Here is a 72,089-nt window from a genome sequence, read left to right on the forward strand (position 1 = left end):
GACCACAATGCCCCTATTCGGGTTGCATTCCTGATTTTTCGGTAACATCGAGTTTTGTCGTTTTCTCGATTTTTCGTTTTTCTTTGTACTAATTAATTAATTTTTCTTTGATATTTCTAACGACATTTATACTTCAATAGACATTTATTTAAGTCTTAAAAATATTTTTCAGGGTTCCTCGCAGTCCAGGGCTAGTCAACGGTCCACACCGTAACTTCCCGGTGCGGTCACCCATCGCTATGGTTCTCGGCTCGTTTAACTTGGTTACATTTCATTGCTATTATTTTTCCTTTATTTTTCTTATATTTTCTTTTTTTGTATTTCATTATTTTATGTCTCCTTACTCACTTTTAATTGTAGTTCTAGGCATTCTACCTGTCTGGACAGACACTGGTCACCGGAACAGTAGAACGCACTACCGAACATATGGGTATTATAATTCTCCCCCCCTTAAAATAAATTTCATCTCAAAATTTTACCTGGTATCAGTGTCTGAATAGCTGTGGGTGCTATCTCCTCATATCCTCTTCACGTTCCCAAGTATCTTCCTAGCCTGAATGATGGTTCCACAGAACTTTAACCAGGTGTATCTGTTTATTCCTTAGCTGCTTTACCTCATGTGTCAGAATTTCTATGGGTTCTTCCTCATATGAGAGGTCTGGATTTACCTCAATCTCTTCAACTGATAGTACATGAGATGGGTTAGATCTGTATCTCCTTAACATGGACACATGGAAGACACTGTGTATCCTTTCTAGCTCTTGAGGTAATGCTAGCTGATATGCCAAAGGACCCACTCTTTCCAGAACCTCATATGGTCCGATGAAAAGAGGACTCAGTTTCTCTTTTCTGTCAAATCTCATAATTCTCTTCCAAGGAGAAACTTTGAGGAATACCTTATCACCCACTGCATATTCAATATCTCTTCTCTTCATATCCACATAGGACTTCTGACAGTTTGATGCAGCCTTAAGCCGATCTCTGATCAATCTGATCTTTTCCTCTGTCTGCTAAACAATTTCTGGCCCAATCATCTTTCTTTTACCTACTTCATCCTAACATAGGGGAGTTCTGCACTTCCTGCCATACAAAGCTTCATATGAAGGCATCCCAATGCTTGATTGGTAGCTGTTGTTATAAGCAAACTCAATCAAAGGCAAGTGTATATCCCAACTACCTTCAAACTCAATCGCACAAGCCCGCAGCATATCCTCCAATATCTTAATTAACCTCTCTGACTTGCCATCTGTCTGTGGGTGGAATGTCGTGCTGAAGTTCAATCTAGTTCCTAGGACTCTTTGAAGGCTACCACAAAATCTAGAAGTGAACCTAGGATTCTGTCTGATACAATCGATACTGGCACTCTATGCAGTTTTATAATCTCATTTATGTACAATCTCATTTATGTACAATCTGGCCAATCTCTCCAACTATAGTCCATCCGGACTGGCAAAAAGTGAGCAGACTTGATTAGTCTATCAACTATGATCCATACTACATCATGACTATTCTGTGTCCTCAGAAGTCTCATCACAAAATCCGTAGTTATCCATTCCCTTACAATGTTTCATAGGGTGCCATTTGTATGCTAGCTTGACACTTATTATTGTATACAAATTCTGTTAGTGGGAGGTATCTGTCCCATCTCCCCTCGGATTCAAGGACACAAGTTCTCAGTATATTCTAGAGGGCTTATTACATTTTACAGGTTATTATTATCATTTCATTTCATTATTTATAGAAACTCAATGAGTTTCAGAATTTACTTGAATTGCTTGTTTCGACTATCCATCCGTCTGAGGATGATAAGTCATTCTGATATCTCTAAACTTATAGCAATTACTGTGGTACAGGTAGTTCACATTATTGTAACCGAGTTACTGACTCCAGCTACCTTACAAGTGTAGTCTTTCGACAGGCTAGTTCTGAAGTTTTAAATTTCTGACTAAAATTTTCACATTTATTTCTAGTAATAGCACTCTATTCGGGCGTAATTGTATCAATTTATAGATTACTTACAAATATTCTTATTTTATTGTACCACGAGGAAGCACGTAGCTCTACACAATAATCCTTTGCGATGCATGAATCTGCGACACAATACAAACATCGAGAACATTACATAGTCACTACGTTATAACCTCATGGACTAGGTTTTCTAACATCTTATCTTTCTCGAATCCACTGATATCCTAAACCGATTTTGATTACAATATCGCTTGACAATTACTAACAGTAACATCTTTGCCCTCATCTAGAGCAATTCTATTACTGTAACTTACTTTTAGGTCCTCTTGCCTTACATTAAGTAGGCTCGCTAATTAGCTTTTATAATTTATGGTGTGTTAGAAAATACTTTTAGCTAACAATTCTTCCAAAATTAATGTCAATCATACTTGTTATTATAGTTTTTATCCTAAAGGACTAGTCACTAATACATCAAAATTCATTCCAATGTAAAGGAATAGCATAACATATAGTTCTAACACTAGCACACAACTAAGTAGTGCTGGGATAAAATAATAACTAATTGTTTCTTTCCAAAATTAAGAACTTACCAACAGCTACATCCGAAGTTTCTGTTCTTTCCCCTTGGCGCATAGTGGACGCTCTGACTAGTGCGCTACTATATTCGGTTTGATTCACTGTGTTATGGTGGTGAGGAGTACCAACTCTATTTCTATCTTGACTCTGACTGACTGTCTATGAACTCCGGGGAGCAGATCGAGGTGCTCTAGTACAATCTCTAACAAAGTGTCTAAGCTTTTCATAATTGTAGCAGGCTCCAGAGGCCTTACGACAAATACCTCCATGTAGCTTACCACAAACATGGCAGAAATGGGCAGAATAGGAACTTCTGGTTGTTCGACGACTAGATCTTGGTGTTCTCTCGCCTCGATGATCCGCTCATCATATCCCTGAGCTCGGGATTCCTCAAATTCTTTTCTCTTTCCCAAATTACTGCTCGAGCTCTGACCCATAGGTTTCTCCCTCTTCTCCATTTCACACTGCCTTTGTGAGGGTAGGATTTGTGCTTGAGCTTGAGCTGACAGAGTATCAGCCATTTGTTAAAAGAAAGTGGTCATTTGCTAGGCCATTTGTATAGTAATTTGTATAGATAAAACTGGTACAGTCGGGCCTTCGACACTCTGAGGAGCTGGGGCCTCAATTTGTACCTCTGCCATCACAGACTGTTCTATTGTCTCATTCTTCTCTTCCATATCTTTTCATAGGATTTTCTATTCCTGTATAACCATCACAAGGAGATTTCTCTCCATTAGTTCATATTTATGATGTAAATGTACTATATGTTTCAAACATTTGAGCAGTTGTAGTTACCGACAAAAAGATTTCAAATTCACAGTTCGAAATTTACTTTAAAACCATGGCTCTTATACCACAAAATATGTCACACCTACTCCCTCGTAAGATGTAATATGATCCCGTAGTACACCTAATGAATTACCGTATTTCGCCTACCGATAACCCATTAGATATACTACAAGGGATTTTAAAACAATTTTCATGAAATTTAGATCATCGATTAAAATCTGGTGTTATAAAATTTTTTTCAAAATTTCGGTAAAGTGCCGGCTGTGTTTTGAGAAAACAGTTCTTCAAACCTAAAAAGGAAAAACACTCCCAATATGTTTTCTCAAATACAACTCCAAGAAACTTTATTTCATCTCACAATTCAATCTCAATAATCAATCATTTCATTTTCAAACCAACCTCATCATAAAAGAAACATTTCATTGATTACAAGACTCAAAAATTAATATTACAAAACTATTTAGGTAAATGAAACCTCAAATTTACATTTACAATAATTTACATTTAATTACATACCAAAATATTTTACAAGAGTTTTTATACAACTGCTCAAATAATTTATATACATATTATTACATGCATACATCAAAACCTATGTACATGGGTATACCTATGATATACCTAGAGCTGTTCTGAATGTGTCTTCAAAGAAGCTTACTCAATTTCTCTATGCTCTTTTCACCGGCGACAGCATACAAAGCTATCGTTGAGTGGTGAGCTCAGCGGTACACAACTATAATTTAAAACATAGTATAATATATATTGACAAAATTTACAGCAAATAGTTTGGAAATCTGAATACTCATCAAATTCCAAAACTTAAAATATTCATTGCCAATAATATAAATCATTTGTATAAAATGACTTTTATCACAAATTTCAATTTATCAAATCATAACTAACAATTTAAGGTAATTCCAACAATTTATTGGAAATAAAGATTAATTACAATAAAATCAATTATACATAAATCATAATTGAAATCACAATTCTTTACTATTCAAAAAATCATTCTTTATCTCAAAAGCCATTCTTTATCTCAAAAGCCATTCTTTACCTCAAAAGCCATTCTTTATCTCAAAAGCCATTCTTTATCTCAAAAACCATTCTTTATCTCACTAACTATGCAAGACTAATCCGAAAGGGCCATCTTCGAGGTGATTCTAACTCCCTATGGTCGGGGAGGTCGAATCAAATTCTAACACCCTATGGTCGGGGAGGTCGAATCATCGTGCACAGTACACATCACAATAATGAAACTTCCGAAAGGTTCATAACATAAAACTTAGATCTAACCTCTAATAAGAGGAGAATCTAAGTCTGTGCACGTATCATGGTAATCAAAACACAACTAACTCCATTGTCTTCTCAACAAATGATAGAAACGGGTAATAACCTAGTCAAGCATCTATAGTGTGATATAAAACAATATCACAATCCTTTTAGTGAGCATAAATCACAATACAATTCGATTCAAAGTCAATTCCAATATCCAATAATTTTTATGCTCATCACAATTCAAATCATAAATTTGCATTTTTCCATGCAAATTGCCCATCACAATTCAAAACATGTTCTATCACAATTTTCCAAAACATAATTTATTCAATCTACAACAATGCTTAATACTTGTGGAAATACCATTTCACAAAGCTAAATTCATACATACTATAACAATTTCAATAATCATTGAATTAAATTCAATGCTTGTTAAACATAATACATAAGAAAAATATGTCATTTAATCATATGAAATATTCAAAAAAAAAATCAGTTAAAAATTAGTTGTGCACAAACCTCTAATAAATGCCTCTTGGCTCTGACTCAGTGTTTCCTTCCCATTCCCTGACTATGTGCTAACTGAAACACACAATTTGAAATATTTCAGTACTCATTTAAACCGTCTCTAATAATAAGACTTAATAATTAATTTATTGAATTCTATTATTTCCTTAATCAACCTAAGATGTTGACCCTTGATGCATTGTAGGTGAATTAGGTTTAATGTTATCAATATGTCATATTTTATAGCCTTTTAGTGTTGGTACATGTTACCAAATTCATTTTCAAGTATATTGCATTTTATTGAAATTTGCTAGATTTTGATATACTAATTTGACCTAGCCGGATGACCTAGTTTCCTCGGTTTTCGGGTTCCAGTCCAAACTACAAACTTGTAGGTCTATGTCTTATTGCACGCGGGGCAAAATTTCAGATCATTCTGAGTTGTGTAGACCAAGATATGGTCAATTTACCAATGCTGGACATAATGCATCAAAAATGGTAACATTAGGTCATTTTTAGGTCACTTTTGGTTCGGCCAGTTTTGGTACCTAAACTTGTGCAAGCTATTTGGCTTGGTTCTGTCCATTTCTGGGCTTTGGTGTCTTCATAAGAATTGTAGATCTATGTCTAAAATATTCATGGAAAAAATTTCAGGTCAATTGGACCTGTTTTGAGTAAGTTATGGTCAAAATACTAACTGCTGCCCAAATGGTCAATTTTCAGGCTTCCAAGTCACTAATCCGGATTTGGTCATTTTTCAAGTTACTTTCTGGACAGAATTTAGGTAAACTTTCTTCATGAAAGTTGGCACATTTTGTGCCTAGTTTCACTTCCAATTGGCCTCATACCAATTGGAGCCACATACTTAGGGTTATAGGTCCATTTGCACATTGCCCTCTACATGCTTTTCAAACACCAAACCAAACACAAGTTTACACATACTCATCAATTTCCATTTTCACTTTTCAAGCTTTCAAATCAAACCTTACACATGGAATTCAACTACAATACAATCAAACATTTAAATCATCATTCAAACCACTATTTACATGCAAGAACAAGCTGTTCATAGTGAGGTTTCATGGCTGCCAAAATGGTGCACCACCATTAACTCATCAAACATCAAAACTTCTTCCACAAATCAACTCACCACAGCATCCACTCAAAGTTTAATGAAACAAGAATAAAAAATACACACTTACCACTTTTGAAGCTTGACCAAAACTAATTGCTATCAAAATCTTCCTTGCAAGGTGAGGAGCAAAGTTAATGAAGGAACCTAGTGCAAAAAGTAGCTAGAACATGGTGAACTTGAGCTTGGAGTGTGGACGCCATGGATGGACCTTGGGAGAAAGGATTCGGCTGGTTTTGCAAAGTGAGGTTGAAGATGGGTTTTCAGCATTCCAAGTGTCCCTTAAGGTGTCCCAAAGTTAAGGTTAGTGGAGCGTTAAAGAAATAAAATTGTTATTTATTCCAAGTTATTAATTTCTCACATTTACTTCAATTTTTTTTCACTATTTACATAATGGACCACCATTTTAATTTTTATGGTATTTTCAAAGTTTAATATCATTTATTTTTAATAGACATTTAGGTCAAAAGGCATCTCGGGGTGTCAAATGACCATAATGCCCCTATTCGGGTTACATTCCCGATTTTTCGATAACACCGAGTTTTGTCATTTTCGCTATTTCTCATTTTTCTTTGTACTAATTAATTAATTTTTCTTTGATATTTCTAATGACATTTATACTTCAATAGACGTTTATTTAAGTCTTAAAAATATTTTCTAGAGTTCCCTGTAGTCCAAGGCTACTCAACGGTCCACGCCGCAACTTCCCGGTGCGGTCACCCATCGCTATGGTTCTCGACTCGTTTAACTTAGTTACATTTCATTGCTATTATTTTTCCTTTGTTTTTCTTATATTTTTTTATTTCATTATTTTATGTCTCCTCACTCACTTTTAATTGTAGTTCTAGGCATTCTAGCTGTCCGGACAGACACTAGTCACCGGAACAATAGAACGCACTACCGAATATATGGGTGTTACATAACCAGCGATCTAAACACATAGAGCGGCAATTTCATATTATCGAGAGATAGTTGGAAAAGGCGACATCGCCATGCAGAAAGTAGCTTCAGCTGACAACCCGATCGATCCACTGACTAAGGCCATGACACAGCAGTAGTTAGATAGACATCTTGAGAAGATGGGTCTTAGATACTATAGTGAATGGCTCTACGCCAAGTGGGAGATTATTAGTTGTATGTGCCCTAGAGCATACACTAATCTTATACCTTATAAATGACATTGTAAATATTTTAATGGCAATTAACATTTCATTTAAATGTTGTATGTTTCATATCATATTTATTTGAAATTATACATTAGCAATATGTTATATATTATATTTGTAACACCCTCACTTTAGCTAGTCTGTACATTCGACTATTCTGGTGACCAATGTCTGTCTGGACAGCTTGAATGTCTGGAACTATTTATAAACTAGAGTGAGGAGTCATAAATAACCCAAATAATGATCCATTTCTAATAACCCAAATAATGATCCATTTCTTTCTTTATTTGTATATGTTATTTTCTTGTTATATTATTGCACCACTAAGCAGCAATGCTTAGCGCGATGGATTTGTTTCCCTCGCGTAGGTACTGAAGCTAAAACCCAGTGGACATTAGAATGGGATTTTTGGAGTCCAGATCTGCAGAAGTGTCAGAAGTGCTCAAGGTTGTCACCTCCTCAGCAATGCATGTAGATAGGGCTCACATTAGTCATTTTATGTATTTTGTATATTATAAATATTTCGTATGTTGTAATGTAAACTAAGAATTTGTAAGTAATATTTATTTGATATAAATTAATAAATCGGTTAGTTCATATGTGATTAAATTGTATATCATGTAAATTAATGAAACTTGAGACTTTCTATATATAAACCGTGCATTAATGAATATGTATGGAAATGAATAGATTTGTACAAAAGAGTATGTTAATTGCAAGAATTGAATGTGAGATGACTATGATGAGTATGAATGAGATTTCTTGTTATAAAATATTATTGAAAATTTCAAGCAGGTGAATAGTAAAATACGCCAAACAATAATAAAATAGGGGAAACTCCGCTAGTTTCTCAGTAGAAAAATAATTGATATTAAAATATAACAAGATCAAATTATTAAAGGAATAAAGCAAGATAAGATAGGGTTCTCTAGCACCGAGTGTGATATGTCTTGCTCAGCTACACTATAGTCAGGTAAGGGGTGTCACATTTATTGGTATCAGAGCACGGTTTAGGCGTTCTTAGGCATGATAGATAAAATAAGATCGCGTGCATAACATGCATTGCATTCATAAGAGTCGAGGTAACACTAATGCAGATCTATTTTCTTTTATTATTTTAGGTTAAGGTATGGACTCGAAATCACAGAGGGTAGTAGAGGAAGAAGTAGTAAGCCGCATCCCGACTGGGTGTGATGTTGGAAATAGGGGAGATCCTGCTGTGCAAGTGCCAGAGGGGCCTGCACAACCCCAACAAGCCTTATTTGCGCATATGACTAAGTTTTTTAGGCAAATAACTGGGGCAATTCCACCACCACAGCCTCAGCAAAAATAGCCCTTGGGAAAAATTAGGAAGTACAGAGCTGTAGATTTCAATGGTAGAAAAGAAGACAATTCTTTAGCTACGGAGTATTGGTTAGAATGGATTGAAAGAGTCCTGCAGCAGCTCCATTGCACACCAGAACAGAGTTTGGAGTGTACAATTTCACTACTACAAGGAGCTGTATATCGGTGGTGGGATGTCGTAACCAAGGTAGTGGCACCAGCCGAGGTAACTTGGGAATTCTTTTTGATTGAGTTCAGAAAGAAATATATTAGCTGTGTTCATGATGAGGAATATAATAGGAGTGGTGATCAGCAAAAGAGGGAATTTGGACAGTTTAGTAACAAGAGACCTAGAGAACAGTTAAGTCAGACATCGGATCAGAGTAAGGGATAGAGGCCTAGGCCTATACCCAGAAGAGGTCAACCAGAGATACTAGTAGTGAGTGCACTAAGACTAGCAAGAAAATGTGGCCATTGTAACAATTGGCATAAAGGAAAATGTAGGGGATTGACTGGAGCCTATTATAGATGTGGGGCCATGGACCATCATTTAAAAGATTATCCTAAGAGGAATTTACCACGGACCCAGACAGAGGTCGTGGAAGGACCAGGTGCAATAGTAACACCACTTGCAAATGTCACCCAAGCCGGAGAGGAGCAAGATGCCCCAAATGTGAATTTGAGGTAAAGTATCCTTCCTTTATGATATGCCTAAGTGTATAATGATAGATTCGAAAAGACTAAATAATACCATATATATAAAAGGAGTAGATAGAGGGAGCAATAGAAAGGTAAAGGAATTATCTCAGATACCTAAATCAGGTAAATTTCAAGGACGAAATTTTTATTAGAGGGAAAGAATTGTAACACCCTCACTTTAGCTAGTCCGCACATTCAACTGTTCCGGTGACCAATATTTATCCGGACAGCTAGAATGTCTGGAACTATTTGTAAACTAGAGTGACGAGTTATAAATAACCCAAATAATGGTAAGGTAAAATTAAGAAAAAATTAAGAAATAAAATACAATGAAGTTAAATGAGCCGGTACCCTAGCAATGGGTGACCTTGACGAGACCTTGCTGTCTTCACAGCTAGAAGCCCTAAACTCGGGGAAAAATTCATGAAATAATTTTTGGGACTCCAGAGAAGAGTCATTGAGGTTTCGATGACATTAGAATACTAAGAAAATGCTTAGAAAATTTTATAAATCGGTACAGACGATTTTGGCTCCTTAAGCCAAATGGAGGGCATTTTGGTCATTTTGCCTTCAGAGACGATTTTTGACCAACTTGTCTATTTAAATAAATAAATTATATGACACAAAATATGAATAAATATTACGAAAAATTAAATTAAAAATGAGTAGAAAAAAAAAAGAAAAGAAAATGAAACAAAATGCAAATTATGACATCACCATGATGCAATTAAAAGCTCTCCTCCCAATCACAACTTGATAAGCAAATTAAAAGTGATAAAAATGACATAAAAATGAGATAAAAACAAACCATTTCCAGCAGCCTTCTTCTTCCAAGTCCCGCACCAAAGAGAGAGAGAGAGAGAGAGAGAGAGAGAGAGAGAGAGAGAGAGAGAGAGAGAGAGAGAAACCCACCATTGTTATGCTCACAAGCTTAAAACCCTAGCTAATTCCACCATAAAACCACTTACCCCCTTCACAAAAATTAATCCTTACCACTAGAGCAAGCTTGAGGCAGCAATTTAAAGAAGAAATTTAGGAGAATTTGAAGTTGTTACAAGCTTGGAAGAGTGATCAACATAAGGTTAGTGCTTATTCTCAATTATTTTCTTGATTAATTCTTGGATGTGATTTCTAAGCATGGGAAATAGCAAGAAGAATTGATAAAATTGGGTATGTATGCACGGGAGGAATTTCTGCCAACCTAGGTATATAGAGGAAGTGATGTGTTTAATGAGATTTAAACTTGAATTTTACTTAGGAGAGGTGCTAGATATGAAAAGTAAGTTAAATTTGCATGTGTAGTATGAATTGTGATTATAGAAGTTAGGGTTTAGAGCAAACTTAGGGTTTTGCTCATGTGTTGGTGAATGGAAGTCCTAATGGTCAATTAGTGACTATTTGGCTTTGTTTGACGAGGAATTGAAGTGAATTATGGCTTTGGATTTGAGGTTGGGTATGCTATCTCATAGGACCTGCAGGGCTACATGTGAGTCTAGCAAGTTTGGGCAGCTGTAACTTGAGTTGTGTAGGTTTAATTGGGGCAAGGCCAATTGGACATGAAAGTAGACACAAAATGGCACAACTTTGATGAAGAAACTTTGCCCAGAAAGCAAACTTAGGATGACCTAAAAAATGGCCAAATCTGAGTAACCAATTTTAGACCTGGTAAAAGTAACCAAATGAACAATTGGCCATAACTCAGTGTAAAAATATCCAAATGACCTGAATTTTATATCAACAGAAAGCTCGGACAATTTAGAACAACTTTCATGAAGAACATAAACTCAAATTCTAAACCTAACCAATTCAAATTGCTAGTCCAAGTTAGGACACTAAATCTGGCAGAACCAAATTTGCCCAGAAAATCTGGATAAAGACCAATCCGGCCAATTATGGTAAATTGACAATAACTTGAGCTACAAAACTCCAAATGGAGTGATTCAAAAAGAAAATTAAAGAAGACATATAAAGGAACAATTTTGATGAAGAGAATTTTATCAAATGTCCACTGTAACAATGACCAATGGAACAGTAAACTTAAGGTATAAAATCTGAAAATTTTGAATAACATAAAATAAGCTTTGAAATGGTATTGGAAATCAATGCCAACAAAAATAAAATATAAAATGTGGTATCTTGGTGAACTTAAGTTCAAAAAATCTATTATGTATTAAAAAGTTAACTTTTGTATAGGAATAGTTAAGTGAATAGTAACCTCAATGAAATGAATGCAAAGGACCAAAACTTAAATTGCTAATGACACCTCACTTAAATGATTTAAGATTTGTTTAAGTCATGTGATTAGTTTGATGGGATTTGTAGGCTCATCACAAATAGAACTTAGGAGAAATAGTTGATATAATTTGAAATATGAATTGTAAATTACTATAAATGAATATTAAAGGTATAAATGATGTGTAAATAATATTTGGGGACTTTCCCTTTTTATTGAATAAAAATGAAAATTTGCTTGAACCTAGGCACATGTGAATTGGTGTGACAGATTAGAGATGAAATTGTAAATGAACTATACAAATGAAAGTTATGAACATATGTATTAGATAAAAATGAATTTGGACATTATATTCTCACTAGGAAATAAAATAAAACCTATTGACATTTAATGGTACATGAGTGAAATTAAGAGTAATCATAAATACTTAGTAAGCAAAAACATTTCTTGAATTTCAAATGATAAATTATATAAATAGTGTAATGAATAAATAAGCCATATTAATGTATGAATGAGACATGAGTTCTCATTATTGTAGAAGGGAAAAATATTTTGAGTACAATGGCACATGAGAACCATTATTTTGAATTGTGATCATTATGGATAACATAATGAATATATAAATTGTGATGAATGCATAAATTATGTAAATATTAGACTTAGAGATTTATATTTCTATTATAAAAAAGATTAAAATGCTAGAAATTATAATTAGAACCTATAATGAAATAATGAAACTTATGAACACTTAATGGTACTATGTGCCCATGTATCGCCTAGACATTTGTATCAGGTTGGATAGATTGGCATACCAATAGGGTATTGTTTTAGCAGTACTGCATAAGGCTTTATGCCCGCACTCATGACTTTTATGCCCGATTATGTGTTATCATGGCTTTTTAGCCATATTGACTGCGTACATGGTTGACGTTCTGCGTCCTATGGGGCACCGCGGTGTCCAGTGCCAACGACCCATTATTCAGTTTAGTCAGCCTGTCATAGATTACTTGAGCAGTGAAATTTATTAAAATGAGTTAAGAATAATAGCAACTGAAAATATTAGCAATTAAATAAAAGAGTAAGAATATTTAAAATAAATTAGAATATTTAAAATAAATTAGATTAGTTATTTTGTATAAAGAATTAAAATGAATTAGAACAATATTAAAATTTAATTATTATGAAATAATCTGCGATAACCTAGAAAGTATTGAAAGAAATGATAAAAAGATTTGCAATAGAGATATAACTTAAATAAGCATTACAAATGTATTTTTTTTATAATAATATAAAGATAAAAATAATATTCTTGGAATTTTTGGGGATGGTATCGTGAATTTTAGAATTAAATGCTTCTGAAGAGGAATAAATTAGAACAAAGGACAGTTGACTAAATTATGATCCATTCCTTTCTTTATTTGTATATGTTATTTTCTTGTTATATTATTGCTCCACTAAGTAGTAATGCTTAGCGCGATGGATTTGTTTCTCTTGCTCAGGTACTGAAGCTAAAACCCAGTGAACATTTGACTGGAATTTTTGGAATCAAGATCTGCAGAAGTGTTAGAAGTGCTCAAGGTTGTCACCTCCTTAGCAATGCATGTAGATAGGCCTCACATTAGTCATTTTATGTGTTTTGTATGTTATAAATATTTCATATGTTGTAATGTAAATTAAGAATTCGTAAGTAATATTTATGTGGTGTAAATTAATAAATCGGTTAGTTCATATGTGATTAAATTGTATGGAAATGAATGGATTTGTACAAATGAGTATGTGAATTGCAAGAATTGAATGTGAGATGACTATGATGAGTATGAATGAGATTTTTATTGTAAAATATTATTGAAAATTTCAAGTAGGTGAATAGTGAAATACGCCAAACGATAATAAAATAGGGGAAACTCCGCTGGTTTCTCCGTAGAAAAATAATTGATATTAAATATAATGAGATCAAATTATTAAAGGAATAAAGTAAGATAAGATAGGGTGCTTCGGCACCGAGTGTGACATGTCTTGCTCGGCTACACTGTAGTCGGGTAAGGGGTGTCACAATATTCTTATGAGATAAGAATATGAGTGACAGAATATATGAGACATTTGCTATAAATCAGAGTTCGCAGCTAAAGGATATTTTGGTGGGCACGTTATATCTAAAGAGTTGTCACCTCTGTTTATCTCCATTGATCAGTATGAGCTATTGACGTATATGGAATTGTGAGTCTCATGCCATCTGATATGAGATATCAGGATAAACACAGTGGGCACTTATATGATAAGTAGGTCGAACTTATGACGTACAGATAACATGAACATGGCATTTACTCTAGTCAATAAAATGTTATCTGTGTCATACTAGCGCATATAATTCTTAGACCTGAGTTGACATGGTTGTCTCTTATATGGGTGGTTTGAGTTTGATACCACTCTTATATCTGTACTATGTATGGATATTTCGATGTGTGTTGGCTTAGATCGGTCATATGTTAGGACAGGTGTTCAGTCAAGAGGGGATCCGTAGCCTTGAGCAAACAGGGTTAAAAGTCCTATGCGGATTTGAGTTATTCTTGACAAGATTAAGTTCCTGGCCAGGACAAATGACTTTGTTAGGAAAGATGTTTCCTGATGGTAAAGTCTAATATGTCAAAAATTAGATTTCAAATGAGTGCATAAGATTTCATGATAAGGGGTTTGACTCTACCATGACCCTTAATGGGATTATGACATAATACAGAGGGATTTTAGTGCACGGTGATGTATGATTAAAGGTTCATATTAAAGGTATTCCTTATTACTAATTGGGTGGCCATGACATGCTATACTAGGTGTCAACCATGGTCTATGAGATGCCTAAAATGATTTAGGGAAATCATTTTTTGTCTGGAAGAGTTCCAATGATATTAAGAGTTAATATAATTTTTCATTGCCAATTAGTAATGAGCTTAGTAAGTTACACACCTACACAAGATAACCACCAAGTATATAATGATTTAATTGATTAATTAAAGAGTTTACTTAATTAAATAAATAGATTTGGTTTGCAATAAGATTGCAAAGTCCTTAACATGACTTGAAACCAAATCTTGGATATTGAATATATAATATAAATTAGATTTATATTTAAAGAGTTTAAATATAAATTTAATTATGAAATTAATTAATGGAGATTAATTAATTAATTAATTTATATGTAATATAAATTAATTTGAGGGAAAAAAAATTACAATTTTGAGTTGAGAACTCAAAAATGCATACAAGGGCATTTTGGTATTTTTAGATGGTGACACTTGGCACTATGAGATGGTGACACGTGGCACTCATAAATGTGTGCCACTTGTCTTCCATTGATAGAAGATGATTATTTGATGACTTAATCTAGGCTTGACAAGTGGCTTAATGAGATTAAGACACATTAAGGCAAGATTAAATAGAATCATGATCATGACAAGTGGCACTCCATTTAATGTATTTTGTCTTACATATAAATGTAAGATAAGAAGAAGACAAAATGAATTGAATTCTTCTTCTTCTTCCTCAAGTTGGACAGCAACTTAAAGGCTTGTCCCTCTCTTGTTTTTCTTCCATAGATTCATAAGGAAAAACTTGTTTTCCTTTAAATAAAAAATACTAGGAAGTGTTCCTAGCTAGCTACATCCAATATAACCTCACCTAAAGCAAAACCCGAAAGTTTAGTGGTTGGCTAATCACAAAAGGAGAGAATTGGGGCTGCCATTGGTGGAGCTTAGTGGTGCTTATTGTGGACAACCTAGAGGAGTTCCAATTGGCACTCTTGAAACTTCCAAAGGGAGCAAGAAGTTAATTTTGCTCCCGAAGAGGTTAGAGTCCTCAAAAACCTCTTTTAGTTAGGGTTTAATGTGTTTAATTGTTAAACAATAATCCTTGATTGCAAATTAATGATTAATGCATGTTAAAATTGTGTTTTGGCATGCCTTTAGGTGTTTAAGGTTGGTTAGGTGATAACACACCTGGTATGTATGCATGAAGCCCTAGGAAAATTTTTGAAATCCAACCTTTAAATCCCTAATCCTCACTTCCCACTACCTTCAAATATACCCATTGAATAGGCCAATTCTAACTTACAGTAGGCTCACTTAGCTGCTTTCTCTTTTCCTTTACATGCGACAGCATGATAACAGCTATTGCTGAGTATTTTACTTAGTGGTGCATAACTTAATAATTTATAAAATCATCATAAACCATGAAATCATTTCACAACAAAATATTTTCTTATTCACGATTCTATGAAACACAAAAATAATATCAAAATCTTCAGTAACACATTTCTTAATCTTGTAGAAAAAATCAATATTACTAATCACATTTAGAAATAATTAGTGTTGCTAACAATCATACAGTTTAAGCCATAACACAAAATTTCAAGATCAATGTCATGTTGTACACCACGACAAAATTATCTCAACCTCACTAACTATTATTAATGAGGGAGTACTAGCTAGCAAATATGAGTACTCATCCGATCTCAACCTCAATTGATAAGCTAGAGAGGGAGGAAATATAAACATTCTCAACCTCACTAACCGTTACTAATGAGAGAAGCAAACATGTCTGTCATGCCAACTGTGGTTTTAAAATAATTTAAACAATTTCCATTCAAATGCCCAAACATTTCAAATCATCATAGTTCAACACATTGGTTAGCAACACAATAATTTCTCAAACATTTCTAAAATACATTCAATCCGACTACCCCCTTGCTACAATAATATCATTGGCCAACATCCGCCTATTTAACCCAATAATATATTCAAAATATTTTCAACATTCAAAAATTTCTCAAAACAATGTAAATATTTCTCAAAGATAAGGCAAATTCACATTCATTTCATTTGCAAAGTTAAAATACAAAAGAAACTCAAGTTGTGCACAGACCTTAATTTAGACTTCTTTCTTGGGCTTAATTCTCCCTTTGTTCCAAAGTCCTCTTTTCCACTGAAAATACATAATTTCAAAGTTTTAATACTCATTCTAACTTCCACTCATAGCTAATCAATTAAATTCCTAAAATTGCTACACATTCTACCCAACTGCTGGGCAGCATTGATATAACTTTTGAACCCAATTTCAACCTAGTTCCAATCATAATTTATCAAAGTAATCTTCATGGAAGTTGTTCCTTTATTTCTTAGTTTTAATTATCATTTTGAATCACTTAATTTGGAGGTCCAGGTCATTAGTTATGGTCAAAATACTAGACACTATTCCAAGTGCCTTTTTCTGCAGTTTCAAGTTTTCCAGATTTTTACCTTAAACTTGCATTCCATATCCAGGCATATTATGCTCAGAATTGTATCAGATCTCTAAAACAAAGTTTTATGCCTTTTTCTTAAGTTTCGAAATCATTTTGTAGCACATAAATTGGAGATATACAAAAAAATTTACGCTATGTTTACTACCCAAAGGTCACAGGGTAAAATTGTTGAGTTGCAGGAAATTTTAGTTTTGGAGTTCTGAATTATTCTAACATTTCCACCACTTTGCCCATATATCTGGGTCTAGGTCAAAACATGAAATTTGTAGCTATATGTCTTATGGTTTTTTGGGCTTTGAAATCACTTAATTTGCATTTATGTGACTTCAGTTATGGCCATTTTGCCAAAGTTGTTCAGGCGGTAATTTCTTAGGTTTCCAAGTTAATTCCAGAATCCAGTTAGGTTCCTAATCCTACTTTCTTTAGTTAATTTGGATAAGTTACAACCATAATTTGGCATTATGGTCCCCATATAAATTGTTTCCCTATGTCTTAAGATTACATAGGTTTAAGATTCACTCAATTTGGAGTTTTGTAGAGTGAGTTATGCTTAATTGAGTAAGTACTATTTATTTGGTCAGTTTTCCAGGTTCCAGATTTTTATTGCTGGAGTCTAGCTCTAATTGAGGTATCTTCCTGCTATTTTTTGGTCAAGTGTCCTACATGAAAGTTTTATCATTTTGTCTTAGGTTTCATTTCCCATTGGTTTCATCTCATTTGGAGTTATGTAACTCAAGTTATGAGCTAACAACCCTACTAGACTCAAGCAGTCTTGATTCAGCATTTATGGCACATTAAACATAACTTCAATTCCATTAATTTTTAGACCAAACCAAAGTTGTTTCTCAACAAATACACTTCAAATGGTCATAATACACATCTAATAGCATTAATTAGGTTTCATACCATAAAACCCTAATTTCATACCAACCTAATTGTCATCTTCCATTTCAATCCAATTCAAGTGCTTAATCATGCTTATAACTTCAATTCAAGTATAGGAATCAAATTAATCACATCAAAACTCATAAACCCTAACTCCTACCCTATTGACCGAATTTCCTCACTTCAATATCATGCATAATTTCTATCAAAACTTCAAGAATTAAGCTTAAAATCTATAAATTCATAACTAAGTAATCTTAAAGCTTCACTTACCTCAAATGGTCACATTCCAAATCTCCCAAATCTTCAATTTCCTTGAATTTCTTTGCTCTCTTTCTTCAATTCAAGGGTTGATTCAAGGTTTTTCTAAGGATTTTGTATGGAAATTGTGAAGGAATTACAGGGTTTGGGAAGCTTGATGAAGCAAAAATGATAGTGAGGAGAGAGAGAGAGAGGTGGACGGCATGGAGGGGAGGAAGAAGATGAAAATTTGTTTAGTTTTTAATGCATTTTGTCTTATATATATATAAATATCCCAATTTAATTTTAAATTATAATTTTAATTATTATTATTATTACAATCTTATTAATTCCTTCTATGTCCCTTCTAAATTTTCATACACCTATCACTTAATTAATTCCTGTTTCAATATAGTAATCTCACTCATTTTAATTGACATTTAGGTTAAAAGTCAGCTCTTCAAGTGAATTGACCAAAATGCCCTTTATCGAGTTATAGTCTATCTTTTCACTAATACGAATCAAGTCCATAAACTTGATAGTCTCTTAGGTTTTGATGTACTTATTTGTGCTTATTTTCTTTTTATTTCTTTGATTTATTAATTTCCAATAATTCCTCAATTAATCCTTAATTAAGGATTCTATAGGATTCCACACGAATTTGGAGTGAAAACTGAATTCATAGTCGCTTTCCGGATAGGTCACCCATCGCCGAGAACTTAAGCTCATTTAACCGATTTGTATTCCATTTCTCTTATTTTCCTCTAACCTTATTTGATCTTTATTAATTTAATTTGTGGTTTCTCTTTATGATTTAATTGTGGTTCCAGACATTCTAATTGTCCGAACAGATATTAGTCACCGGAATAGTAGAATGTATGGAATTACCTAATGTGAGAGTGTTCCAAAATTATTAAAATCTTGAAAAATCAAAATGATGAGAAAATTATTACAAATTTTTTAAAGGTAATTCAGATCAATATAACTATCCATCAGTTCACTTGCTAAAATTGAAAGTATTGTCAAATTCTATAGAACAAATTAATAAATTTAAAGTCGGAACCCATATTGCTCATAGACAATATGTAGGTATCGGATATATAACTTAGCATGTCTTGATAAAATTATCAAAATTTTATTAGGAAACATGTGCTGTCTCTGTTCTCTATGTGTACTCTTATCAGAAAAAGTTAAAATTGTAATTGTGTGGAATGGTGATGTATGATATCTTTCGAGTATCTCTACATGTGAGGTTGGTCATTTAGATTTTGACATTACTTTTGTAGAGGATTTGCATCTAAAATATATAGTAAATTACTATTTAGTCTCTATATTTTAATGAAATTAATTACTTGATCTCTGTATTTTAAAAAATATACTTTGAAAAAACACATTAGTTAGTCTCTATAATTTGACTCCGTTAATTATTTAATTGAATAATTATTTTTTATATTTAAACTATCATAATCCTTTCCTCCTTATTTCTTTCTTATCCTTCCTTATTTCTCTCTTCATATTTATTTTCTTCTATACCCACACCCTTCTCTTCCCCCTCCCCCCTAACATTCTCTCTTTATTTTCATCTATCGATAAAAATAGTACAAGCTCTCTACATAAAAAACTTAATTAGTTTCCTTAAATTTCTAAAAAATTAAGGAAAATTATTTCTCAGTAGAGAAAATATAAAATTGATGTTCAAAAAATTGAAAATTAAAAAAAAAATATAAATTCAGATTTAGTTTGCACATAGCAAAATTTTTATTTTTATCGAAGACTATATTTTTCAAAATACATGTATTAACTAATTAGTTTTTAATAAAATAGAATGACTAAATAATAGTATTTCTCAAAATATAAGGATCAACTAATTAGTTTATTTAAAATAGAGAGACTAATTAATAGTTTGAATAGTATGAATAACAAAAAATTTGATGGAGGGACTAAATAGTTTAATGAAAACAAAATACATAGATTAAATAATGTATTTTTAACACAGATAAATTAAATAGTTAATTTTATTAAAATATAAGGATTAAATCATAATTTTCCTAAAATACATACCTTGAAAAAAATCAACATGATTTTATTAAGGGTATATGCTATCCTTGTACTCTGCACATGTTTATTTATTTATTTATTTTTAAGTAATCGTATATTTAAAAATTTTAACTAAAATTAAAAATACACAAAAAATATCTGATTTTTTTTCTTTCAATAGACCAAATAAAAAATTTCAAATATTATGCATATTTTTATAAGATTACCAACAACTTTCAATTGCAAATTATGTCAATATTATATAAATGTTTTATTTTCATTATAAAATATTTCTAAATTTTTATTTAACTTTTTTTGTAATAAAAATTAAACAAAATATATTTTAAATTTGTAATTCAAAATCATAATGAATTTGGAAAAGACCCTTTTCTTTTAATTTGAGTGTAGCTTCTAATAGTATGATGGATTATTTCCTAGATAAATTTCTAAATTTAGTTTAATTTCTAATTAGACTAGAATTGAGGAGACTAACATTGAATTAACATTATAATCAAAATAAACAATAGATAATTTATGGCTAATTGAACAGAAAATGTCAAATTTTGGGCTAATTGACAATTATATATAAATGTTCTAATTTTAGATTACATATTTCAACATTTAATATTGGGAGTAATTATAATTTTTTTTTTTTCTAACTTTTGTTAACAAAATTTAAATTTCCTTAAATTTACAATGGCTCAGTATTTTAAAAATTGAAATATATGATGTGCAATTAAAACATTTGACTATAATAAAAAATTAACGATAAGCTTGACATTTTCTGTTGAATAGGCGATAATTCATATGTCTAATCCTTTGGATCGAACGCTGTCAACCTTGGCTGAGCTTCAATTCTTGAGTTACACCATCCGTAACGAAGGATGCTAAGGGGAGTTATGCAGGATTGAGAACTACAATTCCAACCAACGTTAATCAAAGGGAAATTTAAACTAGTTTTTGTTATAGAATCTAGAAAAAATTCTATAAAAGCAAAAAGCAATGCAAATTAAATGGATTTTTGTTGAGAAGAGGAAATTTAAATAGATTTTGTTTTGATTTTTATTGAAAAAAGGAGAATTTCTTTTGCAACTCTAACAATATCGTATTTATTTTTTATGCTAGATAAAAATAGATATTAAATTGGGTTTTATTTGCAAAAAAGGTCAAGTGGCTCATTTTGACTAAGTGCGGAGAGGCCCAATTTTAAATAATTATATTATCATTAAAATTAATAAAATTTATAAATTTCATTTTATTAAATAATAATTTATATTTTTTTAAAAATAACATATTGTATTATTTTTAAATAATAAAACAAAATTAAAAATCTATACACTCAACCTAGCACGTGTGAAAAATCTGATATTAAGATATTATAATATAAAATAAAACATAAAAAAACTCATAGACTTTAATTTTTTTCGTCATTTTCTATTGTCTTTTTTTTATTTTTTTTATCTTTATTTTTAGTATTTTTATTTTTATAGTATTCTAAATAAATATTCATACTTTATAATATTTACTTGTTATTATTTTGATCACTTTTATAATATTTTTTAGCCTAATAATATCAAATTTCATAAATTTATTGTCATTATTATTATTTTTTATTTTTATTATTAATAATATTATTTTAAATTTTAATTAAAAAAAAGCATGGCCAAGGATAATTTATGTGCCACTAATTTTAAAATAATTTTAATTCTTTAATGTATTTAATCTTTTTTTTTAAAAGGGGCCCACCCCTTTGCTTGCGTCCGACCTTGGTATATATATGTATGATTAAATTGAATTTGATATTTTTATTTTTTTAATTTTTAATTTTTAATTGAAGAAAGAAATATTATTATTTATTTTTATGACTAATTCTAATTAATACTTCGATTTGAGTTTTCATAGTCAATTCATTGTTAAAAATTATTATTTATTTTATAATATTATTAAATTAATTTATTATTTAAAATAAAACATTTAATATAATTAATTTTTTCTACAAAGTGTATTGCAAATTATTGTTCTTGCTATATATATTCATGAAATTTAATTTTTTATATATAATTTTATGCTAACATTTTTATATGTGATATAATATTATCATAGTATTATAAATAATATATTTAATTATTTAAATTAAAATAATAATTTCAATGTTATTTCAATTAATTCTATAAATATAAATATTTATTAATTTAGAATTATTATCTATTTTATTAGATTAAATTTTTATGAAAGTTATGTGTTATATATTATAATATCATAATTATAAACTTAAACGCAATATAATAAAAAAATATAATGCTAAGTTTTAAAAATATAAATGGATGAAAATTTTTTAAAAATTTAAATAAATAAATAAAATGTAAGTTAAGTCATTGAATTAAATTTATTCAAATTTTGTTATTTTAATTTTTTTTCTTTTAGAAAAGAAAAGTTTCATTTGCCTATAATATATTTTTTATAACTTAAAATAAAATTAATTTGTATAATAAAATTGCATAACTAGATTAGTATAAAAGAAAATTATTTATAAAATCAGATAATAGGATAATTTTTAAAATGTATTTTATAGTTTAATGCCTTATTATTCTAAAATTTTTATTTTTATTTAATTGATATTTTGAAATTTTATATTATCATATTGTTTAAAATAATTTATTTTAAAACCTAGTTAATATATTTAATAAGTATTTTATTTTTTTAAATTATAAATTATATAACATATATAGATTAAAATATAATATAAATTTAATAATACATTTTTAATTAATTCATATTAATTATATAATTAATACTTTCAAGTAGCCAATTCTTTTTCTTCTTTTCCTTTTCGTGTCTTCCTCTTGTTTTTGTTATTTTAAAATTTTAAAACATAATAATTTAAAATTAACAGTAAGAGGAGCATAATTTTTCACATAAATATATGACAAATATAATTAGAATTTCTTATAAACTTATGGTCAAAAAATAACTTAGTTATGATTGACTAATAAATTAAAAATATAAAAATATGTTTACGCAGGATATTAATAAATTATAATTAGTCTATATTTAAACTAAATAGATACAAAAAAAAAATTAAAATATCATATGATCACGTATAAAAATGTACTTTTTATATAAAAATTATATTAATATTCCCAAATATTATAGGATGCATCAATATTCAATATGAAAAAAATAAAAAAATCAAATTTTCTTAGCCTATAAAAATATTATTGAATTTGTAAGGATTCATTTTATTTGATAGTGACAATAAAATAAAATCTTAATGATTATATTAACCTGCAACTACCTCATAAGAATGATACCTATAATATACAAAAACTCAAAAATTTAAAGATTTATAAATAGATTTTACCCGTTAGAGAAAAACGGACACATAAAAATATAATGAACAGAGAAAAAAGTCATATTATAATTCAAAGTTAATTAACCTTAAATTTTATTCCATAAAAATAGAGTGTGTAAATATAAAACTATTCGTTACTAAAACTAAAAAAAGAATACAACTTTATAATAAATAAAATATTTGTCATTGAATAATATTAGAATTTTATATGTATCAATATAAATACAAATTTTTTATTTAATAAAATAATTATTAATAATTCTATAATTATGTTAATTAAATAGTTTTTAATAATAATTTTATAATTTAATATTATAAGTTTGTAAATATTTATAATAATTAAAAAAATAAATTAGTATAAGTAGATTCGGTGTTTAATATTGTTTATTAATTAGATTTAATAAATTAAATAATTTTTAATGAATTAATAATACTTATAGAATTATAATATGTTTAGAATATAAGTACAACTATTATTAAAATAATATTTAAATTTTAATTTATATTAATTATAATAACTTTAAAAATTAAAATTATTTATAAATTTAGTGATAGATAAGCCATTGTTAAAAATTATTAGTGATGAATTTATATTTATAACTCATTACTTAAAATATTAGCAATCGATATGGTGTTGCTAAAATATATTGGCGACGACTTTATATAAAATAATTTTTTATTATTAAAAATATTAGCCATAAATATATTTTTAGTAATAGTGATTAATGACATTGTTTTATCATTAATTTATATTAATAGCAACATATATATATATATGTTTTTATTTGTATTTTATAAATAATATAAATTATGAAAGACATTATTGACAATGCCAATATCTCCCTTTTCATGCATTTTTATATATTATATATTATAGATTAATATATTTTTTTTATTTTTCAATTATAAATATCTTATTTTAATTAATTATTTTTTATAAAATTTTATATTTATTTAAAGTTAATTACAAGTAGAATTAAGAATTTTAAATTTATATAAATTCTAAAATTAAAAATTTTAAATTTATATAATTTTAAAATTAATTTAAATAATAAAATATTATTATAATTAATTTTAAAAAAAAGAGTATTTTTGAAAAACTCAATGTTCCTTTGCCCTTTATACATTTGTATATATTATAGAAAAATAATAAATAAGAAAAAAAAGTGATCAAATAAAATTATAAAAATTCAGTAAAAAATTAAAAAATTTAGGGAAAAAATATTATGTGTTTGCTTTTGCAGAAAAATTTCTGCATTCATAGGTGGCTGCCAGCAAGTTTTTTTATTGGAGGCAACTTCTCCCTTTATTATTATTATTATTATTATTATTTTCACTAATAACTCTTAAATATGTGTCTATATGAAATAAAATTTAGGTATATCTCTTTAAATTTATCATTATTGATAAATTTTGAGTGAATAAATTTTTATATTTATTTTGATCAATAAATTTTGACTTTTTGTAATATTTTTATCTCTTTTATCTCTTTTTTAAAGTATTTTATCTCTTTTTATGAAATTTTTATGTGTTTTTGATAAAAAATATTTTAATTTTTTCTCGAAGAGTACCTATAAATTATATAATTTTTATTTAATAAAAAATTTTAATTTAAAAATTATCTGATAAAATTTATAAAAAAGACCATAAAAATTCGAAGAGTTAAGTGCAAAGTTTGTCATTTATTAATCTATATGCTCTACAAATATTATTAAATTTTTTTAATTTTTTAAATATTTTTTATATGAATGGTTAATTTTATATTTATAATTTTTTATTAAGTATTTAAAAAATTATTTTTTATTACCGAGATATATTATAATTAATATTTTTTTTAAAAAATTTTTTGAAACTCAACAGTTTCATTCCTCGCTTTGAACGATACAAAGTCCATTCGTTCATATTTTCGTCCATTCTCCATTAATTAAATAGAAAAAGACCTAAATACCCTCCAAGTTCTTCTCTTAATCCTCCCTCTCTCCCTCACTTTTTCCCTTTGCTAAGAAACTTTCTGAGCTCTCCTCGTGAAACCCATTCCTCATATCCACTTGAAGAAAGCCTCCTCTCAAACCCATTTTTCTTCTCCTTTGACATTAGCCCATCAACTCTACTGTCATTCTCCCACCAAACCCACAGCAATCAGCTCCTTACCTCATTCCTTAATCTCGGCTCCCACCCCCCTTCACTCACTCTCGCAAAGAACCTCTTGCTCCTCTCACCGACCACAAAACTTACATGAGACCAAACCCAGCTCACCTCCCTTCCGTACCAAGCTTTTATGGAGGCATTTGAGTGGAGAGATGGTGACATTCAATTTCTTTGAGGGAGGGAGGGAGGAAGGGAGATGCGATGGTGGCAAGGCATTGAGGGATTGCAACTTGCAAGTGATAGACGATGGTGGCAATTGGCATGGGGAGGTGCTCTGCTCTGTGTGATGGTGTCGAGGCAGCAAAGGGTCTTACAGATAACAGCATTACAGGTGAGAGGAGAGATCAAGAGGGGACTTGAAAGGAGCAAGGGGTGGGAAAAGTGAAATAAAGAAAGAATCAAAGAAATCAATGGGGGGAATAGTGGCATCAATGGAAGAGAAAAAGAGAGGGGAGACTGAAATAGAGAGAAAAATCGAAAAGGGCAAGGAGTAGAGGGGTTATATTGTTATTGTTGTAGGAGAGAGGTGACAAGAATGAGAATTTATGATTGTTCAACAAGCAAATGAGAAATGCATGTTGATTTGCGCAATGCCTTCTCTTGTTTGATGAAATGCCTAAGGGAAGCATTATTACAGAATGAACATTTTTTGAATAGCGAGAGGTGTACAGAGAGGTGGTAGGTTTTTCTTAGGAAATTTTTAATTTAATTAAGGGTAATATGATCATTTCATAATTCACTAAGGACACTTTTAAGTGAAAGGACTTCATTTTTGACAGTTTCAAAATTCAGGAATGATACTGTTGAGTTTTAAAATTAAAGAGATAGGTATTAATTATGAAAAAGTAGTTTTTCCTAAATATTTTTTCATTTTTATAAAAAAAATTCTCCATTCGTACGATGATTTAGAATTTTTTTTAAGTGGGACGTTTAATCTGTTTAGGAGCGTGATGTCAGTCCCGCCACTAGGGCGGTAGGCGTGGGTGTGTGGGTCGAACGACAGTGACAGCAACAGTATCTTCTCCCAAGGCAGTCTTTATCTATCTGTAGCATTGGATTTGTTTCTTCCAAATGGATTCTCTCACACAAAATCTTTTTTAATCTATCTATTCTCCGCACAAAACTATACATTTTATTTTGCTACGAAAAAACACTCAGATTCCACACGCCAGGCAAAACTCATTGCGCCAAGCAAGCCTAAACCGCCTTATCATCTTCTTTTTCTATGTTTTTCTAAAGAGAGAGAGAGAGAGAGAGAGAGAGAGAGAGATTAGTTCATCATTATCAAACATCTGTTTTAATAATTTTCTGTTTCTGTGTATACGTACAATTTTTGAGAGAGAAAGAGGGAGAGATAAAGAGACTGTGATCTGTTATTGTGCAGCAAAATTCATATCGGAATACCCTTTTGCTTCTAAAAGAATGGTGGGTATTTTCTCAAGATTTTCTGTTCGTAGAGTTGGCCATAGACGAACCCAGAGTGCTATTGTAAGAAACCTTTGTGTCTGTTTCTACTATTTCAAGGAATTGAACAATATCGTTATGGTTTTGCTGTTTCTTCTTTCTTTTTTTCCTATTTTGTTCTATTTTTAAATTTGATTGGTGATTGTTACTGTTAGAATCTCTGTAATCTTTTTCTTGAATAGTAGTGAATTATAGTGCGAAGAAAAATTTCTTGCATGGGTTGACTTCGTCTCCTGCACTATATTTCTTCAAGCTGGATTTGATTTGGTGATTTTCTGTAGGTTTGACCTTTACAATTGTAATTGGTTGTTCTTAAATTTATTTGATTTATGCTGAAACATTATTATTATGTCCAGTGGAGGATTACCCTGATCTTGGACCATTGGTATTCTGCTGCTGTTATCACATTCTGTTTCTTTCTTTCTTTCTTCCTTCCTTTTTTATATTAGGTCCGCTCTCCAATTTCTTAGTTTGCGGCCATTTTTTCAATGGATTTGATGTTTGTATCTGTTCTAGGACGCTAATTGTTAAGTTGTAAATTTGTTTGGTTAATGAATGGCTTACATGTCGCAGGATGAGAGGGAAGTATTGCCCCCAAATGCAGACCTTACCAGGGCAGCCGCTGTCGCTGCTTCTGCTCCTCATGGGATTGAAGTAGCAGTAGAGTTTAAGCCAGTTGAGCACCCAATTGAGCCTTTCGACAGTGATCAACCAATTCTTTGCCCACAACCTGAACCTTCAATTCTTAACGTAAGCTTGATTACTGATTACTGATTTTTCTTTTCGTATATTGTTTATGAATTTTGTATTCTTGGTACCAAATTGATGTTTCCTTTTGTTGTTGTTCTAATCTATTCCAATGGGTTGAAAGATATTGATCATCTCCTCCCACTCCTCCCTCCCATGTTTTCCCTCTCTTTCACAGATGTCTGGTTAGTTCATATTGCATTTATTGTACCAAATTCAATTAGTTTTTCCTGTGTGCATAATTTGATTACATGATTGTCAAAGACTTACAAATAATGTCAAGTGATTCAAGTCATCATATTCTGTGGCAACATTGACTAGTATATTTTTCTTCTTGAGCACACTAATTTTTTGGTGAGTTTTAAGTTTATGATATAAGGTAATTTTTTACTAACACTTCTGATTTAGAGATGTATTGCATAACATTTTGTGTGGTTTGGTAGAAGAATGAGTGGACAAGAAAAGGGAAAAGAAAATAGATGAGGTGAAAGGTTCAGTCTTTTATTTGGTTGGAAGGAAAGGAAAAGAACAAGCTCCCTTTTTCAGTGGATCTTAGAATTTTCAATTCTATGAAATTGGAGAGCTTAGGATGGGAAAGAGTAGAAAATGGGTGCAATTTTATTTTGCTCTTTCTACCAACAAATAAAAACATGCTTGAGCGGCTCTTTTAGCCTTTTCAGAAAAAAATTTCTGTTTGGTACCAATCTTCATTTTCTTTGTTATCCAAACAATGAAGGAAGGGTGTCCTTCCTTCTTTCTCCCACCCTCTTCTTGCCTTCTATACTTCCTTTTTCACTGCCTTCCTAAAGCTACATCAGGCAGTGCTTTCATGTCATGTGGAATGCAAAGGAAAAGTTGTGTATTTGAGGGGATAGAGCATTCAACAATGGATGAAGATTTGGTCTTCTCTTTACTTCATTTCAGTTATCTGGTTATTTTTCTAAGTTTTCAGAAGTTCACATTTTTAGGTTTTAGTTGTTATTTCTTTTTCAACACTTGGTATTCAACTTGCATACATCCTATGAACATGCGTTTGGTCTACTGATATGCTGCAGAAAAAGTTCAGGAATTATTTTGATTTAATTCTTAATTATATAAAATTAGGTTATCTACAAAGTTTTCCTATCTAGAGTCTTACGTAATTCCCCATTTACAAAATTCATTATTTTGTAGGATTTTTTTTTTTATTTAGAAAAAATTTGTTTACTAGTTATTGTTGTTTTAGAATTTTCCAAAATTTTGCTTGCAAGGTTTTTGATAGTGGCATTGAGTATTTTGATTTGGTTTTGAAGGCTCTTTCTTTTGCAACTATAATACATGTGGTATTGTTCACACCCCCTCCAAACCCTAAATTTCTTTTCTATATGCATTTCTTATGGGTAACTACTCTTTATTTATAATTTTTTTATGCCTAATGATCTCGTTTATCTTGAGCTTTTCTTGAATTTTCATTTCTATCTAATTTTAAAAGTTTTAGTAATGTTAAAACAGGTATGCAAATTTAAAGTACACACACAATCGCATAATCACACAGCATAAAGAGAAGAAAAAGAATGAACATAATATTTATGTAGTTTGACTGTAATGTCTATATCCACAGGCAAGACGAGAGAAAAAGATTCTACTATGATAAAAGAAAAAGTAAGATACAATTACTGAGAACTCTTAATTCCTAATTCCAATGTGTTTTCTAAATTTCTCACAATACTATGATGAAAGGTAGAAAAATATAATATTTATACTGGTTCATACCATTTATTTGTAATTTGAAGGAATAAACTCAACTCAACTCAACTAAGCCTTTATCCAAAAAATTTGGGGTTGGGTATATGGATTCTCTTTCTCCACTCTAAACAATTTTGGGTTAAATCCTCGGAAATGTATAATGCTTCTAGGTCATGTTGTACTACTGTCCTCTAAGTCAGTTTAGGTTTACCCCTACTTTTCTTTCTATCCTTTACCCTAATGTGCTCTACTTGTCTAACTGGAGCCTCCGTATGTCTATGTTTCACATGACCAAACTACCTCAATCTCCCTTCTCTCAACTTATCCTCAATTGGTACCACTCTTACCTTTTCTCTAATACTCTCATTACGGACTTTATCTAGTCTAGTATGACCACTCATCCACCTTAGAATTCTCATCTCCGCAACTCTTATCTTAGACAAATACGACTCATTCAGTGTCCAATACTCCCTACTATATAATATGGCCGGTTGTATGGCTGTACGGTAAAATTTTCTTTTCAACTTATTGGGAATCTTGCGATCACATAAAACTCTCGTGGTGCTTCTCCATTTCAACCATCCGGCTTTAATCCTATGATTAACATCCTTCTCACATCCCCCATCTACTTGAAGGACTGAGCTGAGATATTTAAAGTAATTACTTTGGGACAGTATCACTCCGTCTAAATTAACTCCATCCAAATTAACTCCTTCCCTATCACCAGTTCGGCTTTCACTGAACTTGTAATACATGTATTCTGTCTTCTTTCTACTTAACTTAAGGCCTTTTGACTCTAGAGTTCTTCTCCAAAGCTCTAGCTTTCTATTAACTCGTTCTTGTGTCTCATCTATAAGAACTATATCATCTGCAAACGTCATTCACCGAGGGATACTCTCTTGTATATGCTTCGTTAATTCATTTAAAACTAATGTAAAAAGGTATGCAAATTTAAAGTATACACACAATCGCATAATCACACAGCATAAAGAGAAGAAAAAGAATGAACATAATATTTATGTAGTTTGACTATAACGTCTATATCTATAGGCAAGACGAGAGAAAAAGGTTCTACTATGATAAAAAAAAAAAAGTAAGATACAATCACTGAGAACTCTTAATTCCTAATTCCAATGTGTTTTTTAAATTTCTCACAATACTATGACGAAAGGTAGAAAAATATAATATTTATACTGGTTCATACAATTTATTTGTAATTTGAAGGAATAAACTCAACTCAACTCAACTCAACTCAACTAAGCCTTTATCCCAAAAATTTGGGGTCGGGTATATGGATTCTCTTTCTCCACTTTAAACGATTTTGGGTTAAATCCTCGGAAATGTATAATGCTTTTAGGTCATGTTGTACTACTGTCCTCTAAGTCAGTTTAGGTCTACCCCTACTTTTCTTTCTATCCTTTATCCTAATGTGCTCTACTTGTCTAACTGGAGCCTCCGTATGTCTATGTTTCACATGACCAAACTACCTCAATCTCCCTTCTCTCAACTTATCTTCAATTGGTACCACTCATACCTTTTCTCTAATACTCTCATTACGGACTTTATCTAGTCTAGTATAGCCACTTATCCATCTTAGCATTCTCATCTCCGCAACTCTTATCTTAGACAAATACGACTCATTCAGTGCCTAATACTTCCTACTATATAACATGGCCGGTTGTATGGCTGTACGGTAAAATTTTCCTTTCAACTTATTGGGAATCTTGCGATCACATAAAACTCTCTTGGCACTTCTCTACCTCAACCATCCAGCTTTAATCCTATGATTAACATCCTCCTCACATCCCCCATCTACTTGAAGGACTGAGCTGAGATATTTAAAGTAATTACTTTGGGACAGTATCACTCCATCCAAATTAACTCATTCCCTATCATCAGTTTGGCCTTCACTGAACTTGCAATGCTTGTATTTTGTCTTTTTTCTACTTAACTTAAAGCCTTTTAACTCTAGAGTACTTCTCCAAAGCTCTAGCTTTCTATTAACTCCTTTTTGTGTCTCATCTATCAGAACTATATCATCCGCAAACGTCATGCACCGAGGGATACTCTCTTGTATATGTTTCGTTAATTCATCTAAAACTAATATAAAAAGGTAAGGGCTTACAGCTGAACCTTGGTATAATCCAACTGAGATAGGAAAATCTCTTGTGTCCCCTCCCACTGTGCGCACAATAGTAATTGCTCCTTCATACATGTCTTTTAACACTTGTATGTACCTAATAGATACCTCCTTTTGTTCTAACACTCTCCATAAGACATCTCTTGGAACACTATCATAAGCCTTCTCCAAATCGATAAAAACCATGTGTAAATCTTTTCTCGCATCTCTATATTTCTTCATCAAGCTTCTGATGAGAAAGATCGCTTCCATAGTTGAATGACCAGGCATGAAGCCAAATTAATTGGGAGAGATAGAAGTATCATGACGTAGTCGATGTTCCACAACTCTCTCCCACAACTTCATAGTATCACTCATGAGTTTAATTCCCCTATAGTTTGAGCAACTGTGCATGTTTCCCTTATTTTAAAAAATATGTACTAAAATACTTCTCCATTCATCAGGCGTTTTCTTTGAATTTAGAATCTTATTAAACAATTTAGTTAACTATGTCACTCTCATATCTCCCAAACACTTCCACACTTCAATTGGTATTCCATCGGGTCCACAGGCTTTACCCACTTTCATTCTCTTAAGTGCTTCCTTTACTTCTAAAGATTTAATCTTTCTAGTATAATTCACATTCTTTTCTATTGCTCTGTAGTCTATATTCACGCTATTACCATTTTAATTTGAAGGAATAAATTGAAATAATTATATTTTCTACAAACTATCGCTAATTATTTCAATTTATTCATTTAAATTATAAATAAACAAGATACTCCCAAATACACTTAAATTCAATAATACAAATTTAAATTTAAAACTTTTAAAATAAATCTCAAAATGTATTAAAAAATATTAAAATAATCAAATTAATAAATTATATATTTGTTAAGGGTAAATTATATAGACAATACCTCAACTTAGGGGTATGTAACAGTTAAGGTTCTTAAACTTCAATTGGTAACACAAAATTTTATTACCTTTTAATTTAAGTAATATAAACCCCTTTGTGATATTCAGTAGCTGGTTTCTAGATTATTTATGTTGACGTAGCATTTTTAAATTTAAAAATTATGTTTTAAGAGATTGATAATTTAAGGTAAATAGGTTTTGGCTTGTTGAAATGTCAATCTGTGTAATTTGAATCATTGGGATTGTGGGTAGATAGAGAACAAAATTAAGTTTTTTTCTTGACTTGTGTTAAATAAATAAATAGAAAATATAATTTTCAATCTGATAAGTGCCATGTTAGCCAAAAAAGAAAAGAAAAAAACCTAGAAACTAACTGTTGAATGTTACTGGGATTTTATGTTACTTAAATTAAAGAACAGAGAGTTTTGTTATACAAATTAAAGTTTAGGTGCTGCACTGTTATATACCTCTAAGTTAAGGTACTGTCAATGTAATTTATCCTATTTCTAAAATTTTTAAGGTATTACATGATGTTGTTATTGTGATTAGAAAATGTGAAATTAGGAGAGATGTGAGGAGAGAGAAATATTTTATTTGTGGTAACTTGTAAACCTCCAATTATAGTTAACAGAGACTTACTCAAATTGAAATTGATGGAGCTTTGAGTTTTAAGAAAAAAAATTGAAGTTGAGTGACAGTACTGAAAAATAAAAAATATTAAAGTTGAGTGACTGTGAGTGAAAATTTGACTAATTAACTTAGAAACTTGCAATATCTGGTCACAGTGACTTTAATAATACTCAAATTGAAGTTAAATGAGTTTTGGGAAAGAAATTATGGTTGAGTGACTTTTATGAAATAGCTCATAAAATTGAGTGACCTCGAGTGATAATTACCCTCCAAAATCCTTTGATTAGTTATACTCAAATTTACAAGGGAAAGAAGAAGGAATTGCATTCCATTTAGCATGGACTGGAGATTTGGCAGTAAGAGTTTTTCATATCTCTAAGGTATTTAAGACCTATAAAGTCCAGACTTGCTTCGAAAGATCACCAATTCTGAGATAGGTAAGAAAGGACACTAATAATAGCGTTTTCTCATTACTGCCAATTACTGCCAATAATTAGCTCAGGTTTATTGCAACTTATGATTTCTAGCAATTCTTATTAGGAGGGCAAACCACATTCTGGAAATGACTCTTGCTTTTGACAATGATCTATTCTTGAATGCATAAGTGAAGGAAGGAGCAATTGCATATGTTTTCAAATATGAGGATTTGAAAAACTGAAGATTTGTCATATTTGGGGCGTATAATCCTCCTATTGGAAAAGATACAAAATTAAAGTAGTTGTTGATTTCTAAGGAAGTGAGAGATGTGAGTTCTCCATGGCTCAACATCATAATTTTACTTGGAGAAACAGATTTTAGATGGTTTGTTGTTGTGAATTGATTATGGGGGAGCTTAGAAATTTGGATTGGGTTGTGCTAGAGAGAGAGCAAAGAGAAAGAGAGAGGTGGGGGAAGAGGGGGGGGGGGGGGGGGGGCGGGATGGGGGTAGGTGGTTGTGTGGAGTAGAGAGAAAGGAGTGAAGAGATAAATTAATTTATGAGAAAAACGTATTATATGCAAAGAAAGAAAATCTAAATATGGTCAAAAGGACTTTATTATTAATTGAATTAATGTTTAATGAGTTTTGTGATACAAATTTATTATGGAAAGTCAATCACTATATTATTTCTCTGTATATTTTGTATTCTGTATTTCTATTTAGGATTTCTTATTTACGATTTCTTCCTAATTAGTAGAACACAATTATAGGAATCAATTGTATATATATACCCATGTACAGATTAATTGAAATCAATGAGAATCATCTCTTTCTACATGGTATTAGAGCAGGTCATCAATCAAGGATGACTATTTGTTCTCACTACCCAGCTCAGGAGAGACCTTGGCCGTCATCGCCGGCGTCGTCTCAACTCCCTCATTCCACCACTGTGTGCTGTTGCCTGATCCAGTATAACCATTAAAGGACTTCTGAGGTTTTGCTCTCAGATCCTATTTTGGTATTTGCTTGATTTGTGATTTTGGGTTATTTTGCTGCTATAAGCACTTTGGATTAGCGTTTCGGTTAGTTTTCTTTGTCTCAACAAATGGCAGACAATAAAAATGTTATTTTTGATGTGATTCCGGTGATGACTAAGATCACGGAACACAAACTTAATGGTTCGAATTACCTGGAGTGGAGTAAGACTGTTAGGGTCTATTTGCGTAGCATTGATAAGGATTCACCTTACTAAAGATCCACCCACTGATGATACACGACAAACTTGGCTAAGGGAGGATGCTCGGTTGTTTTTGCAGTTTCGGAACTCGATTCATAGTGAGGTAATTAGTTTAATTAATCACTGTGAATTTGTTAAAGAATTGATGGATTACTTAGATTTTCTCAGATTCGTAAAGGGAATATCTCCGTATTTATGATGTTTGTAAGGCATTCTACAGTGATGAGAAAGAGGAAAAGTCTATCACGGCTTATTTTATGGATTTAAAACGGTTATATGCGGAACTTAAATTATTGTTGCCTTTTAGTACTGATGTGAAAGTTCAGAGCCTAACGGGAGCAACTGGTCATTATGAGTTTTCTTGTGCCTTCCTTCGTAGTATGAGATCGCTAAATCTCGAATCCTCTCCGCTCGAGATTTCCTTTTTGCATGAAACGTTCACACTGTCCTTCGCATGCAGAGTACTCAATCTTCACACCACAAGAGTGCTCTTATTAGCCGTAATCCAAATGGACAATAGGGTAATAGAGGAGGAATTAGAGGAGGAATTACAGCAAATGTATAATCAGAATGGAGAGGCTAGTTCTAATCAGGACTCAAGAGGAGTCATTTGTTATTATTGCCATGAGCCTGGCCATACAAAATATAATTGTCCGCAACTTCAGAGAAAAAAATCAGCGATCACAGATGGCAAATATGGCAGCAGAGAATTCTACAATATCTTCCTCTGAGAAAGCTAATTTGGTATCTGCAGAGGATTTTGCACAATTTTCCCTGTATCAGGCATCTCTAAAGCCTACCAGTTCCCCTGTCACTGCGATTGCTGAGTCAGGTAAATCCACTACATGCCTTGTGTCTTCTTCATCCAAATGGGTTATTGATTCTGGTGCGATGCATCACATGACGTAATTCTAGTCTTCTATCCGCTTTACCTAATCTCACTTCCTCTCATACTTTAGCTGATGGTTCTACTTCTTGTGTCATGGGTTCTGGAACTGCGAACCCGACTTCTTCAATTTCTTTGTCTTCTGTTTTGTGTCTACCAAAAATCTCTTTTAATCTACTTTCTGTTAGTAAACTTACTCGTACCTTAAATTGTTCTGTTTCCTTTTTTCCTGATCAGTGTTTGTTTCAGGATCTTACGACGAAGCAGATTATTGGTAGAGGACGCGAGTCAGGTGGTCTCTACATGCTGGAAAATCATGTACCGCGGTAGCTTGTTTGCTCCAGTACCTTAACACCTCTTGAAGCTCATTGTAGATTGGGTCATCCTTCTTTGTCTACCATGAAGAAGCTGTGTCCTCAATTTCAGTCTTTATCAGTACTAGAATGTGAGTCGTGTCAATTTGCAAAACATCATCGTTTGCCTTCTGTGTCTAGAGTCAATAAACGGGCTTCATCTCCTTTTGAGTTAGTTCATTCTGATGTTTGGGGTCCTTATTCTGTTACATCTAAAACTGGATTTCGTTATTTTGTTACTTTTGTTGATGATTACTCTCGTGTTACCTGGTTTTATTTAATGAAAAATCGTTCTGAGTTGTTTTCTATCTTTTGTGCCTTTTGTAATGAAATCAAAACTCAATTTAATATTTCTGTGCGCATATTAAGAAGTGACAATGCTAAAGAATACTTTTCAGCACAATTTCAGCTTTATATGACACAAAATGGCATTCTTCATCGCCTTCCTGTGGATACCCCATCCCAAAATGGCGTGGCCGAAAGAAAAAATCGTCATCTTCTTGAGGTAACTCGTGCTCTTCTTTTTCAGATGAAAGTACCTAAACACTTTTGGGCAGATGCAGTTTCTACGGCATGTTTTTTGATCAATCGTATGCCGTCTTCTGTCTTTAATGGGGATATTCCTTATACTACTTTGTTTCCTACAAAATCTTTGTTCCCTATTGAGCCCCGTATTTTTGGTTGTACCTGTTTTGTGCGTGATGTTCGTCCATAGGTTACAAAATTGGATCCAAAATCTCTCAAATGTGTCTTCCTTGGGTACTCCCGGCTCCAAAAAGGGTACTGTTGTTTCTCTCCTACTCTTAATCGTTATCTTGTTTCTGTAGATGTCACATTTTTTGAGTCCACTCCATTTTTTCCTCCATCATCTGTGTATGAGAGTCAGGGGGAGGAGGATGATCTCTTAATATATACTGTCCAACCAATGTCTAGTCCTCTCCCACAGCCTATTCCTTCTGTCTCTAGACCTACTCGACCTCCCGTTGTTCATGTTTATTCCAGAGATTGAGATTCCCGACTCGGATCCTCCGCCCTACTTCGTTGGGAGATCCCTGCACTCATACTGATCATGATTCTGATCTAGACTTACCCATTGCTCTTCGTAAAGGTAAACGTTCATGTACTTACCCTATCTCTTCTTTTGTTTCTTATAATCAATTGTCTTCTTGTTCTCGGTGTTTTGTTACTTCTTTAGACTCTGTTCCTATCCCTACTACTGTTGATGATGCACTATCTCATCCTAGCTGGTGTGATGCTATGAAAGAGGAAATGGAGGCTTTAGATGCTAATAGTACATGGGAACTATTGCCTTTGCCTACTGGTAAGAAAGCTATTGGTTGCAAATGGGTATATACAGTAAAGGTAAATCCTGATGGTTCTGTGGCTAGGTTAAAAGCACGCCTTGTAGCAAAAGGATATGCTCAGACATATGGGGTTGATTACTCTGATACTTTTTCTCCTGTAGCTAAACTTACGTCTATTCGCTTGTTTATCTCTTTAGCAGCTACATATGATTGGCCCCTGCATCAATTGGATTTCAAGAATGCTTTCCTTCATGGTGATCTTCAGGAGGAGGTGTATATGGAGCAACCACCTGGGTTTGTTGCTCAGGGGGAGTTGGGTAAAGTTTGTAGGCTTCGGAAGTCTCTTTATGGCTTGAAACAAAGTCCTAGGGCATGGTTTGGGAGATTCAAAGAAGCAAGAGAAATTTGGTATGCAAAAGAGTAAGTGTGATCACTCGATTTTATAGGCAACTGAGGTCGGGTCTAATTCTCTTGGTAGTCTATGTGGATGACATTGTCATCACCGGGAGTGACTCTGCAGTATTTCATCTCTTAAAATCTTCCTCCAAACTCGGTTCTGCACCAAAGACTTGGGATTGTTAAAGTATTTCTTGGGTATCGGGTTATGAGAAGTAAGAAGGGTATTTTCTTGTCTCAAAGAAAATATGTCCTCGATCTATTGACAGAGACAGAAAATTAGGTGCTAAGCCTTGTAGCGCACCAATGACTCCAACTTTACAATTGTTAGCGGGGATAGTGAGTTGTTTGAAGATCCGTAGAGATACAGAGATTGGTAAGAAAATTGAACTATCTTACAGTCACTCGTCCTAACATTGCTTATGCCGTTAGTGTGGTAAGTCAGTTTATGTCTTCCCCAACTGTTGCTCATTGGGAAGCCTTGGAACAAATCTTGTGTTATCTGAAAGGCGCTCCAGGAAGAGGTCTGCTATATGGTAATCATGGGCATTTGAATGTTGAATGTTTTTCAGATGCCGACTGGGCTGGATCTAAGGTTGACAGGAGGTCAACTACTGGATATTGCGTTTTTATTGGAGGAAATTTGGTGTCTTCGAGAAGCAAGAAGCAGAGTGTAGTTTCTCGATCTAGTGCTGAATCCGAATACAGAGCCATGGCACAATCAGTATGTGAGGTAATGTGGATACTTCAATTACTAGATGAGACAGGTTTTAAGACCTCCCTGCCTGCGAAATTGTGGTGTGATAATCAAGCTGCTCTTTATATTGCTTCTAATCCGGTGTTTCATGAGCGGACTAAATATATTGAGATTGATTGTCACTTTATTCGTGAAAAGATTCAACAACAGATCATCTCAACAGGACACATCAAAACTGGAGAGCAATTAGGAGATATTTTTACAAAAGCTCTGAATGGAGCTAGGATTGACTACATTTGTAACAAGTTGGGCATGATTAACATCTATGCTCCAACTTGAGGGGGAGTATTATAGAAAGTCAATCACTATATTATTTCTCTGTATATTTTGTATTCTGTATTCCTATTTAGGATTTCTTATTTAGGATTTCTTCCTAATTAGTAGAACACAATTATAGGAATCAATTGTATATATATACCCATGTACAGATTAATTGAAATCAATGAGAATCATCTCTTTCTACAAAATTGATGTTCAAAAATGGTATTGTTTCAACACCCTAAGTTGAGGGATAGTGAAATTTACCCCAAATATATCGAATTAGCCGATCTTGAAGAGATAAAGCCTGATTCTAGTTTGACAACTCCAAAGGTACAAGTACAATTGATTGTGGAGAACAATACAATTTATTATTAGTTTGTATAAAAGTGTGATCTGGTGAACAGATTGTTGATATTAAACAGCTAACTGTTTTGATTGGTAGGAATTCCTTATTCCATATAGATTCAATAGTGAATTCAGGAAAACTATGTTGTTGAGAACCTTCTTGTCCCCAAGAAGGTTGAAAATCTAGAACTCAGCCTTTAGGAATGAAGGTTCTGACTTCCCAAATGGCACCTCAGCTGGAACTTTGTTGGTGAACATCGTTTGCAGCAGTATAACACTGGAACCAGCTTCTTGGAGAGTCATTGGGCAAACAAATAGCTTCAGCAAGGCCCTGATTTTCTTTCTCTGCCTTCTCATTTCAAACTCATTCTCTTTTAGCAGTAGATAATTGCAATATCTGAAGAAACACATCTTCTTCCTCTGCCTTCTTCTAATTGCAAACTCAGTCTCTTTGAGCAGTAAATGATTGCAATTTCTCAATTGTAAGACACTTCTACCAATCTTTACTTCATAAGGCATGAGATAGACATCTTGAACATGGCCAAATGATGAAAAAGATTCCTCAACTTCCATTTCAGTAGCTTGATTGTTCAGTATCCCACCAACAAATTGTACTCAACTGCACCGAGGCGCTCCCCGCCAACATATCTTACTTGGATAGGATGTTGATTGTGCAAAACTCTGATGGCCATATCATATTCCTTAGAAGTTGTGTATTTAGCAAAACGATACCATTATCTAAGATTGCAACACTTTCATTAAGGAGCTTGATGTTCATGTCCCTATGAATTCCAAATACAGCTGTAGGAATTGGATTGATTGAAATTGGACTAGAAATCAATTTCTTGTTCCTCTCCTGGTCAAGATGGAGTTCTTTCTTCACCTCAGATTCCTGGTCATTCTTATTGAAATTTTCTCCTAAATCATCTTGTTCCATACTTGGCTTTTCAGGAGTTCCAAGCAGCTGATCCGCGTTAGTTATCTGCTCCTCTACCTTATGAATTGATTCCTTCAACTTCTCTAATTTCTGTTGAAACAATTTGTTTTTTTTTTTTTCCGTCAATTTTTGCACCAATTCTTCTTCCTGACTCCTTAATCTTCTATCAAGAATTTTACTTATACCCATAAAAATCTTTTCTTCCTAAGATTGTGTTCCCATGGCCTGATACTCTAATTGTGTCTTGTTTCCAAGAAAATTGAGAGAGGAACAAGAACTTAAGGAAAACAAGAAAATCAAGGAAGAGTAGAGATCTAATTCTTGGAAAGCAAAATAGGAACTTGGGGGAAGGAATTTTTTTTTTTAATTACAAATATTTCTAAAATTTGGAAAAAGTATGGTTCTCGAGAAAGAAGAAATTAGGGAAAAAAAGTGGAGGAAGAACAAAAGTTTCAAGAATTTCAAGAAACAGGTTTCTTGAAATGCAGGAAGTGAAAAATTGAAGAAGAGAAATAGAAGAACCAGAAATTAATGGAAGAAGAAAGAAATTTGATTCAAGAATTTCAAGAAAGAAAGAAGAAGAACAAATAAGATCTGCCGAGAAGAAGAAGAAAATAAAGGGAAAGAAGGGAAGAAATTTCAGGGGAAGAAAGAAGAATTAGAGGAACAAGAGAGGGAAAAACCTGGAATTGAGGAGACTCCCATTCATCTGCTCATAATTGCGACTTCAGTAAGGAAGTTGGGAAGCAATCCCACCTCAAAACCAAGCTCCGATACCACTTGTTACATGTCAGCCCTGAACGCTTTCGAAACTCAAGATAACTAATGAAGAACATATTGGATGAGAAAAGAGATAGAAGTAGATGATAAAAGAGAAGATAGAGTGGATGAGAAGAAAAATAGATTGGATGAGAAGAAAAGAGAATATTAGAGATAAGAGAAGAGTATTCTTGTTTATTGATTCTTGGAATAGCATGAATGAATATAGATGAGGATTCTTCTTTTGTACAATAATAGTGCAACTGCTACTAACTAATTCTGTTATTCTAAACTACCCGACTCTTCTATTGCTTATTACTATTTATCTTCTTTCTCCTATATGTGTAACAGGTGCTTAGGAAAATTAAGCCATTTTCAAATCTAGATTTCAGAAATTTACTGAAAAGGAACAAACCTACTAGGAAATCACACAAACAGACACCTGTATGTCTACTGACTACCACTAGTCACTCTTGGCTGTTACTGGCCACCAGCGACTGCCACTGGTCACTGTTGGCTTTTGTAATTTTAGCGTAGGTTGTTCTTATATTTGAATATGGCTACTGGAAAAAGTGCTGATGTTCCAGTTTAATTCATTCCAATATCTGCACCACTAATGCCACTTTCATGTAAATTCAATCCTACTATCTTTAGCAGCATGAAACTGCTATTGACTTTGTTATATTGACAATTTACAACCATCACCATTATGCCACCCTACCACAACATTGCATGAATGTGGGCAAAATTGTCAATACTGCATTGAAACATAATATTTTTTCATTGGAATGGAAATGTTTGCTAGTTGTGAATTGATGGTGAGGTCAATGGCCCTGCAATTGTTCCACAATCTTTGATGAACTTGCAGTAGCGAGCCTAAGGAATCCACATAGCTCTCTTACAACACTTGATAATGGCCACTCCATAATAGCCTAAATCTTTGTGTTATCATCTGCAACTCCTGTGGAAGACATAACATGGGCCAAGTAGTATAGTTGCTGCTGTCCAAAGATGCACTTTGATTGTTTTAAGTAAAGCGCTGCACTTGAAGCGCAAGGAAAACCAAGCACATGTGCTGGAGATGCTCTGTCCAAGAACGACTAAATCAAAATATTGTCAAAAAATACAAGAACAAATTTCTTAAGGCATGGTTGGAATACCTTGTTCATGAGTGCTTGGTAGATGGAGGGGGCATTTGTTAATCCAAACGGCATGACAAGGAATTCAAAATGCCCATAATGAATGCAGAAGGCAGTCTTTCCAATATCCTGGGGATAAATCTGAATCTGATGGTATTGTGTCCAAGGGCAATTAACAGAGAAATCTGCAAGTGAGGAGCTACTGGGTTGAGGTTTATTAGTGTTCTGGCCTTTGTTAGTGAGCAATCTGCAAGGACCAGGTTTATTGGTGTCCAAGGGCAACCTTTTGTGGAAGAACTAAAAGGGCTTGCTAGAGAGAACCTTTCTCTTGAGTATTTAGGAGACTTAATCCTGAAATGAACTTAGCTGCGCTTTCATTAATTTCAACTAGCTTTTAAATACAAAAATATAACAGAAAAATCAAGATTCTCTGAAGCTAAATCACTCAAGTTTGTTTGCAGCAACTGAAGTTTAAATTTTAAACTTAAACAGCCACATCTAATCCAGCTTCTTTTTTCCCATGTGAATAGTGCTTGTAAATCTGCCCAAGGTAGGGATCCAGCTTAAACTGAATTTCCCTGGTCCTTGGGTAACTGATTGGAGCTCATAACATTATATGACTGATGCAGGATGTCATGTGATGAAGGATGTCATGTGATGAAGGGCTAGGATAAAAGAATTATAACCTTGAGAGTTGTGGTACTCCTGGTAAGAAGGTTGGGTGAGGAAAGTCTACGATAAAGAGATTTCAGTTTAGGATGTAACATAGTAAGGAGTAAGGACATACTATGCTTTTTGTTATGGAATCAGCTTCCTCTGAGCTAGTAGTTTTAAGCTACTTATGAGCTGTTATATGGAGAAGCTACCAGCTATCTAAAAAAAAAAAGAGAAATTCTTTAACAATGCTTTAATTTATTGAAAACTACTTTTTCATGTAGAAATTATTGAGTTTTCGAGGAAATTAAAAAAATCCACTTCCAAGCTTATGAACTTTCTGAATTTTTGGAACTAAATAATTCAATTATTTGATGTTTTTTAAACTGCTGTTAAAACATTTCTCATATTTTTTAAATAAATTTTAACTATTAAATAAGGTGTTCTTAAATTAGAAAGATTATGGCCTTAGTATCATCCAGTTGAAAAATAGAGGTTCATTAGACAAATCTCCATAAGCTTAGGGGGTCAAAAATGGTTTGGTTTTCCTCTAACTCTACCCCACCCACCACCCCCACCCCCACAACCCCTTCCTTTTTTTAAGTAACCTCATAGTATACTAAATCCAGTGAACAGCATTGCACATTAAATACTTGCTGATAATTAAACGAACATAAATCCTTGAATAACGTATAATGATATGTGCATTTTTCTTTAATATTCTTTGAAGCACACTGCTGGAAACATCTACTCTAGCTATTCAATATTCTTTATTATCTTTGGCTCCTAGATGAGTAATTTTCTAGAACTAGCTCGTCGGTGTATAATCAATACAGTTAAGGAAAGACGAATTAAATGTGTATTTTATGGTCCATTGTAATAGCTGAATGACTTGCTATGAAAGGAAATGTTGCCTTATGTTCTGTTTAGGGTGATTTCTTGTGTGTACAGCAGAAAGCTCTTGCCTTACAGTACTCTCATGAAATGAGCCAGGCATGCCTTAAGTGAGAACTGGCAGCAATTGAGAAATTAAATGATCAAGGAGAATATGACCGTTGAGAACTGATGGGAGTGGATTCTACATTCACTTTTGTGTCATAGGGTACTACAGAATAGAAATTTGTTGATATATAAAAGATATCCAGTTTTTTGTTGCACACGCTTGATTCTTTTAGCTGACTGCTGCTGTGTTCTATAGATTTTGATATCATCTTTCTCAAATGTCAGGATGGAAGACTATGGAAAGAGAGGGTATCGGCAACTGTGAGGAGGAGGGCTGACTTGCCTGTTATGAAAGAAGATGGGGCGCTTGAATCTGAAACTGCAGGGACAAAGACGCGGCCAATTCAGTCCAATAGATTGATTCTACCATCCATCAGTGCTCCTGAACATAACTTGCTTAAACTACTTGAAGAATGTAGTGCATCTGGGATCTAAAGCCTGGTATCAGTTTCTGATTGGAATGCAGGTTTACATAAATTCCATATGTAAGTTCATGTGTTCTTTCATTTTACACCCTGGATTATCAAACATTAGATGTGTATTTCCAGATGATTTATAGAAAAATATCCTCCCCCACCCCTTTATAGTAGGTAGATTTAACAGTTACACTTAGCAATGAAAGTATATGCCTGACTTTCTGAGCTTGTGTAATACTTGATGTTCATACTAAGCAAAATGAATCTGAGTCTAAGCAAATTGAATTTCAGTATCAATCTTTCTTATGCACTCCTTGCTTTAGACATGGGTATGCTTTGCACGTATCTCTCGATGAGGATCCTTTGAATTTGTAGTCTCCTGTACATCTATCTAATGTAGGAGTCTCATAAGATGCACTCTACCTTCTAGCTGATACAGAGACAACACCAACTATTGTCTAGATTCCAAGGCAGCTTTTCTGAACTGAGCTACCAAAGCTGAGCTACCAAAGCTTGTTCCTATGGAGTGACTGTAAATTACGAAAAGCTCCACAATAATACGCAGCTTATTCAAGCAACAAATCCTATCTTCCGCATAAAACCAAATGGGACCATCAGGACAATCTTCAGAACACATTTTCCTATTACCATCTTTGCCTTGAAAATGAGCAGTTGTAAAATAGCCCAAGCTGCTATGACCAACCATGCTTTATTGATCATGGTATTGGACTAAGTAATTTAATGCAATTAAATTTGCACAATTGCATTTTATTAATTCTAAGGATTAATTCATAGAATTTATCACTTTTAATTTAAGTCTTAGTTAAACTAAAATTAAAATTGCAATTTAATTTGCTTTGAAATAAAATTAATTTTAAAAAATAAAATTGTGTAACTTAAAAAGAGAGACATTCTTATAGTGGCACACTTGTAATTAAAGAAAAACTGCTTAGTATTACGGGCCCAACATAAGATCACCCTGGGGATCGTGTGACACTTGACTAAAACTCTTTAAAGATAAGTTAGTTAAAAGGATCTCTTGATAATCTATCTTTTAAGATGAATATATTAGTATAGGCTTAACAAGCCAATCGGGAAAAACCTTACAAGCATTGCATATAAATAAACATCTCAGTTAAATTTAAATAATTTACATTCATTAAGGTTAGCGTTCACCTCTTATAGCCTATCAAAAACCTTACTTGAAAGGTAGCTGGCATTGGATCCTTAGCTTCTCGAATCTCTCAAGTCCTATCCTATAAACATCAAAACCTAAGAAGTTATTCGAAGCTCTAAAACTCTATACGTAGATCAAACAAACAATTCTTGGTCCTTTTGGATAGTAAAATTATGTTTTGGAGCCTTAGAACTAAAGGAGAAATAAGGGTAGCAGAACCAAGTTCGGCTGTCAAAGTCTTGAGCCTTAATTTTTCCTTTTAGTTTAGTAGTGACTATGGCTATCGAAGTCTTGTAATTCAGCTACCAAACCTAAAAATTTTCTAGATTTTCTCTAGAAACTACATGCTTCAATTGTCGAAATAATGATTTTTGATAGTTGAACCTGGGAATTTTTAGAATTCCCAAGTCAAAAACCTACAGAATCCTACTCCCTCAATACCACAACTCAAGCCCAAGCTCCATTTCTTTTCTTAACAAAAACACACTTAACCTACGTATAACTTAGACTCTTAACCATCAGATTCATACATACATATATAGATATATACACTTTCCACCACCATTTCTTCCTTACCCGTGGAATCTTGAAATCTGCCAGAATATTCCATCAATGATAGAAATTACGACACCAAAAAATGATGGGTGTTACACAAATCCTTTCATCTTGTTCATTTAGAAGGTGATGCTCAGTTAGTGATTTAAGCTACTAAGAGTGGATTTATTAAGGATGATCTACATGGCATCTTTAATGATATTGCTCATTTATCTTTTGAACTCTTTGATATTACTTTTAATTATGTTCGTAGAGCTTGTAATAGCCCTACTCATCATCTTGGTAAAAAGATGCTGCAAGATGATTCTTTTGCCTGTAATCCTTTATAGTAGATAAACTTTGTACTTTTCTCTCTAAATCAATCGATCTTGTATTTCTAATTGGCTAAAAAAAAAGGTCTTCACTGCCTAGCCTTAGAGCTCACAATTTTTTTGTTTTGTGGCTAGCTTTTGAAGGTGAACTACTTTTTAACCAAGAAAATATGTGACACCCCTTACCCGTGTACAATATATCCGAGTAAGCAATGTCACACGGTATATCGGCACCCTCTATTTTACCTTAATCAATTTTTGTCATAGTTTTGAATATAGTTTTTGAAATATAATTTATTTAAGCCATTTATCAAAATTATTATTTATTTGAGGTTCCGAAAATTTTATAGAAAATCCGACAGAGTACCGGCTAAAAATAGAGAAAACAGTTCTTCGGAACCTGTGAAAAACACTTCCAATAACTATATTCAATCATCTCAAACTCCAATAATCATCAAATCTCAACAATTTTTCAATTTCAGTTCTCAATCATCCATCACATGTGATAATCAAGTATAAATCACAATAAACATTCTCTTTTCCAATTGCAAACACAATTCTCATTATTTACATGATCATCAAAATACATTTCATAAGTTCAACTACAAATGAGAAAATGAAAATTTAGTTACAAAATACTAAAATGACACCTAGTGTCCTACCAATGCATTGCAGAAGTTGAGGTGACACGGACACTGTGCAGAACTACAGGATGGACTCACCCAGTCTGCGGTCTACTGGGCTCACGATCTGTATCTCCAGAACCTACGCGTGGCAAAAGCAACGCGCTAAGCAATAATGCTTAGTGGTGCAATAATAAGATAAAAGAAAATAGCAGAAAATAAATATGTATATATCTTATTTGTTTTGTATCTGTTATATTCATTTATTTCTTTAACTTTGTCCATTTTCATTCATTTGGTTGCCCAAGTAACCTACACTAGATGACTGGACTGGATAAACGGGTAAACTGGCACTGGGTATCAAGTACCTCGGGCCGTCACACCATCGGTCACATATGCATCTCCCAGGCAATGTATCTAACAAGTCAGAATACATCGCACAAGGCCAAATCTCAATGCAAGGTCTGAATGGCTAAAAGCCATAAAATCACAGAATGGCATATTGCCATGTGCAGTACTGCTAACTGAACCCTATTGGTATGCCAAACTATCCAAACCAATCTTGTTAGGTATACTAGGGCATTTGAAACTTTTAAATTCCCCAATTTGTGAATTTCAAATTTTTGGTGTCACTATTCACCTCTTTGGTCAACAAAAATGTTGACTTTTAGGTAGAAATTAGGTACATTGGTTTTGGCATTTCCAACATACCACATTTTGCATTTAAAACTTGTTGGAATTGGTCACCATTACCATTTCTAACTTAAAACCAAGAGGGCAGAAATTTTAGTTTTTGAAGCCTAAGTTTACTGTTCCATTAAACACTGTTGCAGTGGGAATTTGAAGAAATGGCAAACATGAAAGTGAAGGAACGGAAGCGTGAAAAACACAAGATTATACCATTGAATTCAAAAATTTTCACCTAGGGTCACATGCACCATGCAAGATTTATTTTTATCTATTTGATTTAAATGATAAACAATATATTAAAACTCTTTTAATATGTTTTTTGGATCTGTATTTGCCATTTAAGATTTTAAAATTAATCAGATTAATTTTAGAACCCTAGATTAAATCAAGAACGATTACACTAACCTCTTGATGTGCTGCAGCGTGTCTGCGCCTTTGAGATTCGTCTTCAGGACACCAGATGTTGTCCCTCTAGCTTGTCCACACCAAGAACACCTATGGCAGCCCTTGAATAGCTTCTAAAGCTTTTTCTATTAATTAGAAAATCAAGTTCTGCTTTTAAGAGATTAAAGATGTAAACAGGACACTAGAAACAATTTCTAGTGTTCTTAATTCAAGAGATTGATGGCTAATCTCTTTGAATTGATAAGAGATGAAGAAGAAGAGATGAAAACCCTCAAAGTGGCGTGACAAAGGAGTGTGGCTGCTAGTTGTATTTTGTTTTCTCATAACAACACTTAAATAGCTAGGTTAACACATTAAACCCTTGCCACATGTCACCCTTTGATTAGCTCTAGGTTTAAGTGACCCAATCACATTGTGCCAAGTGTCAAACCTATATTTAATCTTGATTTTAATCATCTTACATGATTAAAAAACATTTGGCAAGCTTATGTGTTATGCCATGTGTCACCATCTCATGGTGCCACGTGTCACACTGCAAAATGACCAAAATGCCCATGTGTCTTAATTTTGAGTTCTTAACCCAAAATAATTATTTTCTTCTTCTAATTAATTTATATCAAATATAAATTAATTAATTAATCTCTATTAATTAATTTCTCATCAATTAAATTCATATTTAAACACTTTAAATATAAATTTAATTTATACTACACATCCAATAATCTAGATTTGGTTTCAAGTCATGCTAGGGACTTTGCAATTTAATTGCAAACCAAATCTATTTAATTAATCAATTAAACTCTTTAATTTAATTAATTAAATCATATTTAAATAGGTGATAACTTGTGTATGTGTGTGACTTACTAGGCTCATCACTAATTGGCAATGAGACATGATATCAACTCTTAATATCATCAGAACTCTTTCTTACCATAAATGATTTCTCTAAATCATTTTATGAACCTCATAGACCATGGTTAACACCTAGCATAGCATGCCATGGCCACCCAATTAGTAATAAGGTTTACCTTAAATGAACCTATAATCATATGTTACCATGCACTAGAATCTCTCTGTTACAAAATCCCAACTCAAGCTGGAGTAATGGTTTATGTCAAACTCCATTTACTATGAATATTATGTTCTCTTTTAATTCCAGTTCTTGATTAAAAGATTTTTTCTCATCAGAAACTCTTTTCTGAATAAATCTATCTGTCCTAGCCAGGAACTTGAAACATCAAGAACAATTAAATGAACATAGGATTTTATCTCTATTTACTTAAAGGAACAGATTCCTTCTTGATCAACACCTACCTCCATATATAACTAGCAGGAGCCAACACATACCCATATACCCATACATAGTACAAGTATGAAAGCAGTATCAAACTCAAACTACCTATATACAAGATAACTGTGCTATCTCAGGTCTAAAGATTATATGCACTGATATGATTTATGACAAAACATTGACAAGAGTAAACTCCATGTGCTTGTCATAAGTGTCACTGGTTCGGCCTACTTATCATTTATAAGTGCCTATCATGTTTGTTATATGGCATGAGACTCACCATTCCATCTTATTTATATCTCATATAAATAACTTGGGAAAAAACATGAATACAATCTTTCTGAATAAGTCATGTCCTTATTATGAAGTATCCTCGATTGTGAACCTATTTATGATACTTTGTGCTAGAAATATTGTCACTCATATTCTTAACAACTTAAGAATAATATTTCTAACAAAATATCAATGGACCTTTTCTATTACAGAAATATATTATGTAAAAGTGGAAATGCCTTTTATTATTAAAAATATGTACAAGAGACATACTAAATGATATGCTCTAGGGCATACTACTAACAATCTCCCACTAGCACTAGAGCCATTCATTACAATATCTTAGACCTATCTTCTCAAGATGTCGGTCTAACTGTATGCGTGACATAGGCTTAGTGAATGGATCACCGGATTTTCGCTGATGCTATTTTCTGCATGGCTACATCGCCGCCCAACTATTTCTCCGATAATGTGGTAGCGCCTTTCTATGTGTTTGGATTTCGGTGAGACCTTAGTTCCTTAGCTCAGATGATCGCTCCATTATTGTCACAAAGGTAATCGAATCGACTCAATGGAAGGAACTCACGTAAGTTCTCACGAACTTCTTTATCCAAACAAACTTCTTTTGCGACATCGATGCAAAGAATATACTCACCTCGTGAAGTGGCATCTGCATCGTGCTTTGTTTGGAACTCTTCCAACCGATCGCACCTCCATTACAAATGAACACATATCCAGGTAGACTTTCTATCATCGATATCCGATTGGAAATCGTAATCGTGATAACCATCCAATTGCAAGTCTTCCACCTCCATAAATCAAGAATAAATCCTTAGTTCTTCTCAAGTATTTAAGGATATTCTTGTGACTATCCGATGTTCCAAACTGGATTGGATTGATACCGCTAGTCAAACTAACGGATATGCGATATCCGCCTAGTACACAACATTGCATACATTAAACTTCCAATAGCCGAAGCATATGGAATCTTGGCTATCTTATCTCTTTCTTCAGGTGTCTTTGGAGACATCTCTTTAGAAAGATGGATACCATGTCTCACTGGTAACAATCCTCTCTTGGAATCAAGCATGTTAAACCTCTTTAACACCTTTTCCAAGTATAGACTTTGGGATAAACCAATTATTCTTTTCGCTCCATCTCTATAGATGCGAATCCCAAGAATATAGGTTGTCTCCCCTAAGTCTTTCGTGGAGAATGTATTTGACAACCATACCTTTATAGTCGAACATACCGTATCATTACCCATCAAGATGTCATCCACATATAAGACAAGGAAAATGATAAAGATCACTAACCTTCTTATATACACATGGCTCATCCTCATTTTTGATAAAACCAAAAGATTTAATGGCTTCATCAAAACGGATGTTCCAACTCCTCAAGCTTGTTTCAACCCATAAATGGATCGCTTTAGCTTGCATACCTTGGAACCATCTTGGGATTCAAATCCCTAGGTTGTTCCATGAAAATGTTTTCTTCAATGTATCCATTGAGAAAAGTCGCTTTGACATCCATCCGCCAAATCTCATAATCATAGTATGCACTATTGCTAATAAAATCTTAATTGATTTAAGCATGGCAACAGTGAGAAAGTCTCCTCATAGTCTATTCCTTGCCTTTGGCGAAACCCTTTCGCTACTAGCCTTGCCTTATAGGTCTCTACCTTTCCATCGTAACCAATTTTCTTCTTGAAAACCCATTTGTTCCCTATAGGTACAATACCTTCTGTGGGTCAACAAGATCCCAAACTTGATTCTTATACATGGAATCAATCTGATTTCATAGCATCAATCCATTTTGAAGAGTCTATATCCGATATAGCTTCTTCATAGGTAAGTGGATCATCTCCATGATCTACTTCTTCATGAGTAGACAACTCTTGTTCTTCTTCATGAAGAAAACCATATCTCACCGTGGGTGAGATACCTGGTTGTTCTACGAGGAACAGTGTAGATGTTTCATCAATGGGTATAGGTTGACTAGATGGATCTATATCCATCCGATGCATTGGTTGGTCGAATTCTCCAATTCTAACTCTATTTGCCTTCCTTTGCCTCCTTCTTGAACAAACTGTTGTTCAAGAAATGTGGCATCTCTACTTATCACAACCTTTTGTGAAGTAGGCAAATAAAAATAATATCCAAAACTATCTTTTGGATATCCAACAAATCGACCTTTTTCTGATCTGGTCTCCAATTTATCAGTGTTCAGCTTTTTGATATAAGCTGGACAACCCCAAATCTTAACATGCTTAAGACTTGGTTTTCTTCCATGCCATATCTCATAAGGTGTGGAAGAAACTGATTTTGATGGAATCCTATTCAGAATATATAAAGTCGATTCTAATGCAAATCCCCAAAAGGAGATTGGCATATCAAAATAGCTCATCATACTACGTACCATATCCAATAGGGTACGATTTCTCCTATCAGATACACCATTCAGCTGTGGCGTTCCTGGAGGAGTCAGCTGAGAAACAATGCCATGCTCTCTCAAGTATTCATCAAATTCAGTACTCAAATATTCACCTCCACGATCTGATCGAAGAGCTTTAATATTTTTTCCTGTTTGATTTTCTACTTTAGATTTAAATTCTTTGAACTTTTCAAAGGATTCATGTTTGTATTTCATCAAATACAAATACCCAAACCTTGATTTATCATCAGTAAAGGTAATAAAATAATGAAAGCCCCCTCTAGCCATTTCTTTAAATGGACCACATACATCACTATGTATTAGTTCCAAAATATTTTCAGCTCTTAGCCCTTGTCCAACAAAAGGTGATCTAGTCATTTTGCCTTGAAGGCAAGATTCACAAGTTGGAGTAGGCTCAGAGCCCAATGAGGATAGAATCCCCATTTTCTCCAATTTTGCAATCCTATCTTCTGCAACATGACATAACCTTAAGTGCCAAATATATTTTGAACTTGAGTTGGTTTTCACCATGGCATTGTATTCTTTTAGATCACTTGCATTCAATTTGTGTTTGTCATTATTATCCAAATAATAAAGACCATCATTCATATAACCCGAACCAACATATTTATTTCCAAAATAAATATTGCAAACATCATCTCATGAATGAAATACATAGCCATTTCTAGTCAAACTAGATATAGAAATGATGTTCTTAAAAGCATCAGGTACATATAAAATATTATCCAAACACAAAACATGTCCAAACATGTAAAAAGATTTAGATCCTATGGCTAAAGCTTTAACAGTTGAGCCATTGCCAATCCGACTCTAATATCTTGAGAACGTAGTCGCCATCGCTTACTAGTTCCTGCATATCATTAGAAATGTGAGAACTGCACCAGATATCTAAAACCCAAGTAGATGAACTATAAGTATCATCGTAATCTAAATAACAAGATATGGACATACCTTTCGAAGGTGTATCCTTCTTGTCCTTCGTAGAAGCAAGATACTCAGGCGGTTCCTTTTCCAAAGGTGCCCATCCTTTTGGCAAGTGGAAACACTTTCCTTTGCCTTCATCACTTTAGTCTTCCTTTTCTGCTTAGCTATTTTCTTGGAAGGACCAGAATCGAGGTTTCTTTTTCTTATTGCCCTTCTTCTTGTTGGACTTTCCACAGTAAGAAGATGCAACCAAAGCTACCTCTTTTCCTTTATTGCACAGCAAATTCTTTTGGGCAATAACCAGCATGTTGAGTAATTCACTAAGGTGCATTCTGTTTAGTCATATGGAAATTTGTCACAAAATTCCCAAAAGACTCGTGAAGGGATGAAGGATCAAATCCGTTTGTAGTTGGAAATCCATGTTGAAGTCAAGATGTTCCAACCGCTCAATCACCAATCATCTTGTGGACATGATCCCCAACATTCGTCCCTCGGACATCCTCATACGGAATAGGTCTAGATATCTCATACCTAGCATTCTCTTTGTGCTCACCATACAACTCTTGTAGGTGAAGGAGGATCTCACTAGCACTCTGCATGTTCTCATGTTGCTTCAGAACTCATTACTCATGGAAGCAAGCATGTAACACTTAGCTCTCATATCATGCTCCTTCCACTTGTCTAAAGTTTCATGTTCCTCTTGTGCCTCGGAGGTAAGGGACCAGAACATTTGAATCTAGAACATATCCTATATGTTCAAGGTTCAGACAAGTTTCAAATTTCTTAGCCAATCAGCATGATTAGGTCCTGTCAACCTATTGTGATCAAGTATGCTTGCAAGGATATTGGATGGTGGTGGTTGTTTTGTGCTCATTTTTATCGTAAAATTAAGCTGCAGAAAATAACCAGTTAATTAGTAAATGTATCATGTAATTAACCAAAATGATTATGGTTTTTAATCAAATTGGTCCTCCCACTAACTTAGCGAATCCTACACTTCCAAAGTAGAAAACTAAATCCTAGTTGGATGGATTTCTAGTGGGTAATTGAATTCTTATAATTCTATTGATCATCCTCAGGTACATCCATTATTGGAATTACAATAAACTATAAGTGAGCAACTCCTTGCCCATCACATCTCATGTGAGGTTCAATCCTTTACCTAGCCCCTAATGCTCAAAATCTCGTACATCCATTATTGACTTATCTTGCATTAGTTAAGTTGATCCCATTGAGCGATAATTATGCAAATAATTTTAATGTCCTCAGTACATCCAATATTGGCCACTAAACCATTTACATATTTACAACATCTCATGCTTAACAATTATTCTTAAGAAAATCTCTTAAATTAATTGCATCTCATGCAACTATTTAAAATTTCTTAAAATAATTGCCCTAATGGAGGGCCTATGTTATAATTACTTTAATTATAGCATTTCCAACTTAATCATTTGTTTGGAAGATTTTATGGTCATTCTATTTACTATTAAGGTCTCACTTTGCACATTATCCATTTGGCATGCATATATCATATAATTGCATACATTCCCATACATCTCATGCATTCATGGATAAGCAGTAAATATGGTATGATCATGGACTTTCTAAGGGATTCAATTCTGAGCCACCAAGAATTGAATCAGGGCATTCCTATGTGCATTTCATTCATTCATTTTACAAGAGTTGCTGAAGGAGTACATAATCAACACTTGATATTGAATTCCTCCCACTGGTCCCACCAATGCTCTTGACCTCCTTGAACTTCTTGCAATCCAATATTACATAGTAATCCTTGGCATACCAAGGCGAATTTACAAGAACTTAAATAAATGAAATTACAACCCAAAAATTATTACAAACTTAATAATACATGCCCAAAATAAATTAAAATAAATTAATTAATTTACAATCCCAAAGAAACATAAAAGAAATAAATCCAATCGCATTGGTATTTTATAGTCCATGATCATCCATCATGCATATCACTATTTAACAATTAAATAAAACATACATACTTATATTAAATTGAATATCTCATATTCAACTTAAAAATCCAGATTTGAATATGATTCAAATAAATTTAAAAATTCAGATTTGAATCTCATTCAAACAAATTTAAAAATTCAGATTTGAATCACATTCAAACAACTTCAAAAATTCAGATTTGAATCACATTCAAATATTTTTTAAAAAATCAGATTTGAATCACATTCAAATATTTTTTAAAAAATCAGATCTGAATTTTATTCAATCAATTTTAAAAAATCAGATTTAAATATGATTCAAACAACTTTAAAAATTCATATTTGAATCACATTCAAATAACTTTTAAAATTCAGATTTGAATCACATTCAAACAATTTTTAAAAATCTGATTTGAATCATAATTTAATTGTGTGATTAAAATTCTAATTAAACAATTTAATTAGACATAAAATAGATCTTAGATCATACAACAATTGCACATTCACCATCCATTTACCTTTGCACACCATTGTGATGCATCAACCATGCGCACCATGGTGTTCATAATTTGTGCCGCCACCTTGACTTTGCAACCAGCAATAAACTTTTGATCTCATGATCAAACACACAATTAAATCATATAAACATCAATCTAAATGGCAAATGTAGTGGCTCTGATACCAATTGAAGGAACGGAAGCGTGAAAAACACAAGATTATACCATTGAATTCAAAAATTTTCACCTAGGGTCACATACACCATGCAAGATTTATTTTTATCTATTTGATTTAAATGATAAACAACATATTAAAACTCTTTTAATATGTTTTTTGGATCTGTATTTGCCATTTAAGATTTTAAAATTAATCAGATTAATTTTAGAACCCTAGATTAAATCAAGAACGATTACACTAACCTCTTGATGTGCCTTTGGTGTCTGCGCCTTTGAGATTCGTCTTCAGGACACCAGATGTTGTCCCTCTAGCTTGTCCACACCAAGAACACCTATGGCAGCCCTTGAATAGCTTCTAAAGCTTTTTCTATTAATTAGAAAATCAAGTTCTGCCTTTTAAGAGATTAAAGATGTAAACAGAACACTAGAAACAATTTCTAGTGTTCTTAATTCAAGAGATTGATGGCTAATCTCTTTGAATTGATAAGAGATGAAGAAGAAGAGATGAAAACCCTCAAAGTGGCGTGACAAAGGAGTGTGGCTGCTGGTTGTATTTTGTTTTCTCATAACAACACTTAAATAGCTAGGTTAACACATTAAACCCTTGCCACATGTCACCCTTTGATTAGCTCTAGGTTTAAGTGACCCAATCACATTGTGCCAAGTGTCAAACCTATATTTAATCTTGATTTTAATCATCTTACATGATTAAAAAACATTTGGCAAGCTTATGTGTTATGCCATGTGTCACCATCTCATGGTGCCACGTGTCACACTGCAAAATGACCAAAATGCCCTCGTGTCTTAATTTTGAGTTCTTAACCCAAAATAATTATTTTCTTCTTCTAATTAATTTATATCAAATATAAATTAATTAATTAATCTCTATTAATTAATTTCTCATCAATTAAATTCATATTTAAACACTTTAAATATAAATTTAATTTATACTACACATCCAATAATCTAGATTTGGTTTCAAGTCATGCTAGGGACTTTGCAATTTAATTGCAAACCAAATCTATTTAATTAATCAATTAAACTCTTTAATTTAATAAATTAAATCATATTTAAATAGGTGATAACTTGTGTATGTGTGTGACTTACTAGGCTCATCACTAATTGGCAATGAGATATGATATCAACTCTTAATATCATCATAACTCTTTCTTACCATAAATGATTTCTCTAAATCATTTTATGCACCTCATAGACCATGGTTAACACCTAGCATAGCATGCCATGGCTACCTAATTAGTAATAAGGTTTACCTTAAATGAACCTATAATCATATGTTACTATGCACTAGAATCTCTCTGTTACAAAATCCATTTGCTATGAATATTATATTCTCTTTTAATTCCAGTTCTTGATTAAAAGATTTTTCTCATAAGAAACTCTTTTCTGAATAAATCTATTTGTCCTGGCCAGGAATTTGAAACATCAAGAACAACTAAATGAATACAGGATTTTATCCCTATTTACTTAGGATAACGGATTTCATCTTGATCAACACCTATCTCCATATATAACTAGTAGGAGCCAACACATGCCCATATACCCATACACAGTACAAGTATGAAAACAGTATCAAACTCAAACTACCTATATACAAGATAACTATGCTATCTTAGGTCTAAAGATTATATGCACTGATATGATTTATGACAAAACATTGACAAGAGTAAACTCCATGTGCTTGTCATAAGTGTCACTGGTTCGGCCTACTTATCATTTATAAGTGCCTATCATGTTTGTTATATGGCATGAGACTCACCATTCCATCTTATTTATATCTCATATAAATAACTTGGGAAAAAACATGAATACAATCTTTCTGGATAAGTCATGTCCTTATTATGAAGTATCCTCGATTGTGAACCTATTTATGATACTTTGTGCTAGAAATATTGTCACTCATATTCTTAACAACTTAAGAATAATATTTCTAACAAAATATCAATGGACCTTTTCTATTACACAGAAATATATTATGTAAACGGAAAAGTGGAAATGCCTTTTATTAATAAAAATATGTACAAGATACATACTAAATGATATGCTCTAGGGCATACTACTAACAGAAAGTTGTTCCTTATTTTGTCTAGTTGAATTTCCTTTTTTGAATCACTCCATTTGGAGTTTTGTAGCTCCAGATATGGTCCAAAAACCAAAGTTGGCCGGATTGCCAAAACTGCAGAATTACCACATCTACAGTACCATGAACAATGACTGTGATTGCATTTTTGAATAGGTTCTTGCCATAATTTGGGGTAGGTCTCTTCATGAAAGTTGTTTGTCTATGTCTTAACTTGTTGCTGTAAAAATTTCAGGTCAATTGACCATATCTACAGTGAGTTATGGCTTACTGTTCATTTGGTCATTTCTGCAAGTGCTGTTGCAGGGTATCCGGATTGGGGCCAACTTTTGGTCCTCTTGCTTTGGTCTTTTGGGCATGGTTTCTTCAGCAAAAATGTGCCATTATAAGCCTAGTTTCATGTCCAATTGGCCAAACACCAATTGGACCAACACAGCCAAAGGTATGGCAGTCCAAGTGGACTGAAATTTGATCACCCCACAGCACTCACAAGGCAGCATACACATTCACTTTGCCATGCTACATTTCAGTCCAAATTATGGTCAACTTACCTAAAATGGTCACTAATTGACCATTAAAATGTTCCCTAACAATTTCCTAAGCCAAGTCAAATTTTCACTTCTCAAAACCCTAATTCCCATCTCCATTTCACACTAGTTACCCTAGTTAACTAGCTAAGTCATTATCCACATAATTATGTACTTCAAACATGATCTCTAGTCCACTTAAAGTTCATCAAAACTATCAAACCCATTACTTCCATAGGGCTGCCGAAATCCATAGTATGTATACACATAATTTTTGTTCATTTAAGTTACAAATTCTTACTCAATTCAAGTTACTAACATGGAAAATAAAAGTTTTAAATAGATAGGAGCACTAACCTCTTGTAGGCAGATTTTTCCCAAGCTCAAAACTTCACTTCCTTTCCTTTTCTTGGCTGCCAAAAGGTTATGCAAGGTGCAAGGATAAATTTTAGTGAAAGGTGTCTAGGGTTTATGGTGTAATGAAGAGGGAAATTGAGCTTGCTTGAAGTTGTCAATGGAGGTTTGGGCATGCAAGGGTTTCGGCTGGTTTTTGGGGAGGAAGAAGGCTGCTAGCTTTTGGTCTTTTTTTGATCTTGTTTATCTCTTTTATTTGTTAGTTAATAGGTTGTGCAAATATGATTGGTTATAGCTTTTAAATGACATCATCATGATGTCATAAATAAGCCTTTTTCCTCATTTTCTTTTCTTTTCTTCACTACTCATTTTCAATTTAATTTTTAGTAATGTTTATTCATATTTTATGTCATATTAATTATTTACTTAACTGGACAAGTCGGCCAAAAATCACCTCTGAAGGCGAAATGACCAAAATGCCCTCTGTTTGGCTTAACGGGTCAAAATTGTCTGTACCGATTGAAAAATTTTTCTAGGTATTTTCTTGGCATTCTAATGCCATAGGAACCTCAATAACTCTTCTCTGGAGTCCCAAAAATTATTTTATAATTTTTTCCCCAGGTCTAGGGCTCCTAGTTGCGAGAACCGCAACTTCTCTCTGGGTTACCCATCGCTAGGGCACCGGCTCGTTTAACTTGGTTGTACTTTATTTCTAAAATTTTTACTAAATTTTTCTTATTAATATTTGAGTTAATTATGGTTCCTGACTTTAGTTTAAATATTTTTCCAGACGTTCTAGCTGTCTGGACCGACACGGGTCACCGGAACAGTAGAATGTACAGAATTGCTACCGGGAGGTGTTACAACTCTTCCTCTCTAATTTAAATTTTGTCCTCGAAATTTACCTGATGCAAACAGTTGAGGGAACTGTTGCCTCATCGTCTCTTCACTTTCCCAAGTTGCCTCCTCGGTGTTGTGGTGCCTCCAAAGCACTTTCACCAATGGAATCTGCTTGTTCCTCAATTCTTTTACTTCCCGAGCCAGGATCCGTAGAGGTTCCTCTTCATATGTCAAATCCGGTTGTATTTCAATCTTTTCCCTGGAGATGACATGTGAAGGATCTGAGCGGTATCTTCTGAGCATGGACACGTGGAACACATTGTGGATCTTGTCCAGCTCTGGTGGTAAAGCTAGCCTGTAGGCTACTGGTCCCACACGTTCAATGACTTCATATGGGCCAATAAACCTAGGGCTCAACTTACCTTTTCTTCCAAACCTCAATACTTTTTTCCACGGTGACACCTTGAGGAACACTTTGTCGCCAACCACATATTCTATTTCTTTTCTCTTCAGGTCAGCATAAGATTTCTGTCGGTCTGAGGCAACCTTCAGATTTGCTTTAATTAGTTTCACTTTCTCCTCAGTCTGTTTCACCAGGTCTGGCCCTACCAGTTTGTTTTCGCCCAATTCAGTCCAGCACACTGGAGTTCTATATTTTCTCCCATACAGTGCTTCATACGGGGCCATTTGGATGCTAGCTTGGTAGCTATTGTTGTATGCAAATTCTGCCAGTGGGAGGTATCTATCCCAACTTCCCTCAAACTCAATGACACAACTCCTCAGCATATCCTCAAGGACCTGACATATATTTCATATTATTATTATTATTTTAATTCAATATTTGTATCAATTTCATTGGTTTCAATTGTTTACCTGGATTACTCTTTCTGATTGCCCATCCGTCTGAGGATGGAAGGCTGTGCTGAAGTGGAGTTGTGTACCCAAGGATTCATGCAACTTCTTCCAAAATCTCGATGTAAACCTTGGGTCTCGATCAGATATGATGGAAAGTGGAAATCCATACAGTCTAACTATCTCACTGATATACAATTCTGCTAACTTCTCCAGTGAGTAGTCAGTCCTAATCGGCAGAAGTGTGTCGACTTCACAATCTATCCACTATTACCCATCTTGCATCATGTTTCTTCCGGGTGAGAGGTAGACCACTTACAAAATCCATGGTGACCGATCCCATTTCCATTCGGTATGCGTATAGGTCAGAGCAAACCCGATGGAACTTGATGTTTTGCCTTGACTTGCTGACATGTCAAGCATTTAGTCACATAGTCAGCTATGTCCTTCTTCATACCAGGCCACCAATACTGAAGCTTTAGATCATGATACATCTTTGTACTTCCTGGGTGCATAGCATATACACTAGTGTGTGCCTCTTTTAGAATGCTGGCCTTCAATTCCCCATCATCTGGTACACACAATCTTCCTTTGTAGTACAGACACCCATCTGCTTTCACCCCATAGTCAGTTGCTTTTCCTTCTGAGATTTTGCTCATAATAGCCATTAGTTTCTCATATGCTTTTTGCCCATCTAAAATCTGCTGTAACAGGTTTGGCCTCACTTGCAACTCAGCCAAAATAGCTCCATCTCAGACCAAAGATAGACGGGCATTCAATGATCTCAAAGCTGTCATGGATTTTCTGCTCAAAGCATCAGCAACTACATTTGCCTTCTCAGGATGGTAGTCAATTACACAATCATAATCCTTCAGGAACTCAATCCATCGCCTCTGTCTAAGGTTGAGCTCCTTCTGAGTTGGCAAATATTTTAGACTTTTGTGGTCTGTGTAAATGTAGCACTTTTCACCATACAAGTAATGCCTCCATATCTTGGTCATAAGATAATTGCTGCAAGCTCTAGATCATGGGTAGGGTAATTTTGTTCATGTGGCCTTAGCTGCCTGGAAGTAGAGGCGACCACCTTCCCCTCTTGCATCAATACACACCCTAACCCATTATGTGAGGCATCACTGTAGACCACAAAGTCCTTCCCTGACACTGGCTGTGTTAACACTGGTGCCTCTGTCAACATAGCCTTCAACTTCTCAAAACTGGTCTGACACTTGTCATTCCAACAATCGACATTCTTGTGTAACAACTTGGTCATTGGAGCAATATTAGGAAAATCCTTCACAAATCTTCTGTAATACCCAATAGCCCCAAGAAGCTTGACCTCGGTTGTATTCTGGGAGGCTTCCATTCCATCATCGCTCTATTTTCTTGGGATCCACCCTAATCCCATCAGCTGACACTATGTGTCCAAGGAATGCAATCTCATTCAACCAAAAGTCACACTTGGACAACTCAGCATACGGCTTCTTTTCTCTCAGGGTTTGCAGAACAATCCTCAAATGCTCATCATGTTCTTCCCTGGTCTTGGAATACACCAAAATATCATCAATAAAGACCACTACGAACCGATCTAGGTATGGATGGAAGATACGGTTCATAAGGTCCATGAATGCCGCTGGTGCATTTGTTAGGCCAAAGGGCATCACCAGGAACTCATAATGCCCATACCGGGTCCTGAATGCAGTCTTTGGCACATCTGTATCCTTCACCCTCAACTGATGATACCCTGATCTGAGATCAATTTTAGAAAATACTCCTGCTCCCTTCAACTGATCAAACAGATCATCAATTCTAGGCAACGGATATTTGTTCTTCATAGTCACTTTATTCAACTGCCGGTAATCAATGCAAAGTCTCAATGTCCCATCCTTCTTTTTCACAAATAGCACTGGAGCTCCCCATGGTGACACACTGGGGCGTATGAATCCCTTATCAAGCAACTCTTGCAATTGAGTTTGCAACTCTTGCAATTGAGTTTTCAACTCCCTCAATTCAATGGGTGCCATTCTATAAGGAGCAATGGAAATGGGTGCTGTACCCGGCAGTGTCTTAATAGCAAATTCAACTTTCCTTTCTGGTGGCAAACCAGGCAACTCTTCAGGAAATATATCTGGGAAGTCTCTTACTGTGTGTATGTCACTCAAGTTTGGCTTAGCCTGCCTAGTATCCACCACATGTGCTAGGTAGGCTTCATAGCCTTTTCTCATCATTCTTCTTGCAACTGTGGCTGAGATAACATTGGACAGGAAATCTGTCCTTTCACCCACAACAGTGATCTCATTACCCTCAGAAGTTTTCGGAGAAATTCTCTTCAATTTGCAATCAACTATTGCCTGATGACGTGACAACCAGTCCATTCCCAAAATCACGTCAAACTCATGGAAGGGCAACTCAATCAAGTCTGCCAAGAATTCATACCCCTGAATCCTTAATGGGCAACCCTTGTATACTTTGTTCACCACTACACTGTGGCCCAATGGATTAGTGACCAGAATGTCTTGGTCACTCTCCCCTACTAGTATCCCCCTTTCTACGGGTAGGTTGATGCAGATGTATGAATGGGTGGATCCTGGATCCACCAATGCATGCACAGGTGTAGTGTAGAGGGAGAACATACCCCTGATGACGTCCGGGGCATCTTGCTCCTCCTGAGCTCTAATAGCATAAGCTCTTGCAGGTGGTCCGCTGTCAGGCCTCTCTGCTGGGTCAGATGCAGGCCTTTGAGACGATCCCACTGCCTCAGACTTGCCAGATTTCCTACCCCTCTGTGGTGCAGGAGTAGGTCTGTCTGCTTGTGTTGGAGCAGCTGTAGTAGTTCTGCGTGGACAGTTCCTCAACTGATGCTCTGTTGACCCACACCTTAAGCAGGCACCAGTCACTCTCCAACACTCCCCCTTGTGCCACTTCAGGCAGTGTGGACATGCAGAAGATGCTAGGGCTGGTCCCCTGAACCCCATCCACGGAGAGGCGCCGATGGTGTGGGTGACCTCTCCTAGGGGTAAAGCGTGGCTTGGGCCCCGAGACTAACCACGACCTTGAGGTGACTGAACTCGTGCGGGTGGACCCTTGACCTTCTTCCCAAATGCAGGAGCGGAACTAGACTGACCTGGGCCCCTCTTCTACTGTCTCTCTTCAGTCCGCTCACTGATTCTTACTTTTTCAACCTTTATTACAGCTTCTACTAACTTAGTGAAGTCAGTGATTCCCAAGGCAGTGAGCTGGATCTTTATGTTGTCATTTAGTCCCTCTTCAAATCTCTTGCATCTTTCAGCTTCATTAGGGACTATCTCCCTTCCATGGCGGCTCAATTTTACGAATTCCTTCTCATACTCGGCCACTGACAACTGTCTCTGCCTCAAATTAATAAACTCTCTTCTTCTCTCTTCTAGGTATACAGTACCCACATATTTCTTCTTGAATTCAGAGAGGAAGAAGTCCCAAGTTATAACTTCTGGCTGCACTTCACTGGACACAGTATCCCACCATTCGTAGGCATCATCTTGCAACAAAGATATGGCAGCTTCTAGGTTTTGCTCTGGAGTGCAGTGGAGTTGTTTTAGAACTCTGCCTGTTCTGTTCAACCAATTCTCAGCTGCAACAGAATCATCTTCTCTCTTACCGAAAAAGTCCACTGCTCCAAACTTTCTTAGTCTTTCCAGGTGTGATTTCTGCTGTGGAGCTGGTGGTGGTGGTGGTGCTGGCATTACCCCGGCCATTTGTCTAAAGAAATCGACCATTTGCTGGAACATAGCCTGTGGAGGCTGAGCAGGCTCTGCTTGAGCTGGTGGAGCAGGTTCTCCCATGCCCCCAGTCTCAACTGCTGCAGGTGGAGCATGACTCTCCACTTCCTCCTCAACTGCCCTCTGAGATGAAGGGTGTATATCCTATTTAAAATAAGAAAGACAAACAGATCTGCATTAGTGTCACCTCGACTCTTACAAATGCAATGCATGGTATGGACTCAATCTAGGCCCAGAAACGCCTAAACCGTGCTCTGATACCACTAAATGTGACACCCCTTACCCGTGTACAGTATATCCGAGTAAGCAATGTCACACGGTGTATCGGCACCCTCTATTTTACCTTAATCAATTTTTGTCATAGTTTTGAATATAGTTTTTGAAATATAATTTATTTAAGCCATTTATCAAAATTATTATTTATTTGAGGTTCCGAAAATTTTATAGAAAATCCGGCAGAGTACCGGCTAAAAATGGAGAAAACAGTTCTTCGGAACCTGTGAAAAACACTTGCAATAACTATATTCAATCATCTCAAACTCCAATAATCATCAAATCTTAACAATTTTTCAATTTCAGTTCTCAATCATCCATCACATGTGATAATTAAGTATAAATCACAATAAACATTCTCTTTTCCATTTGCAAACACAATTCTCATTATTTACATGATCATCAAAATACATTTCATAAGTTCAACTACAAATGAGAAAATGAAAATTTAGTTACAAAATACCAAAATGACACCTAGTGTCCTACCAATGCAATCGCAGGTTGAGGTGACACGGACATGCGTAACTACGGGATGGACTCACCCCGGTCTGCGGTCTCATGGGCTCACGATCCAGTATCTCTCCGGAACCTACGCGCGTGGCAAAAGCAACGCGCTAAACAATAATGCTTAGTGGTGCAATAATAAGATAAAAGAAAATAGCAGAAAATAAATATGTATATGTCTTATTTGTTTTGTATCTGTTATATTCATTTATTTCTTTAACTTTGTCCATTTTCATTCATTTGGTTGCTCAAGTAACCTACACTAGACGACTGGACTGGATAAACGGGTAAACTGGCACTGGGTATCAAGTACCTCGGGCCGTCACACCATCGGTCACATATGCATCTCCCGGTGTGCAACAGAACAACTAACAAGCTGTAAATACATCAGGCACAAGGCCAAATCTCAATGCAAGGTCAGAATGGCTAAAAGCCATAAAATCACAGAATGGCATATTGCCATATGCAGTACTGCTAACTGATCCCTATTGGCATGCCAAACTATCCAAACCAATCTTGTTAAGTATACTAGGGCATTTGAAACTTTTAAATTCCCCAATTTGTGAATTTCAAATTTTTGGTGTCACTATTCACCTCTTTGGTCAACAAAAATGTTGACTTTTAGGTAGAAATTAGGTACATTGGTCTTGGCATTCCCAACATACCACATTTGTGCATTTAAAACTTGTTGGAATTGGTCACCATTACCATTTCTAACTTAAAACCAAGAGGGCAGAAATTTCAGTTTTTGAAGCCTAAGTTTACTGTTCCATTAAGCACTGTTGCAGTGGGAATTTGAAGAAATGGCAAACATGAAAGTTGTTCCTTATTTTGTCTAGTTGAATTTCCTTTTTTGAATCACTCCATTTGGAGTTTTGTAGCTCCAGATATGGTCCAAAAACCAAAGCTGGCCGGATTGCCAAAACTGCAGAATTACCACATCTACAGATCATGAAGCAGTGGATCGTGATTGCATTTTTGAATAGGTTCTGCCCATAATTTGGGGTAGGTCTCTTCATGAAAGTTGTTTGTCTATGTCTTAACTTGTTGCTGTAAAAATTTCAGGTCAATTGACCATTTCTACAATGAGTTATTGCCTTTGGTCATTTCTGCAGGTGCTGTTGCAGGGTATCCGGATTGGGGCCAACTTTTGGTCCTTTTGCTTTGGTTTTTGGGCATGGTTTCTTCAGCAAAAATGTGATATTATAAGCCTAGTTTAATGTCCAATTGGCCAAACACCAATTGGACCAACACAGCCAGAGGTATGGCAGTCCAAGTGGACTGAAATTTCATTCACCCTACTGCACTCACAAGGCAGCATACACATTCACTTTGCCATGCTACATTTCAGTCCAAATTATTGTCAACTTACCTAAAATGGTCACTAATTGACCATTAAAATGTTCCCTAACAATTTCCTAAGCCAAGTCAAATTTTCACTTCTCAAAACCCTAATTCCCTTCTCCATTTCACACTAGTTACCCTAGTTAACTAGCTAAGTCATTATCCACATAATTATGTACTTCAAACATGATCTCTAGTCCACTTTAAGTCCATCAAAACTATCAAACCCATTCCTTCCATAGGGCTGCCGAAATCCATAGTATGTATACACATAATTTTTGTTCATTTAAGTTACAAATTCTTACTCAATTCAAGTTACTAACATGGAAAATAAAAGTTTTAAATAGATAGGAGCACTAACCTCTTGTAGGCAGATTTTTCCCAAGCTCAAAACTTCACTTCCTTTCCTTTTCTTGGCTGCCAAAAGGTTATGCAAGGTGCAAGGATAAATTTTAGTGAAAGGTGTCTAGGGTTTATGGTGCAATGAAGAGGGAAATGGAGCAAGCTTGAAGTTGTCAATGGAGGTTTGGGCATGCAAGGGTTTCGGCTGGTTTTTGGGGAGGAAGAAGGCTGCTAGCTTTTGGTCTTTTTTTGGTCTTGTTTATCTCTTTTATTTGTTAGTTAATAGGTTGTGCAAATATGATTGGTTATAGCTTTTAAATGACATCATCATGATGTCATAAATAAGCCTTTTTCCTCATTTTCTTTTCTTTTCTTCACTACTCATTTTCAATTTAATTTTTAGTAATGTTTATTCATATTTTATGTCATATTAATTATTTACTTAACTGGACAAGTCGGCCAAAAATCACCTCTGAAGGCGAAATGACCAAAATGCCCTCCGTTTGGCTTAACGGGTCAAAATTGTCTGTACCGATTGAAAAATTTTTCTAGGTATTTTCTTGGCATTCTAATGCCATAGGAACCTCAATAACCCTTCTCTGGAGTCCCAAAAATTATTTTATAATTTTTCCGCCGGGTCTAGGGCTCCTAGTTGCGAGAACCGCAACTTCTCTCTGGGTTACCCATTGCTAGGGCACCGGCTCGTTTAACTTGGTTGTACTTTATTTCTAAAATTTTTACTAAATTTTTCTCATTAATATTTGAGTTAATTATGGTTCCTGACTTTAGTTTAAATATTTTTCCGGACTATCTAGCTGTCCGGACCGACACCGGTCACCGGAACAGTAGAATGTACGGAATTGCTACCGAGAGGGTGTTACAAAATAAGCTCATCTAATTTTTCTTATAAATCATCCATCTCATATAGACCCTATGCATCCCATCCCATCCCATAAAAAATCTCTATTTCCTTACCTTTCATTATGTTCACTTTATTACCATTATCATAAACACCATAAAAATAGGTAACCCATACTTCTACATTTACAATTTATATACCTATATTTAGAGATGGTAACTAGTAGGGTACTTGCTTAATTCACCCCATTTGAACTCGAATTCGGTTAATAACTCTAAATCCTAAACCTGTTTCATACCTAATTAAAATTCATCTTAAACTACCCTTATCCATCCCAAAATCAATTATCATTACCCAAATATTACCTATGCTAGTTTAATTTTATATATTTTAATTAATAATTTATTGCCAATTTATATTTTAAAGTATTTAATAGTCTTATAAAAATATTTAAAAATCAATTATTTAAATATAACATTCTAAAAAATTATTAATGTTATTTTATAATCATGTACTTATTTTAATTTAGTAATTCTAGGAGAAATGTAAGAAAGCAGCTGAAAGTCGATTAACGATGAAGATCCCCTATACTTAAGGAAAACAAGCATTTGTTGTTATGCGACATGAACTTGTAAGAAATATGGATTTGGTTATGAAATCAATTTTCTTTCTTATTCAAAATTGAACATCTTATTATCTTAAATAAAGTAAGGAACAAAACAATGGAGATGAATGTGATTGCATAACTTTCTACAAGCACACACATTTTAAAGAAGGAAAGGGTTGGAGATCTACAAAGGTCATAAACAAATTATGTGAGTGTATAAATTATCTTGGTTTTACAAAAAAAATTATATGAGTAATGAAGTTTACTTGTATTTGAAAAATACAAGGTTATTACACTTCATATAAATTATGTGTTTTCCTTTAATTATTTTACTTACCAAACATCATGGTTTTTGGTTTTGGTTCATTTATTATTTATTATTTGTGTAGCAAAAGATGCAAGAACTCTTGGTAAAATCAACTAAAGAAGGTGCTCTATTAAGCGCTAATGATATGTGATCGAGTGCTTGGAACTAGATTGGGTTGCATCAAGGGTTTAGGATATGGTCTAAAGCCAACCCCATCATCTACAAGTACCATAGTTCAAGAGCTTCAAGACAAGCTAAACTAATCTCAAGCCAAAAATAGCCAATTGAGAGACAAATTAAATAATGTGATAAAAAAAAGACAGAGAGGAATGAGGCTATTCTAGTAAAATATAAGCTATCCTTTCGTAACATGTTTGTGCCTAAGTATGATGGTGATGAGGAAGCATGGTAATTATTAATGAATTTAGATAATATTATGCATTGCACTATATATTGGCCAAGTATAATATGTGGATTATGTAATGTAGGGGAATGGATGATATAAATGAATGACGTTATTACTAAAATAATAGCAAGTGTTTTTGGTTGGGTGAGTTATACTTTGGCTTGTCATAGATTACCTAATTTAAATGATTGGATACCTAATTTAAATGATTGGAAATAATTTTTTTTAAAGTAACTTATAAAAATTATTTGAATTTTGATTTTAATTTTATCCAAATATTTAATGATGTGGCAAGTTAACAACTTAAGAAAGATCAAGAAGGTGCTAATTGTGTTAATTTATATTTTGATGGCAAAGACTTTACTCAATTTTAGTGAGTTGCCATTTTAGTACTTATACAGTTACTTAAAGGGTATCCTTAGTATACAATGATATCATTTATTTTTATGGCATAGACTTAACTTAATTTTAGTGAGTTGCCATTTTAGTACTTATACAGTTAGTTAAGGGTATCCCTAGTGTACAATGATATCTTCTTTTGCAAAGTTACTATATTGAAAATTGTATATATTTTGGTATGCTTACACTTTTATTGTTGAGGGCAACAACATAACTTTACATTTTATTGGCTAAACTTTAGCCAATTATAGTGAGTTGCCATATGTTGTGTGTTGCAACCTATATAGCTCTTTTGCATGATATATATATATATATATATATATATATATATATATATATATATATATATATATATATATATATATATATATATATATATATATATTTGTTTTGTCTATTTTAATAGGGAAAATATCATGGTTATGGGAGAGATTCTGCTGAATTCTTAACAAAATTATAAATTTTTTTTTTGCAATTCTCAGCATAAAAAGATTAAAGTTATAAATAGAAACAATTATAAAAGCACATGAAAATTAACAAAAAAAAGAACAATGTCATTGATGTGTTCTAGTTAACACTAGCAAGTGCTCTAGTCGTTCAAGTAATAAAATAGTGAAAAAGAGATAGTCCCACGAGGAATCAATATAAATTTGTGAAAAATCTAATACTACCTTAATGTTATTTGAGAAAACAAATCTTTGATTGAATTAAAATTTAAACTTAACAATTAAATAAAAAGCAATAACTAAATTTAAATAACAAGAGCAAACTAATCAATTCCTTAGGAAACTTTCTATAAAGCGAAAAGCATTACGGTCAGATTTCACTTTCACCTAAGTATGAATACCAATTCAAAGCAAATTTTAATTCATGAATTGGTAAAATTCACAAAGGCCAATTTTCCTTTGCAGGTAGAATATTCACCTAAATTATTGGTCCTTATTTAGGTAATCAGAAATCTAGATGCATAGGAATAAGAATTCTTCACAGTTAACTCGCCCTATTCGGTTATGAATTAAACAGATCATATAATATTTCTAGGGTCTTTGTTTAGGTAACCTAATCCTATTATGAAATTCAATATTCAAACTCAAAATCAATTATTCATTAAACTGAGCAATGAAACCCTAGCTTCTCTATTCGAATCTCACTAGAATCATCACACAGCCAAAGTAATAAAACATTACACCCAAATATTGAATAACCTCATGAAAGAAAACTATGATTGAAATTAAAATATTCACATCAAAGGTTATGATTCATCTTTCCATAACAAAAAGAGTTTACTCCATCTTGGAGTTGGAAAAACCAAAGAAAACAGGATGAAAATACATCAAAGAAATTGAAATAAAGAAAATCAAACTCAGTTTGTAGCTCTGGTTTCAAGTTTCCTTTGCCAATGTTCTACTGATTCTTTTCTCCCCTTTTAGGTGTCACCTCCCCTGATCCTTAAATAGGATAATCTCTGCCCTATTTAGAGTTCTTTTGGCCTTAGGAGACTCTTGTCCAGATAAGGTATAAAACCCAATCAAATCAATAATCAAAATTTGAATAGCTCATTACCCATAGCAATGCCTGTGTCTTTGCCATGACCTTGCTTATGATTAATCTCGTGGACAGATTCTAATCCATATACATATTCTTCCTAATCTAGTAGATTTGCTTTCTCTTTCCATCCTAAATAGAAATCTTTCCTATAAAAACACATGCCAAAAAGTAAAAATCATAACATAACTAAAAGACAAACACTTAAAAGGATAAAAACTAAATAAATAACAAAAACTAATAAAAAAATAAAATTAACTAAAGTAAAAACACATAAATTTATATGTTAAAATATGACTTATCAAATACCCCACAAATATGACTTATCAAATACCCTTACACTTAAGATTTTGCTCGTCCTAGAGTAAAAGGGGGAAAAAAATAAATCACAAAACAGAAAAGCAAATAAGACAAAATAGTCTTTGGGTTGTAAAGCTATCCAAACCATGATCTTCCAACTAGATACACCTTAAATTCATAAGAAATCAAACTTACCATATCCATGATGAACTTTTTGTTATCCAAGCATACCCTGAAATCCCATGTGTAAACCTATGCAACTGGCATATAGAAGTATATTTTAACCAAACATAGAATCACTTCTTCCCTAACTACTACAAACAGGGGTAGCAAACTAGAGTCTCCTTATTATTATTATTTTTTTTTGTGGGTATCCTTCTATGTCCATTTTATGGTCCATAGAAGACTAATCCCCCTTTTTAAAACACATATTTTTTTGTCTTTTTTAAATTTTCGTGCATACTCATATCTCAAGCTGCTATTTTTCGTGTAAGAATAAACATGAAGTACATGAATATCCCTAGCTACTTAACATCTTAAAACAGCAGAGTAAAATGCTACAAAGTAGTTGATTCTTTTTTTGAATATATATATAAACACAAGAATGGAAGACTCTATTTACTTAAACCTTGTTTAGGCTTTAAAAAACATGTGGTAATCCCAAATCTGATATCATATTCTTCTGCTATTCTGATTGCAAAATCTACACAAGGGTTTCTAGGATCACACCTTCAACTACTCAAGACATCATACAAGCAGCCAGTTTTAAATCTTTAAAACTTAAAATGCTCCAATCAAGAAAATCAAGAAGGAAAAACATAGCCTAAACTTAATTTTTTTTAGAGCAAACAATATAAAAAAAAAGAAAATAAAAGAAAAAAAATCACAGTAATATGAATAGAAAAAGACACCCCCACACTTAAACGTGATAGTGTCCTCAACATCACAATCAGAAGAGAAACAAGGAAACAAAGAAATCACAAAGTTGTAAAAAGATAGAAAGGAAATATCAAAGAAAAATAAAAATTCAAAAACTAGGTAGGAAAAACACAACTTGGTTCAACAATGGAAGTTTAAGTTACTCTCCATTTTTACTTGGAGCCTTCGAAAATTTTTTTGCATTCTCTATTGCCACTTGATTTAGCTTGGAGTCCAACTGCTCAATTTAGGCATTTATGTTATGAAGCTGGCCATTAAGTTGAGTTTCCATTATGTGCAATTGCTGAAATATCAACTCCCATGGTGTACCCTTAGGAGGTGTGTGAAACTGCAGAGTCTCATGGGATGGGGAAAAATATGCTCAACTCTCTCCTCTTGAGTTGGTGGTGCCTCTGTACCCA

The 72,089-nt window shown here is 33.6% G+C and overlaps 1 protein-coding gene across 2 annotated transcripts; it reads left to right on the top strand.

Moving 5' to 3' along the window:
- Positions 1-26,225: 26,225 nt before the first annotated feature.
- On the top strand, positions 26,226-44,367 carry LOC110637247 (uncharacterized). Of its 2 annotated transcripts, none has more exons than XM_021787274.2 (3): positions 26,226-27,048; positions 27,661-27,837; positions 43,900-44,367. In XM_021787274.2, the coding sequence occupies exons 1-3, from the start codon at positions 27,046-27,048 to the stop codon at positions 44,107-44,109; spliced, it is 390 nt and encodes a 129-aa protein (XP_021642966.2). In that variant the 5' UTR covers positions 26,226-27,045; the 3' UTR covers positions 44,110-44,367. The 2 variants fall into 2 exon arrangements, with proteins under 2 accessions (XP_021642966.2, XP_021642957.2); XM_021787265.2 differs by having other exon boundaries at positions 26,239-27,111.
- Positions 44,368-72,089: the final 27,722 nt, after the last annotated feature.

This window comes from Hevea brasiliensis, unplaced genomic scaffold (assembly GCF_030052815.1).
Source record: "Hevea brasiliensis isolate MT/VB/25A 57/8 unplaced genomic scaffold, ASM3005281v1 Scaf255, whole genome shotgun sequence".
Lineage (NCBI taxonomy): Eukaryota > Viridiplantae > Streptophyta > Magnoliopsida > Malpighiales > Euphorbiaceae > Hevea > Hevea brasiliensis.

Excerpts from the sequence above, each read along its gene's own strand:
- LOC110637247 (XM_021787265.2), top strand. The coding sequence starts at position 27,046 with ATGGTGGGTATTTTCTCAAGATTTTCTGTTCGTAGAGTTGGCCATAGA. Across the intron at positions 27,112-27,660 it reads GACGAACCCAGAGTGCTATT|GATGAGAGGGAAGTATTGCC; the intron begins GTAAGAAACCTT and ends TACATGTCGCAG. Across the intron at positions 27,838-43,899 it reads CTGAACCTTCAATTCTTAAC|GATGGAAGACTATGGAAAGA; the intron begins GTAAGCTTGATT and ends CTCAAATGTCAG.